At 33.1% G+C, this 65,782-nt stretch overlaps 5 protein-coding genes and 1 pseudogene across 5 annotated transcripts; 3 read left to right on the top strand and 3 right to left on the bottom strand.

Annotated features, from left to right (window-relative positions):
• The first annotated feature begins 6,106 nt into the window (after window positions 1-6,106).
• LOC120180849 lies at window positions 6,107-7,115 on the top strand (annotated as a pseudogene).
• A 16,524-nt stretch (window positions 7,116-23,639) lies between these two features.
• Window positions 23,640-26,696, top strand: LOC120180847 (probable purple acid phosphatase 20). The gene is given in 6 exon segments (XM_039186137.1): window positions 23,640-23,841; window positions 23,844-23,866; window positions 25,212-25,503; window positions 25,609-26,183; window positions 26,273-26,361; window positions 26,446-26,696. Coding segments are annotated over 6 exon segments (1,290 nt in total). The 5' UTR covers window positions 23,640-23,714; the 3' UTR covers window positions 26,630-26,696.
• Window positions 26,697-43,053: 16,357 nt separating this feature from the next.
• Window positions 43,054-45,401, bottom strand: LOC120180864 (CAAX prenyl protease 2-like). The gene is made up of 8 exons (XM_039186152.1): window positions 45,316-45,401; window positions 45,042-45,101; window positions 44,733-44,933; window positions 44,308-44,419; window positions 43,836-43,907; window positions 43,599-43,661; window positions 43,254-43,332; window positions 43,054-43,149 (listed from the first exon to the last, which is right to left on the bottom strand). Exons 3-8 carry the CDS (start codon window positions 44,892-44,894, stop codon window positions 43,077-43,079), a joined length of 561 nt encoding a protein of 186 aa, XP_039042083.1. The 5' UTR covers window positions 44,895-44,933; window positions 45,042-45,101; window positions 45,316-45,401; the 3' UTR covers window positions 43,054-43,076.
• A 1,766-nt stretch (window positions 45,402-47,167) lies between these two features.
• On the bottom strand, window positions 47,168-47,910 carry LOC120180871 (germin-like protein subfamily 3 member 2). Its single transcript, XM_039186160.1, has one exon. The coding sequence runs from the start codon at window positions 47,856-47,858 to the stop codon at window positions 47,187-47,189; it is 672 nt and encodes a 223-aa protein (XP_039042091.1). The 5' UTR covers window positions 47,859-47,910; the 3' UTR covers window positions 47,168-47,186.
• A 5,348-nt stretch (window positions 47,911-53,258) lies between these two features.
• LOC120180891 (protein ABSCISIC ACID-INSENSITIVE 5-like) lies at window positions 53,259-54,898 on the top strand. The gene is made up of 4 exons (XM_039186174.1): window positions 53,259-54,307; window positions 54,396-54,467; window positions 54,579-54,608; window positions 54,762-54,898. The coding sequence occupies exons 1-4, from the start codon at window positions 53,267-53,269 to the stop codon at window positions 54,855-54,857; spliced, it is 1,239 nt and encodes a 412-aa protein (XP_039042105.1). The 5' UTR covers window positions 53,259-53,266; the 3' UTR covers window positions 54,858-54,898.
• Window positions 54,899-55,015: 117 nt separating this feature from the next.
• On the bottom strand, window positions 55,016-57,110 carry LOC120180892 (iron-sulfur assembly protein IscA-like 1, mitochondrial). The gene is made up of 3 exons (XM_039186175.1): window positions 56,786-57,110; window positions 56,558-56,675; window positions 55,016-55,620 (listed from the first exon to the last, which is right to left on the bottom strand). The coding sequence occupies exons 1-3, from the start codon at window positions 56,982-56,984 to the stop codon at window positions 55,509-55,511; spliced, it is 429 nt and encodes a 142-aa protein (XP_039042106.1). The 5' UTR covers window positions 56,985-57,110; the 3' UTR covers window positions 55,016-55,508.
• Between the last annotated feature and the right edge of the window lie 8,672 nt (window positions 57,111-65,782).

The following is a 65,782-nucleotide window of genomic DNA, read 5'->3' on the forward strand; positions in this document are numbered from 1 at the left end:
AGCCGAAGAGTCTTCGCTGGCGGCTGAATCAGGTCGGTTCGGGTTAGTGTTGTAATCTGGGTCGGGTTCCATCTGCTGAGCTTGTAATTTGTAACTGGGCTGCTTGTACTGGACCTGCAAAATTTGTAATAATATTAGATTAATAATAATAATAATAAGTAATATTTTTTTGACCCAGACAAAAAATGGGTGTCTGCAGTATCGATACCCTCTTCCAGTATCAATACCAAAATTAGCTTCAATGTAATCTGGTATCGATACCCTCACCATGGTATCGATACCACTATGATATGGTATCGATACCCCTCTTAGGTATCGATACCAAAATTAGATTCGATATTTCCTGGTATTGATACTCTTATGGTATCAATACCACATCGCTTGGGTACCAATATTGATTGAATCAGTATCGATACTTCTCATTTAATTTAGCCTAATTCTTGCCTATGGTATCGATACTGTTCTATAGGTACCGATACCCTTGCCCAGATTTTCTAGTTTTCAACACGAAATTTTACCCAACTTTGGCCAATTTTCATCTCATTTACACCTAACAATACTATATAACGCTTCTCTACTTATCCTTACTAACTTTCCTTCATTTACATACTTAAAACATCTAATATTCCTCAAGAGCATTTGATTCTAAGAATCACACCACAATTTCTAATTTGTTATCTCACTCAACCAAAGCTTCTAATCTTTCATTTGCATTATTAACAAGTCAATTTTACCAACAAACATTAATAAACCTTCATATATTAACATATCATTATAAAACCCATTTTCTAAAATCTCTTTTATTTCCCTTATCTCCTTGTTTTAATCCCATCTAAACCTTCATTAAGCTTCCATCATATATAAGGATTCATTAACTAGCAAAACTTGAAGGAATAAACCATTTGATTTAAAACTTACCTTTGAGCTTATGAGATAGCTCTTCTGGAGGGAAAGGAAGAAGAAGAAAGAGAGCTTTTTCCTTTTTCAACCTAATCCCCTTTTCCCTTATTTTAATATCAATTTAAAATACATTTGAATTTTCTTTCATATAAAAGACCAAAATACCCTCATAAAAATCCATAATCACAATTTAGTTTTAAACCAATAATCCTAACCATTATCATCTTTCATTATTAATAATAATCCTAATATTTTAATCATTTCAAAATAGTCCTTATATCAGTATTTGGGGCATTACAGATTATCCCAAATCTGCTTATACAAAGCTTTTGTAGTTGGGGGGACCTCATTAATTGGTAGTAATAATCTATAGTCGTTTCTCACACTAAAATACCCGATTGTTCACCACTCAGACTCAAATATCCTCATGTTTAAACTTCGAGAGGGGAATGTGCAAAATAACCCTAGCTGCAGTTTCTGTAAAAATTGAGTTTATAAGTGGTGCATTTCAATCCATCGTTTCCTCTAGGATAAGTCAGAGACCCAATTAACCGAATCTTCTCGATTTGATTGAACCAGATTGGGGTTTTTAGAAGGGAGCCAAAAGTCATTCCATACTGAGATATAGATTCCAGTTCCAACCCTCCATCTCATTTCTTTCTCTAAAAGTCCCCGGGCACTCCAAATGCTCCTCCAAACATACGACGGGGATGAGTCCAGTTGGGCATTCAAAAATTAGAACCCAGGAAGTATTTCGCCCTTAACAAGCGGTTGATCAGTGATTCAGGGTACATAAGAAGCCTCCAACCCTGTTTGGCAAGGAGAGCTATATGAATTTCCTCATATTTCGAAATCCAAGGCCTCCGGTAGATTTCAATGAGCACAAAACCTCCCACCGACACCATTGAATTCCATAATTATGAGTTGACTTCTTCCACCAGAAATTTGCCATCACACTTTCCATTTTACCACACAAACTACTAGGTAATAGAAAACAATTAATTGCGTAAACATGTATAGCTTGAAGAATAGACTTCAAAACACCTCTTTACATCCCTGATACAACAATTTAGCACTCCACGATTGGATCCGAGATAACAATCTCTCACATATATATGTAAAGGCACAACGTTTGTTACGGCCCACTAGCGCGAGAAGTCCAACATATCTTTTCGAATTTGATGAATTAGAAACATTTAAAATCTTCCGAACATCACCTCTGTTATCAGGAGCAACATTGGAACTGAAAAATAAGCCCTACTTCTCAAAACTAATTTCTTGCCAGAGCTTTTTCCATAGATATCCAATATCGATTTAAGATCCGATGCAGCAAGAGCATCAGCTGCCCCAAACATTAGGCTATCATCACAAACAATAGATGTGTTATAGTCGGGGCATAACGATTAATTCTAACTCCTTTAAATCTTCTCGTGCAACTGGATTGACGTAAAAGTGTGGATAGTCCCTCACTACATATCAAAAATAAATAGGGACTCAGTGGATTGCCTTGGTCGTAAACCACGCTGAAGAATATTTTTTTCTCCAGGGAAACCATTTAACACGACCGAAAATGTTGCCGAACATACACAACGGTGTAACATTTCAATCCAATCAAAAGAAAAACCCATCCTTTCCATAATAGTCCACAAAAATTGCCACTTAACCTGATCATAGGCCTTGCTCATATCCAGTTTAAGAGCGAAATAACCAACCCTTCCTTCTCATTTCCGAGTGAATGAGTGTAACAATTCATATGCCGCTATGACATTGTAGGTTATGAGACGACCAGGAACAAAGGCACTTTGCACCTCATCAATACACAACTGAAGAGTATTTTGCATCCGAAGCACCAACATTTTTTACACTATCTTGTAAAGGACATTACACAAGCTAATAGGTCGGAATTGAGTAACCTGTTTACAAGGAATGCTTACATTATTAATAATTAAAAATGATAATATTAATCACTTCATACTATTAAAAGGTTAACTTTTGATGAGTATTTCAAACCACGATAAAATCTTATACAAAAGATGAATGAATAATTGGTAATAAACTTCATCAATTACAACTCCCTTTTCATTTTCAAGTTGATATTCATATCGCGTTAAGCTAGTCCTTTTTCTTTTTCTATTTGACTTGAACACCAAAAATAGACGATAAATAATTTTTTTTATTCCGTATGTTTTTTATTACTTCAATATTAAGTAAGAAGGGTAAAGTATATGAATATTCAATTCTATAAAATTCTCAATTTCCCATCCATTTCTTCATCTCACTTATTAATTCATTTAATTTCTAATTAAATCTAAGCACATTTTTATATTTTTTTTCAAATAAATTCTTTAATATATCAAATATTCTTTAACTCTTAGTTTTATTCAATCTCAATCTAAAAATAAAATAATACTATTCTTTATTTATTTTTATTTTTTTTAAAATCAAGCTCCTTGTCATATCCACGTCCAATTTTTTAATTTAATAAAATAATATACTATTCTTTATTTATTTTTATTTTTTTTAAAATCAAGCTCCTTGTCATATCCACGTCCAATTTTTTAATTTATTCTCTTAGTTGTATTTAGGTGTTTTCTTAATAAAAATGCAAATAATGTGATAAAATTAATCAATTTTATATAATTTATTAATAAAATTAAATTAAGTTTTCAAAGTAATAAAATATATTTTCCTTCTATAAAGATTTATTTTTTTAATTTCGTTTGGTGCCCATAATTATTCACTTATTTGGTATTTTTAGTAAAGGTTAAATTAATCTTAGGCTTGATTTTTTTTTTTTTGGTTGGTACTCGTACTCCCTTTTTTCTTACTAATTCGATAATTTTCTCTCTCTTTTTATTTGTTTGAGTGTCTTAGCTTTTTGGCGTAGTGACATACGAGTCAATTATTATGCAATATGATTAGTTCACCAATTTGTCAAATATACATTTACCAAAAAATCTACTCACAGCTCAACCAACAATTTTAATTAATGCATAATATAACATTAATTAATTATATATAGGGTAAAGTATATAAGTAGTCCCCTAACTTTTAGGGTACTTCATTTTGGTCACCCAACTTTTGAAACTTACAATACAATCATCGAACTTCTAGTTCATTTTCAGTAAGGTCACTGTCATTACCTCGCGTTAATTTTAGCTGATGTGACACTTACTCTCTCGGTAACCCCTTTCTTCTTCTTTTCTCACCCCACCTTTGGTAAGCAATGGCTCAAACTGCCATCACCATCGTCATCGGATTGTCAAATATATTACTTCACCAATTTGTCAAATATACATTTACCAAAAATCTACTCACAGCTCAACCAACAATTTTAATTAATGCATAATATAACATTAATTAATTATATAGGGTAAGTATATAAGTAGTCCCTAACTTTTAGGGTACTTCATTTGGTCACCCAACTTTTGAAACTTACAATACAATCATCGAACTTCTAGTTCATTTTTAGTAAGGTCACTGTCATAACCGCGTTATTTTAGCTGATGTGACACTTAACTCTCGGTAACCCCTTTCTTCTTCTTCTTTTCTCACCCCACCTTTGGTAAGAAGGCTCAAACTGCCATCACCATCGTCATCGGCATTGCCTCTCAACTACCACGACCCTCGATTCATACTCACGGTCAATCATTCGTCCCAAATCGTGAGAAGATCGCTCGAACACCATCCTTGTCCATCATCAGTCGTCGGTGACCGTCACTATCGATACCAGTATGAGCGCCGCCCCATTTTCGCCAAAACCCTGCTAGTCACTCTTCGAAACTCACCTCCTTCGTTGTGGAGAGGGCCTTAAATCTCGTCAGAAAACCTAACACCCCTTTTAGTTTTCACGATTTTTGGTGATTGGGTCCTCCGTTTTCCGCACCGCCCCACTGTGAGTCCTCACACCGTTCTGACCAAAATTCAGTCGATCGTGCTCCTCCATCCGCTGTTGGTTAAAAAGAAGAATGAGAAAAAGAGGAGGACGAGGAGGATAAGAGGGGGTTAACGGTCGTTAATTGCCACATCAGCTAACTCTAACGGGAGGTAACGACAGGACCTTATTGAAAATTAACTAAAAGTTCGATTATTGTATTACACGTTTCAAAAGTTGAGTGACCAAAATGAAAGTGCCCTAAAAGTTCGGGGACTATTTTTATACTTCACCCTATAATTAAAACTTATTAAGATAACATTTTCAATTATTTTTACAAAAAAAATTGTTTAATACAACTTTGAAGTCTTTCGTCCTTTGCCCTACAAAATTATCAAGTCCGAAAAGCTTACGTGGATAATTAGACAAAATCTACAAAATCATTTAAATTATTAATTACTCTAATATTTTTTTTTTTAATTTGATGCCAATTTGGTGGTCCTGAAACCCAGGTCGGCTCCGACACAGCAAAGCCCCAAACTTTATTCAGCACCCTCAATCATTAGCCGCTCAGCCATGCCATAATCGTGCACCCCGAACCGCACCTCCTTTTTCTCCACACGCTCCTACTTCCCCGTCTGCACACCTTCCTGTTAAGCCTACATTATTATCGTCACTTTATTTATATTTAATATAATTATCATTATTTTACAAAATTATAAAGATGATAGGTTTTAAATTAGAGATGGGATATAGAATGATGTAATTGAATAACTTCGAGGATTAAATTAATATTAAAATGATAAACTGAATCTACTTCAAGAATAAAGGTGACCCTTAAACTTATATTTTTTTAATTATATTACATTAATTTAAACAATTATGATGATGAAATGAATCGAAAAAGTTATAAATAATAATTTTTTTTAATAATTTAAGGTAATTACAAGATATGATATGTTCAAAAATAACTCTTATCTTTTGACATTGATCGCTCGTACCCCTACTATTCATGGTGCTTGAACCCGATACCTTAAATAATAACAATAATTCATTTATCATCGACGTCACTGGATTTCGTGCATAATAAATTAAATACATGTTTCAATAAAAAGTAATTTAAGTAATTCGAAAAGTATATAGTTTGGATTTATGTTGGTTTAAGGATTTTATTTTTCAGCCCTAAAACCAATATGAAGTAATCACGTATTAAATGCCACGTGTTAAAGATTAGGTAAGACTTAGGTTAGGAGCAGTACGCGCGTGAAATTATTGATTATGTTATTATTTGGTATAAATTAAAACAAAAATAGATATCAAATCAGAATCAAATTCATAATCTATAAAATAAGTATTTTTCTTTGTTCCATTTCGACGTTGCTTCTTCTTCCCTCTCTCCTTTAATATTATCGCTCTTAACGCTTCTTTCTGATAATTCTTTCCTTCCCATCTTTTCCTTTCCAGGTATTTCTTTCTTTCTTTCTTTCTTTCTTCTTTCTTCAATTTTAATTTGCGTTTTGATGTTGCCAAAGTTTGATTCTCTCTCTCTTTTTCGTTTTTTTGATAATTTCTGTTTTAGATCTTGCAGGTTCGATCTTAAGTATATTAAACTTCACAAGAATTTAATTGATCGAGAGATTTGAAAGAAAAAAGATGGCGGAGGAGCATAAATGCCAAACGCCGGAAGGCCACCGTCTTTGCGTCAACAACTGCGGCTTTTTCGGAAGTCCGGCGACGATGAATCTTTGCTCTAAATGTTATAGAGATTTTCGTCTCAAAGAACACCAAGGAGCTGCTTCCATCAAATCATCTCTTCTTCCTCCCCTGGTCTTCGTCAACGGTTGTCGAATCCGTTTCTCAGGTTCCACTATTCACTGTCCCCGAAGTCATCGGAGAGTCGCCTGCTCCGACTGTCGAATTTCCTGGCAGCTGAGCAGCGGCCGCAGCAACAGCAACCAAATCGGTGCATGGTTTGCAGGAAACGGGTCGGGTTGACCGGGTTCAGGTGCAAATGCGGGACTACGTTTTGCGGATCGCACAGGTATCCAGAGAATCACGGGTGTACGTTCGATTTCAAAACAGTGGGCAGAGAGGAGATTGCACGCGCTAATCCCGTAGTCAGAGAGCATATAAGCTCGAGAAGATATAAGAAGAAAATGGAATAAGCCATTGGATCCGTTGGCTTTCGACGAATGAAAAATTGGATCCAACTCTTTTAGATCGCGACACGTGTGGTCCCACCATGATGAGAACCCGATTAGGCTGGATAAAAATATTTTCATCCTAATAAGTTTTCTAAAAAAAATCTATTTTATTTTACATGTCCCTTTTAGTCTTTTTATTTTCTTGTAAAAAATGCTCCTTTTTTTTCCTTTCAACTTTTTACTCTTTCTTTCTTGGGGGTGGAAAATGAAGAAAAAAACATAAAGTCGGAATTCGGTGCAGACTTTGTTTTTAATTATTGGTGTTTATCTATGCTGGCTGCGGCCAATTATGATTGTTATAAAATGCTAGTCTTTTGGCATAAATCAATAATTTATAATATATATTTCTACAAAAATTGTCTTATAATATATAATAATGTTATAATAACTCAAATAAATATACAATACAAATTATCATAATAAAACAATTATCGGAGATGTTTGTCGTAACCGTCTTTCGGTTGGGCTCCGGAATTAGGTTTTGACTTAAAAAATATGGATTGGAGTCGCCGTCGACCATTTTAAAACGAATTTAGGTGGGTCGGACACCATCTTACATGATCTGCGTTTTTACCAGAAATGTATCGGGTTCGGGAGTCGGTTACGGTCAAGGAAGGATTAGCACCCTTGAATCGCCCTTTCGGTACCAATTAATTTGCCGGTTGAGTTAGTTGCGAAAATTTGAAATTAAAATTAAAATTTAATAGACACGATTCAAATTACTTACAATTGATTGATTTGAATACCCTTAAAAGATAAAAAAACGTTTGACTCGTAGCGGAGTATAAAATCAAATTAGGATAGCAAGTGTGCAAACGTGAGAATAATAAATAAAACAAGAAAAAATAGAAAATAACAGAACACATAAAAAATAAAAAAAAAATAAACAAAATGAATAAAATGTTAAAAAAACAAAGCACAGATAAAGGGAATATATTAATGGAGTAAAAAAATAAAAAGGTAAAAGAAATTAAAAAGAAATAAAAATAATGTGTACATATAAAGTATTATTTACTAAAACAAAAAATAATAAATATATAATATAAGTAAACAAATAAAATAAAGATATACATGATATTAAGAAAAAAATAATAGAAAAAATAAAATAAAGTAAAAATATAATATATAAATAAATAAAAACAAAAATAGATATTAAGAAAATATATATATAAAAAGTAAAATATATATTAAGAAAAAATACATACATAGTAAATGGAAAAAAAAATCTATACTATACATATACATATACATACATACATATATATATATATATATATATATATATATATATATATATATATATATATAAGATATATAAAAATATATATATAAATAAAAAAAGGAATATAGTAAATAAATAAATAAATAATTAAAAAATATATATATAGAGGACGAAATTATATAAAAGTAAAATTAAGGGGTAAATTTCAAGGTAAATTAAAGATTAAGATTGACTTAGGGAGAATATTAAATACTTTAAAAATGAACATGCCTCGGGAGTAGATCTAAGTTTGAAACTTGAAACCCCACCCCTTTTTGGTCATTGGCGCAACCCACGCTTTGAGTTATTCAAACCAAATCTCAAGAAAAATAACATGCACATGCGAGAAATGAAAGAATCAATGTAAAAAAAGATGCTACCTTTTATTTCCTTTTTGAATCGTTTACAATAGCTTTGCCTTGTATTTTTCGTGCTTTCCTCTGTATCTTGTATGTAAATCCGTGTGTTTACAAACGGGGAGGATTACATGTATTTATAGTGAAAAAAACTAACTATTTTTATAATCCTATTAACAATGGAATCCTAATGCAACTAGACTCTTTGCTTGGTTGTTGAACGTTTGTTGGTGTGGTTGTTGCTTTAAAAGATATGGTGGTGGAAGAGTCTTCTTAGGAGATGAACTCTTGCTAGTTCTATCTTTTAAGAAAATGGGTGTCTACAATGTTGAACGGTCTAATTTGAAATATGAATATATTCAAGAATATTATTATTTTCGGAGTACGATATCTATTAGATGACTACAGTTTCTTAGTATTACAAGTTTTAAGAAGCATTCAGCGGTTGAGATCCTTTTAACGGTTATAGTCTCTTGATATGATCATTAACCAACTCGATTGATTTATCAAAATTAAATATATTATCAGACAATAATATCTATGAGTCCTAATAGTTTTATGAATAACCATCATAATCATAGGTTTAACATTAACAGTAAGAGTTAATATATAAATCACAATGCATAGCTGGAGAAAGGGGTTTTGAATTATCTTTTCTTTTCCTCGGTCTTATATATCTATTATCTTCGGTTCATTGTTCTCTATAAAAAATTTAGTCGCGACTTTATTTTCAAATTAGAAATGATGAATCACTTACAATATTCCTAATCAATATTTTGTTATCAAAATGAGCAAGTTAAGATAAATCCGCAGAAGTAAAATAACCAATGTTACCTTCCATGTCTTCCCAAAATCCCCTTTTTCTGTCAACAACAGTTGAATTATGTACAATGCAACGTACTATCGATGCTTCATGCGGGCTTGTAACTTGCCGGACAAGCTGCAGAGCATGTATGCATAATTACAGGTCTCTTAAACGATCCAACTACAATTATAGCAATAGATTAACAACAAAAATTAATCTGAAAGAACCTTTGAAAGAAAATATAAAATTTTAAGAAAAGAGATAATGATGCTATATGAGGTATGATTAACAAATGAAGGAAATGCCTTGTTTTTATAGTTGAAAAGAAAAGGTAAAGACATCATAAAATAAGTTGGATGATTTTCTAAAATTCCTCAGCAGCACTCTTTCATTTTCTTTACCGACAAATATCGAATGATAATTAAGATACCAAACGTAGTGTTTTGAAATAATACCCAACAACCAACCGAGTTTTCAAATCCATTCTTGAAAGTATCTAAAAGAATGTGAACAAACGGCAGGCCAAGTTGAGAGAAATTGCGGTTGTCGACTTGTAGCGAGATGAGTTGGAAAACAAACGATAAGGATGAGGCAGACACCATTTTAAAAAATAGTAGAGCACAAGGTTATTAGCCTTGAGGTCGTGGGATCGAGTCTCACGGAGGGCATTTCATAATTCGGAGGTCTCCTACGGAAACTGCTCTCAACCTGGTGTTGGGATCAGCCTACTATCTTACCTCCCCTTACCCCATACATATGGGAAAAAAGGGACATACATTTTTGGTTAAACAATGGGCAGCGCTATCTTCCGATTACTTTTTTCCCCACTTCCTCCGTTTTAGGACAAATCAGATATCTATGGCCGTAAATTATTACAAATTTAATTCTGAAAAAAAAACTTGATTTAGTCAAATTTAAACATTTGACTTAAATAATAAATGAATTTATTTAGAGGTGATAATTGGATCACTCGAATCAAATTTGGATCAAGTTAATTTAGGTATATCATTTTAAATATGGACTATATTTGATATAGATTTAATTTGAGTTGATTTCAATCTAGTTTAAGTTTAATTTGATCTAAGATAATTCAGGTCGAGTTCGATATCACATTGAGCCATTGTCGATTCAAGTTAGTATCGAATCGATATCAAATCAATCTGTTTTGGGTCGAATTAACGTTTAGATTTTCGGGATATTTCGAGTTGAGTTGATTATGAGTCTAGTTGAATATATAATTATTGAAATAATTTTGTAAAAATATGTCTTTTCTTGTCAATTGTATAATATATTTTCAATGTTAACTCCTAATTGTTCAATCATTTAATGTATTGAATTCAACCATCATCAATAAGAAACTCAACGTAACTGGATTTGATATGGAGTAATTTACTTTAAATATTTGACTTAATTTGTAACTCTACAAAGTAGTTATGCGGTACAATCTAAAATTTAAGGCTAGAAAAACAGTAGAAATCAGGTGCAACCATAAATATTATAAAAGAATAACATTTAAGGTTAGACACAATCTAAAATATTACATCGTCAACAATCTATAGAGCAGATGATTAAAAGCTCTCAGTTGACACCCTTTCTCCCCTAGTTTGTAGGTTTAATACTCATTAGGAACAAAATTTTCCTTCCCCTTCCCTTTAGGTAGGAATTGTTCAACCTATAATGTTATGATTTTAATAACATTTTTAGTTAGCGTCCGATTTCTATCATTTTCAGTCTTAAATTATATTGTCGTTTTTTAGACTTTCGCAACTACATATCAATTTTAAATGTGCTCTTTTATTTGAGACTTATGTTTCATATTAATATGTGTTTATAAAAAGATAAATATAGTCTATCGTTTAATCACTACTAATTAAAATTAGGTTTAAAGGTTATTTTTGTCATGTAGTAGACTCAATTTATCATTTTCTCTCTTATAGTATTTTCACATCAATTTAGCCCTCAAAGTTGTTTAATCGCATCATCATATATCTTTGACCATGTTGACTAATAGAACCGTTAATCTTATACGTCTATGGATGCCAACAATTTCTATGTTAACCAATATTAATTATGTGGCTTGATGATGACGTGACATTTACTTAAAAATAAAATATTTAAAATATTAAATTGTTGATTTATAGAGAAATACTATGTTAATAAATATTTTAAATATTTTATTATTTACTTTTTAATATATGCCACGTTAGTAATATTGGCTGACGTGAAAATTATTGACGTCCATATACGCAGAAGACTAACGATTATGTTAGTCAAAACGGTCAACGGAATAGGATGGTGCAATTAAAAAATTTTAAGGGCTAAATTGATGCAAAGATATCATAAGGACGAAAAATTATAAATTAGATCTACTACTAGGACAAAAATAGCACTTAAACCTTAAAATTAATTGCATAAACTAGAATTTTGAGTAGTGAATAATTTTATTTTATAATATTTCATATTAAATATTTTTAAAAATATATCAAAAGTTATTGGATCAAATATGGAAATAGTATTTTAAAAGAGTAAATACGACATTAAACCATTAAAATATTACCAAATGAAGGGGTTAACCAATAGTATAAGAGAAATGAGATATAACACGCATTATTTTTACTATTTTTTCATTTCTTAGTTACCAAAAAAATCAGTTTAATTAAAATTTGGATCAATTTTAATTTAATTTGATTTATTTAAGATTTTAAATCAAATTTGAATCATATTTTTAGGCTATATTAAATTTCAAATCAAATAATTAATTCAGATAATGGAATTAATATTTCTGAAATATTGTTAATCATTTGATAATAAACACTCAAATACTTCTTCATACGTCGTGCTCGAATCTATGACTTCTAAAGATAATAATTAACCCTTAATCATTAAAATTGCTTGATTCATGCAATTGAACTCTATCTTTCTTTCGATAATTTTGAGATGAATACAAGATAACAATAAATTCTTTAATTACCGAGGTCACTTGATTCATGCAATTGAATCTCTTAAATATAAACAATTGAATTTAAAATTTATGTTTATTTTATAATAAACAAAAATTTAATCAAATAAATTTAAATAATATAAATATTATTTTAAATTGAATTCAAACTTAAAAAAAAATGAAATTAAAGAGAAATTTGAGTGTATTATGCATCACCACTATCCTCTGGAGATAAGACTTTGGGTCATGATCGATATTACGTCACCAATCAAGCGAGTTGTGTGTCACGGACTTAATCTAGTTGGCTCGATTGCTAATTCGTACGTCACTCGAAATGGATGCTTCTTCACAAAGACAACCTTAATCTCGAATATCTGATCAAACACAAACACGAATCGGGTTAGATCTTCGCAACAACAAGGTCCTTCGACTAAATATCGAGACCGTGGGGCATGTAGAGATGGGCATGAGACCCGAACCCGACGAGTTCTGACCCAACACGACCCGATCGAGTTGATTTTTTTATAAAAAATTTGGGTTTGAGTCGGGTCGGATTCGAGTTTAGGGTGGAAAATACCCGACTTGACCCACAAAAAAATTACCTTATATATTTTGGAATAATTACAATAATACCTATATATTATTTTTTCAATTAAATCATTGTTTTTATTGAATAAAAATAATATTTTATTATTATTTCAGGTTGAGTCAGATCGGGTTCGGATTTTATCTAAAAAAATTGGATCGGTTTGGGTCAGGTGGATGATATATATTTTTCAGGTCGGGTCGGGTCAGGTAAAGAATATAAATTTTTTTGGTCGGACGGATTGGCCGAAACTCGACTCATGCCCATCCCTCGGGGTATAGCGAATGCACATGATTGACCTTAGACTTCTCCGAAGGGAAAAATGTTTTATTAACAGAAAATAACATCGGGTTACAGAAGACTCACCCACGCCATCGACTAGGCCATAGGGGCAGCCCTCGATGGTTTCACAAAACACAAACCTTTACCTATGGATCAGCCCAAACTTTGCCGGATGTCCACCCCTACATATATTCGAAAACAAAATAACAAAATGCTACCTATAGACATTAAAAGGCTCGAACTGGGGACTGTATGTCCTACCCCATTCCTTATCTAAAACATTGAAATGCTTGAAAAGATGACAAGCTTATTCTACCCTGCCAATAGACCCTACACATGGTTGGCCTTAGCGTACCAACTCGGTTGTGGCCATATAAAAGGGACGGCCACGACATTCTCCCCCACGTAATTTGTTGATGCCCTAATCGGCTACACTGTTTGAAACTCTTTGATTTTTTACTTGAACACCCTGAGGTCATACTCTCTACCCCAATTGTTCTCTTTATGATAAAGGCCTCCCTACTTGACCACTCTACCTGCAAGAATCTCATCAATATGATGCTTTGAAGGTGGTTGCGTACAAATCGACTCCCTGGAAGACTGACTCCGATTGGCGTCGTTTGGATCGACATGGCATAGATTCAAGTTGCTCACATGAAAAACTGGGTGAACTCCCATCCAAGCAAGAGGGCTAACCTTGTAAGAAGCATTCCCCACTTTTACTACTATCGAGACCGGACCTTCATACTTGCGCACCAAGCGACGATCCCTCTGGCTCAAGAATTTAAGTTGTTTTGGCATCAACTTGACTAGCACCAAATCTATAACCTGAAAATACATATCCCTTTTGTTACGATATATACATTTCTCCATACACTTCCTGGTTTCTCTAAGTAAGCCTTGGCAATCTCACTATTTTACTTATACTCCCCCACAAAATTTGATGCATGATGGCATCTTCCTTTATGAGGAAGTCTTGGTTGTTGACCTATCATCGGTTCAAAAGGGTTTTTATTAGTAGACAAACTCTTTTGTGAATTGAAACATAGCTGCCCAACATCCAATAATGGAGGCCAGCTTTTCTTATTGGTCTGAATGAAATGCCTTAGATACTCCTCCAAGAGCCCATTAAAATGTTCAGTCTGACCATATGTTTGAGAGTAGTAACTTGACGAAAAGTTAAGTTGTGTTCCCTCTAACTTGAACAAACCCTTCAAAAACTTCTTAATAAATCTTTCATCTCGATCTTTGACTATACTCTGCGGAACTCCCCAATGTTTCACTACGTATTTGAACACCAACCTAGCGATCTTTTTCTCCTAACAACACTTCGGTGCTGGTATAAAAGTAGCATACTTCGAGAACATGTCCACTCGTGGCTAGCTTGATATAAAATCCAAGGAGATACTCTTTCAAGGTCGAACGGGTACCAGTAATAGTTCCAGTAACCCGATGTCTTCTATCATTGACCTTATCTTATTGACAAATAAGACATGTCTTGGTGTAGTCTATCACATCTTGGCGCATTTGAGGTCAATAATACCTTTGTCCCAATAAAGCAAAAGTGTACCTCCAAACAGGATGCCTAGCCCCTAAAGTATCATGACATTCCTACAATAAATTCTACCTTAGATTCTCAGCTCGAAAGACAAACATTTGTGGCCCCTTGATCATCAACAAGCTATTTTCTATCCAAAAACACTTCGAATGACCCTTATTAACCATCTCTATGAGTGTCATCACTTGTGGATCTTGCTTGGAACAGTTCACAATAAGCTGACAAACTTCGTTGGACACTCTACCAGCAAATATGGGAGCTAAACATCTGAGTGCTACCAAATCTGCCCTGTGGCTCAGTGCATCAACTACCTGAATCTTTTTCCCTACCTTATACTCAAAGCTAAAATCAAACTCTGCTAGAAACTATTGCCATCTAGTTTGCTTTGCTGTTAGCTTCGGTTGTGTCAAAAAGTGGCTAACTGTCGTATTATCTGTCTTTACCACAAAATTAGAACTCAGCAGATAATGTCTCCAAATCCTTAAATAATGAATTACTGCTAGAAGTTATTTCTCCATGGACGTATATCTCACTTCAGTCTTATTTAGCTTCCTACTATGGAATGCCACGTAATGTCCATCATGTAACAGTACTAATTCAATTACGTAATCTAACGCATCTGTCTCTACTTCCAGAGGTTTTTTGAGATTCGACAAGGCAATAACTGGTTCACTAATCACCATATTCTTTAAATCATCAAAAGCCTCTTGACATTCCTTTAACCAAACCCACTCACTACCTTTCTTCAATAAATCAGTAAGTGATTTTACCCTACAGAACTTATCGTAACAACAAAGATCTGAGCTCACTGACATGGCCTAAAAATCGGACCTGGTTTGGGCGAAAGCACATTTTTTCTTCTTTACAAATAATTGATTATCTCGTAATCTCGTAACAACAATCGAAGCTACTCCTGATATTATTCCATGGGAGTGCTAAATATCATTATATCATCCAAATACTACGAACTTATCGAGGTAGTCATGGAACACTTGGTTCATAAAAGTGCAAAAAAGTGGCAGGAGCATTGGTTAGTCTAAAAGGTATAACAAGAAATTCAAACGCACCATACCGAGTCACACAAGTCATTTTCGGTTTACCCCTTTGGCCACCCTCACTTGATGGTATCCCGACCTGAGATCCAACTTTGTGCAATACTTGGCATTACCCAGTTGATCAAACAAATCCTCTTAATGCCTCTGTATATCATCGAAGCAGCTAAGTTAACCGCTTTCATTTATCCCACCTCCTTAGTGACAATTAACCCACATCTCTTAGCTTCCTCTGAAGAGATAAATGTATATGTTACTCCCATATTGACTAGAACTTTAGAGGTTTTCCCATTTACTGAAATGTCCACATACATCAATCCTCTCTCTGGCTCATTCCTCAAGCTACTCAACTGAGATGGTAAGGCATTATTAATTGGATGGAACCAATTCTAGCTTGCTCAGGCTCGCTATCTTTTGTGGGAATGTTTATTTGTGATGCGACCTTTGTTGATTCTACCATTACATTAAAATCACTTCGTTGTGGACACTCTGCATACCGATGAGACACATTACAAATAAAACACTTCAATAGAGGTCTATTCCCTCCATTGCTCGATCCAGGACCAGCAGGGACTCTATTTTAGGATGGGTCCCTTCCAGGGAATCTCCTATTCTCTCCCCAACCGTTATCTTCTCCCCTCGATCCAACTTGTTCCCACCCATCCGTCGGGACTAGCTTTACTAGTAGAAGATGTCTAACACTTTCCAGGATGATCGTTGTAATCATTAAGGCACTCAGCAACTGCTATCGCTACTGTCAGATCTTATATCTTGCCTCTGCAACTCAAGCCTAGCCCACGGCTTGAGCCCTTCAAGGAAATGAAACAATTTATCCCTTTCAGACATATCCTTAATATCTAGCATCAAAGTTGAGAACTCTCTCACATACTCCCGTATGGTTCATATATAGGACAATTCCCTTTACTTTTTAAGAGCGTTATAGTCTATATTCTCAGGGAGAAAGGAAGTCTTCAATTCCTTCTTTAGAGCATCCCAAGTCTTAACAGAGCACACTCTATCTTTGAACTTGGACCGCCACCATAACCTAGCGTCACCTCCCAAATACTTCGAAGTCATCGCCACTTTATCTTCCTTAGACCCAGTGAACATTACCCGAAAATACTACTCCATGTCAAACAGAAAATTCTCAAACTCTTTAGCATCCCTTGCCCCATGAAAATGTTGAAGATCAAGGATCTTGGCTAGTATGCCCTTTTTCACCAGGGTTTGTAGTAAAATTAACTACAACCGCTTGAAGCACTAACTTGGGCATTCAGCTCCTCATACCCAAGTTATATGACACATATGGCGTCTCTTGCCTCATTCCCCAATTCAATCATTGTCTCAACCAATTCCTCTTGAGTCTCTTCGACTCTCCTCATTTGATCACCAGAGATCATATGAGCTCTAAGGGCCGCTAAAGTGGCTTCAATCTCATCTAACTTTTTTCGATCCACAAAACTTGTCTTCTGTATGACCGGTGTTGTAACTTCTTGCTCTTCACCTCTGTGAGAGCTTGTTGATCTACAATTACGCGTACGAACCATTCCCTTTTATTTGTCGACACCTCTATGCCTGCAACACAAATAAGCACCACCGTGCCTAAATCAAAAAAAGGAGCACCACTATGCTTGAATTAACGATTAAGCACCTATGTGCTTCAATCAAAAAACTGACACATCTGTACAGTTAAAAATGATTGAGCACCTTTGTGCTTTGTAATGATTGAACACCTATGTATTTCAAACTAGGATCTGGCACCTTTGTGTTTTGGGATGATTGAGCATCTATGTGCTTTAAAATTTATTGAGCACCTCTGTACATCAATCTAGAGTTTGGTGCTTCTGTGCTTTGACAAACGATTGAGCACCTCAGTGTTGCAATCGACAATTAAGCAACTTTTTGATCAATTCGAAAAATGTGCACCATTGTGCATCAAACAAGCAACAAGCATCATCATGCTTTAATTAACAAAACGAGCACTTTCATGCTTTTAACCAAAAAAGATCACACACATATGTGTTCTAATACCAAGTATCACAGACTTAGCCTACTTGGTTCGGCTGCTAATCCGTGCAGTACTTGAAAGGGATGTTTCCCCACCAAGTCAACCTAATCTCGTATATCTAATCAAACACAAATACGAATCAGGTTAGATCTTTGCAACAAGGTCTTTCGACCAAAGAACGAAACCGTTGGGCATAGCGGATGCATACGATCGAACTTGAACTTCTTCGAAAGGAAAAATATTTTATTAACGAAAATAACATCGGGTTACAGAAGATTCACCCACATCGTCGATTAGGCCGTAAGGGTAACCCTCTATGATGTTCATAAGACACATATTTTTACCTGTGGATCAACCCAAAGTCTGTCAGTTGTCCACCCCCTACATATATAAGAAAACAAAATAACAGAAATGATACATATAGACATTAAAAGGCTCAAATTGGGGATTGTATGTCCTACCCTCATTCCTTACCTAAAACATTGAAATGCTTGAAAAGAGGACAAGCTTATTCTACCATACCAACTGACCTTATATATGGTTGGCCTTGGCATACCTACCCAGCTGTGGTCCCATAAAAGGGATGACCACGACACTGTGTAGGGTCCATCTAAAAACTAAAGAGTTTGGGTCACTATCACCTCTATATCTCAACATTCCCAATTTCATAAAAATATTTTTTAAATAATATAATATCATAATTTGATATAGTTTATTTGGTATATATATTTTTTTAAAAAGTATTTAATTTCATAATTTGTTCATACATAAAATTTTACGTTTGCCATTGTATATATATATAAAATTAATATAATATCAAAAATAATCTTTAACGTTTGATTAGATAATTATTTTAGTTCTTATTTTCTAATTTGTCACATTAGCAACTCGACAATTCAACATATTTACCTGACTTAAACTTGTTATGTCTAGTTTTATGTAATAATTGATATCATAATATTATGCATGCATTTTAGAGGACACATTGTGCTCTATAACCCACTCTTAGTTTTACATTTAAAATACTTTTGATTGGTAGACCATTTCGGTACTTGTAAAATCGACTAGCATTATTTTACTATTTTGTGACATGACATTATTTTGATATTATGTCACTGATAGACTATTATTTAGTTAGAGGATTTTGAACTTATATTCATTTGGCGACTTTTAAACATTGTTGTTTTTTTTTACATATGGGCGACATTTTTATCACGTATTATTATTTTCAAATAAATGATTTTATCTTTATATTATAAATAATTTCTTCGGTGTTCAAACATCTTAAAAGTCTAAATTTTGATGAATAACAAATATCTTTGATAATATTCTACGAATAATATGAGAATAAGATATGTATTTGAATGTTAAAGAACATACAACTTGGAACTTCAAGATCTAGCCATAATATTAATGTCAGAGTTTAAAGGATTCTAATTCTAAAACTTATTTGAGATAACATACTTTACAAGCAAATTGAAGGAAGTTTGATGTATCTAACAACTATATATAAGACTTGTTATTATGATGTTATAAGTCTCATTATTTAGGTACATGAAATGCCCAAGAGAGAGACATCTTCTAGCTATCAAGAGAATGTTTTAATACTTGTAAAGAGCCATTGAATAGTAAGGGTGAACATGATTAAACACAATATAATATTGGAGAAAGAAAACTTGATATCTAACCCCCTCGATATCTATTTATAGGGATAAATATTTGATTACAAAGGAAATTTATAAAGTATAATATTTGAGATAACATACTTTACAAGCAAATTGAAGGAAGTTTGATGTATCTAACAACTATATATAAGACTTGTTATTATGATGTTATAAGTCTCATTATTTAGGTACATGAAATGCCCAAGAGAGAGACATCTTCTAGCTATCAAGAGAATGTTTTAATACTTGTAAAGAGCCATTGAATAGTAAGGGTGAACATGATTAAACACAATATAATATTGGAGAAAGAAAACTTGATATCTAATCCCCTCGATATCTATTTACAGGGATAAATATTTGATTACAAAGGAAATTTATAAAGTATAAATCTACTCAATGTAAATTTTCTGCATACACTACAACAAAATAGGTTTGTATCGACGTTTGGAAAGTAAACGTCGCTAATTTTATACATATAATGGCGTTTAAATGTCAAACACCACAAAATGGTAACATTAGCGACGGTTTTTCTAAAAATGTCGCTATAGACTCATCTTTTACGGCATTTTTAAAATAAATGCCGCAATAAATTAGTGCATTAGTGGCATTTTTAATACAAATGCCACAAAATGGTAATATTAGCGAAGTTTTTCAAAAAACGCCGTTATAAACTCGTCTTTTGCGGTATTTTTAAAACAAATACCTCAATAAATCAGTGCATTAGTGGCGTTTTTAAATACAAATGTCACAAAATGGTAACATTAGTGGCATTTTCTATAGCATTATCTTTTGCGGCTTTTTTAAAACAAGCACCGCAATAAATCAGTGCATTAGTGGCGTTTTTAGATTCAAACGCCACAAAATGGTAACATTAGCGGTGTTTTTATATAAACGTCGTTATTGACTTGTCTTTTGTGGTGTTTTTAAACAAACGTCGCAATAGGTCAGTGAATTAGTGACGTTTTTAAATACAAACGCCGCAAGTTTTGGATATTTTATCGCACCAAACCCTTCAACCCTATTTTATCTTTCTTTTTTCTCTTTACCTTCCTCAAAGGTTTCCCCGTTTACCCAAACCCACGAAGTTGTTGTCACCGTTTGACGTCATTGTGACCTTCACCGTCACGTCCATCAAGATCTCCTCACTGTTCCAAGTCAACCCAGCCATCCTCACCTTCAACATCGTTGATTTCTTCTCTCTTGCCGATATTTCACCTTTGTAATTTCTGTTTTTTGGTTTCTGCTTCAATTTGTTTTGGTCGTTCATTTATTTTTGCTTCAATCTAGTTTTTAGCTTCAATTTGGTATTACACATGTTTCTATTACATCATGCTCAAGACATCAAAAGAGAAAATTGGGTTCTCACCGAGGAAATCAAGAAATACGCTGTCGAAGGCTCCCCTTATGTTCAACTATTCTTAGTCATCCCTCAAGAAGGTTCAGTTTCCAAAGATGAGTTGCGGGTCAGTGTTGATATATTTTAAACTTTTTGTTTGAATCCAAGGTTTCCAAACTCTTTCATTTGTTACAGAAAAAGCTCGAGCCTTCAAATTTCAAAATTGGGTGCTCACAAGTTGGGAAAAACAAATGGGTCGATATGAGAAAATAAGTATACAAAAATTAATAGTTTTTGTGGTTAATGTTTTCATGAATTTGTTCATGTTTTTATGTAAATATGTTATTTCTCAATGCAATTTTTTATTTGTTTTAGGTTCAACATGTTGAAGACAAAGTCAAGGATTTGCTTATTAGAGTAAAAAATGGAGAGGTATGTCACTATTTTAATAAGTTATCGGTCTCTATCTATTTTGCTTTAAGCTTATTGTAAGAAATATTTCTTATTTCTGTCAATTCAATGATTAAATTTGATTTCTTTTGCTCTAGGAAATCGGTAAAGATGATGTTAATTCACTTAAAGCAAGGAAGCTTATTGTTGCACATTGATTATCTAGTCCATTTCCCCATTCTTTTTCAATTTTCATTCAGTGTTTGTGTATTTTGTTCATATTACCCATAGTGTCCCAATTACATGTTTTAGGATATGGAAAGATTACTCAGTGAGAAAAGGGTCTAACAATGCCCCCAAAAGAAAGGAAGTAGTTATTACCGATGTATCTCATAGAAGTGATAAATATGTATGTAAAGTTAGAATTTTGTTGATGAAGTGGAATCCCCTACTTTTTGTCTTGTCATTTAGGTATTGTGCTTTGTTCCATAGGGATGTTATTGAACTAATATTTATACATGGTTACTTTATTTTAGGGTTGACTAGAAGGATTTAGAGTTCAGAGAGTATAACTTCAATGCTGAATGATCAACTGTTGAAGCTAGCCATCTTCATCCATTTCTCAAGGCAATGATATGTATATATATTTATCAACTTCGTTTAGCTTTGGTCAAATACGTAACCTTTAAAAATAATAATGAGAATATTAGCCTGTTAAATATATGTAGTTTTATTAATATTGTAGCCTTTTAATCATTTGCAAGTTACAACTAAATAATTGTTAAAAGTTGATGTTTCTTATCTGTCCTAAAAATGGGTGGAAGAGACTACATTTTATGTTTATGTTTCTTTTATGTCATAAAAATGGGTGGAAGAGACTACATTTTATGAAGATAAATAAAATATCTTTCTTTTTAGTCTGAGTTAGATATTGTGGTTATTCTTTGTGAAACCTATATTTCAATGTGTGAAAATTCATATTTTATGCATAATATAATGCAAATGGTTATCTTCCAAAGTTGTTTTTTTCCATGCCTTTTATTGATTGAATCGTCTTTTGATTGGAAAGACTATGAGTTGTCTTACCCGTGTATGCGAGTAAATATCTTATCATGCTTTTTCTTCTAGTTTATCTCCTTGTAATATATTGTCTCTTAATCCATTGTTTTATTTGTTATTTTAATTGAATGTACATTCATGATGAAAATAATCAATTGAAGTTGTAGATCAATACAAATTGCCACTAGAAGATTATTTTTATTCTAGTGAACAAATTTTTTTAATTAAGAGAAAGAACCTAGACTAAATTCCAGTGAACAATGTTTAATTATGTTACATTTTAATTTAAGTTTATAAATTTTGATTTATTTTTCTACATAATTTGTGTCGTAATTAAATTTTAAGTTTATTGTTATTAGGTAATGCTATAGAATATTAAATTTGGGTAATATAAAGTAGAAAATGATATATGAGAAATCAGTTAACCATAGCGGCGTTTGTAAATAAAAGCCACAAGAAGTCAGGTTTTTTGCGGTGTTTTGTGAAGGAAACGCCACTAATGACGTACCTATTTGCAGTGTTTGTAAAGAAAAACGTCACTATATACATAGTTAATAGCGGCAGTTTTTTACCATAAACGCTGCTAAATATCATAACATATAACGGCGTTTAACAAAACAAACGCCACTAAAGACAAGCTAATTAGTGGCGTTTCTCTTAAAAACGCCACTATAGAGCTTGACCTTTTGCTGCGTTTTTGTTCACAAACACCTCTATCTATTGTGGCGTTAGTTTTAACGGAACTTCTTGCGGCATTTATACATACGCCGAGAAAGTTTTTAGCGGCATTTAAAAGCGCTGCTATAGACTAAAAAAACGCTGCTAAAACCTATTTTTGTGATAAAAGAAAATATTTTTTTTATTTCTAATCAAATTAAATTTATCACTATCTTTGACTTATATTTGTGCGACTTTGAATTCAATTTTTGAGTTATATTGTTATTTGATTTTAGGACTGCAGTTATAAGCTTTGATTGAGATAGCTGTTATCTTTCAAGAAGTTACCGCTATCAATCAACAGAAGCTTTGCAAATCAAGGAAATAACAAAAATGATACTGCTCCACTAAATAAATTACCAAATATATCATGTATCAGGAGTAACATATAATTCTATATAATGCCAATATAGATGATATATTCCATAAGATATAATTTGTACATAAATGCATATATATATATATATATATATATATATATATATATTTACACTTGTCTTACCTTTCTTGTCCCATGTGTATATCAAAATCCTGATTGGTTTCCATCTTTTAAGTTGAAACCTCCATTGTCGTCTTGTAAGTAACTTGTGATGTTATATAAACATTTGCAGAACCCAAAATATCTATTCGATACGAGGAAACAACCAAACCAAAAAAATAAAACCATTTATGCTAGCTTCCTGCAATCTTCTTCTACATCATCAACATCGTCCTGCTGGCCATGGCTGTTATTAAAGTGCAGGTTCTGGTTTTTGTATTAGCTATGGCCTTTGCCGGATTCATTGGCTCTGTTGTTTCCTATGATCGTCCTCCTGCTGGCAAGCACATTTCCATTCTTCAACCAAAGGATTTTCCTCATCTACTCCTCAACAGGTAATCGTTTTAATTTTGTGTGTGATTATTTTTTTTTACATTGTTTCATTGAAAAAGAAGATGAAAATTGGATGTTTAAAAGAAAATAAAATTGTTTTTGTTGTTAATCTCAGTTACCTTGTTTCTTGTTCATTATTATTGTTTTAGTTTAATACGTTGAATTCAGTAAATGAGCTAAAATTATGGGGTGCAATTGCGTTAAAAACGTGACTTGCCAACCCCTGATTGAATCCTTTCGGTATATATTTTAGCCTTAAAATATGTTTTCGTTGATTAATCCGGACTAACCCGGATCGTACATCTGACTTTGGTGGGTAGTCTCCCAGCGAAGATTTTATGCATACACAATGACTCGAACTCGAGACCTACTTAAGCAATAGTAAAATATACCTTTTTTTAACTCAAATATACCTCCATCCAATCATAGAAACATAATAAAAAACAAAGTTAACAAATTATTTTGTAACGCATAAGATCCAAGTTATTCATACAATGATGAACAAAGTTTAAATTCGATATACATGTTTTGAATATATTTTTATAACATATCTAAGTTGATATTTAATGCTCAAATAATTTATTAAACTAACATAATGACTTTTTTAAAATGATATTGACAATTCAGAGACTAATTTAAAATATTTCAAAATCTAGAGATTAATTTTAAATTTGAGATATAATTTGAGGATGCATGATGCGCTTAACTCCAAAAAAATAAAACGTTAATAAGAGAATAGTGCAAGGTTGCTTTTGAGTGAGGACTTGGGATTGTTAGGCAATATTCCTTAAATTTTCATGGGTTGGAATTTCTTGTTGTGTACTAATTATTAGAGGATTACTTATAATTTGGACTAATATTAGTAAATAACATGTACAATTTGTTTAAGCTGTGCTAGTGTAATTAATTCAAGGGTAAAGTATACAAATGATCCCTTAACTATTCATCATGTTATAAACTCGTTTTTTTCCGTTAAAAATTTTAAGGTATTCTGAGTTGAACGTTAACCTGTCGACCGAGATATGATAAAATCTAATCCCATAATCTCAAACGACTATCATATCTCAGTCAGCATGTTACCGTCCAGCTCAAATGATCGTTAATTTTTTTAACGAAAAATGATAAGTTAGGAACATAATAAATAGTCGAGTGATGATTTTGTAACTTTTAATAATCGGGGGACTAAACAAAGTAACTCCCAATAGTTGAGGGAACATTTTGTAACTTTTAATAGTTAAGGGACTGAACAAAGCAATATCATAGAGTTTAGGGACCATTTGTGTAATTTACCCTTAATTCAATGATTATGATTAACCCCTTTTTTTAATTGATATTTGACTGTTGTAGGTGCATATATCCGTAGTTGGTGCTGATCAAATGAGGATATCTTGGATTACGCAAAGCTCGGCTCCAGCAGTAGTAGATTACGGTACATCTCCAAAGAGTTACACCAACTCTGCTTCTGGCACTTCATCTTCCTATCGTTATCTTTTCTACAAATCCGGTGAGATTCACGATGCCGTCATTGGTCCGTTGAATCCGAACACCATCTATTACTACCGATGCAGCTCGGATTCATCCCGCGAATTTAGTTTCAAAACTCCACCAGCTCAACTCCCGATCAAATTCGCTGTTGCTGGTATGTCAGAGTTTTAAGTTCCTTAGTTCTGTTCTTTTTAGTAGAACCTGAATGTAACTAGTAAATGTGTCTGTATGTATGTATGTATGTATGTATGTATACAAGGTGATCTTGGGCAGACAGATTGGACAAATTCAACTCTCCAACACATAGGACAATTGAATCACGACATGTTGTTACTGCCAGGAGACTTGGCATATGCTGATCTGATGCAACCTCTATGGGATTCATTCGGCCGCCTGGTCGAGCCTCTGGCTAGTCAACGGCCCTGGATGGTTACGCAAGGCAACCACGAAGTCGAAAGGATGCCTCTCGTCCATAAGACCCCCTTCACGGCCTACAACGCGCGATGGCATATGCCGTTTGAGCAAAGCGGATCCACTTCCAACTTGTACTACTCTTTCGACGCGGCCGGTGTCCATGTTATCATGCTCGGCTCTTACACCAATTTCGATCCCGCTTCCGATCAATTCAAATGGCTGCAAGCTGACTTGGGGAAGATTGACAGGGGGAAAACTCCATGGATCATTGTCATAGTCCATGCACCATGGTACAATACCAATACTGCTCACCAAGGGGAGTCTGCAGCAGATCTTATGAAGACATACATGGAACCATTGCTTTATAAAGCTCAAGTCGATATCGTTCTGGCCGGCCATGTTCATGCTTATGAACGCTTCGTAAGCTTCCATTTTCTTCTTCATCATCATCGTCATCTTCTTCCATGTACTCAAGTTTGCTTATATTGCGTCTTTGTGTCTATGTGTAGACTCGAGTTTATAACGGAAAAGCTGATGATTGTGGTCCGGTCTACATCACGATCGGCGACGGCGGAAACCGCGAAGGTCTAGCTAACAAGTGAGTCGGGTTTTCGGATTATTGAATCTAAAATGAAGTGACATGATTGAGATTGATACATATATTTTTTTATGATTTGTATAGGTATATGGATCCGAAACCTGAAACATCAGTGTTCAGGGAAGCAAGCTTCGGGCACGCCCAACTTGAAATGGTGAACGCGACACATGCTCTGTGGAATTGGCATAGGAACGACGATAGTGCTACAGTTGCTTCAGATTCAGTTTGGTTCACAAGCCTATCGTCTCTTCCTGTTTGTAAACTTTGATGTTTAATCCTACGTTACAGCTTTATTATTTGTATGAAACAATAAACCATAGGGAAAATGTAATAAAATAAAGCAAATTTTCCTATTGTTACCCACTAAAATTACGTTCAGTACACCCTGAAACGATTATCACTAGAATAAATCATTATAATATATAATTGAGTTGATGTTCGAAATATATTTATATCTAATTTAAACTCAAAAATAAATTTAAAGAAAACACATAATTTATACGTCATGAAAATTGAAGTTGAGATCCCTAAGTTTTAAAATTTTACACTTTATAAGAGTTAATTGCGTCACATATCCTCAAATCATGACTTTTATTTTAAATTATTCCTTAAACTTTTAAATATTTCAATTCCATCCCTAAATTATGACTATCATTCTAAATTAATCCTCAAACATTTGAACATTTTATTTTTATCTTCAAACTATGACCATCATTCTAAATTGGTACCAAAACTTTTTAATGTTTCAATTTCATCATGAACTTTATGAATATACTAATCGCATTCTTTGTTAATAAAATCGTTAGGTCAAGTTATAAATTGAAAGATTTAGAAGTTTGGGGATTAATTAGAATGATGATCATAGTTTGAGGATGAAAAAAGAATGTTCAAAAGTTTAAGAATTAATTTAGAATGAAATTCATAGTTAATAGTGTTATTAAATTCAGTGTATCATATTAGTGGTGCATTTCAGTTTGCTAGTGTTATTAAATTCAACTAACTTTTTAAATTTGGTTTAATGAATCATTTCTCCCCTAAATTATATTTGTTTTATCGATTTGTCCCCTAATGTTTTTCCCTTCCCCCCTAACATTTAGTTCCATTACGCATTTCATCCCAAATTTTTAGCATCGTTAAAAATTCGATGAACAAAAATCACTTCATGCAATGAGGAATCTAAAAACATTTTTTAGGACAGATACACGTATATTAACAATACAAATTTGTTTGTATCAGGTGAACATAAATAAAAATTTTAGGGTGAGCACAAGATAACATCAGTAAAATAGGTAACTATACGAAGAAAATTCAGATTTGAATATGGCTACCTAAGCATATTGTGGATCCGCCATTGACTTCATGTAATACTTTTGGTAAAAAAATGTGGCTGAGTTTAAGGAAAATGATAAATGAGTTTTTGTTTTGTTTTGTTTAGTCTCTAAATATTTTTTATTTAATATTGAATTCGTCTTTATTTATTTTAAATTTATAATTTAATATAATATCAATATGTATAATATTTTATTATTATTTTTTGTAAATTAATATAATCTTATAGATGGGAAAATGAAGAAAATAAAATTACAAGTGAGATAGTTTTAACAAAGGAAACTTTAGAACAAAGGGCCCAATACCTAACTACTAAGCCAGAATAGGAAGTTATTATATTACTGAAAAATAATATTTAACTTATATTATTATTAAAATTATATATATTCTAGTTACATTAATTAATCTTTTTAATAGCACGAACTAAGCTACCTCATTAATTAAAAGGATTGTCGTTATTCCTAGAGGTATCAGGTTTGAGCACAAAAAATTACAAAAGTGTTTGAACTTTCATTTTCAAATGATTGAGAATATTTAGAACATATACTACTTGTAATCGCCTTAAATTAATAAAAAAAATCTTTTTAACATAGACTAAATAGCTGTGTTAATTAATTAATTACATAAAAAATCAAAATTCAACGTCATATATAATCTATTCGATTTTTTCATAAAAAGTGTATATATTGTAATTGTTAATTAATCTCATTAAAGACAAGAAATTAATCACCATATATGATCCATTCTATTTTTTATGAAAAATGTATATAGTGTAATTATTAATTAATTCCAATGGAGGATGAATAGTTACATTAATTAATTATATAAAAGAAATTAAAATTCACCATTATATTTAATTTATTTATTTATTTTTATAAAAAGTGTATATAACGCAGTAAACTCGATTAGATTTAGTATATCATATTAAACACTGAAACATTCGCTACTAAAAACAATTCTATTTAAAACATCATAATATGAAATCATCGTAAGACAAATCCACAAGTCATAAAGCATTTTAAAAAATTTAGTTGGTGTCATTAAATTTTAAAAAACTATTTTATTATCATATAATTTATATTTTTATTGTTTTTCTAATTCTTAAATAATAATTTTTAATTTAAAAATAAATTAATTTTAATTTAACCAAAAGTAAGAGTATTTGGACATTTAAAAAAATGAAAATCATGGAGACATATAAAATGACAGGCTTATATTCAAAACATGTTTTGATTGTGGATATTGGGGGGCACCGAGTGTCGTCAGCCAATCCTCCAGTGGGTCTTATAAGGAGATTCGAGTCATCATACACAAGTATTCTCCCTTGAGTTCCCAAATTGACTAAGCTGAGTTGTTGGACAGAGTTTGGTTGGCTCAGTGGGCAAAGCCCATAGACTCAGTAGGGGCATTAGAGTTTGATAAGACGTGCTCTTTGTTTTTATAGGGCTGACGGTCAACCAGAATCACCCAAGCTGAAGAGACTGAGTTGATATTGTGGGTTTAAGTTCAACTCTAATCAACCTTCATTGACTCTATCTTTTGACATTACCTTTGATTAGATCCTCCCATCACTCTCTTTTCATACACTATCTCAATGAAAAGCCTCCCTTTCTTATCTCATGATCTTTTCTTTTTCTTTAAATTAATATAAATTTTTTAATAGTATAAATTGATTATAATATTAATTTTTTTATATTTTTCATAATTATTAAATATGTACATATCTTATAAATATAATTGTTTGAATTTAAGATCTCAAAATAAAAATAATATTTTCTTTAACAATTAAGGTAACTTAATGAGTTGATTTTTTTCTATGAATGTATGTACATGTACATGTATATGTATATGTATATGTATATGTATATGTATAAAAAGATTACTATTTTAGAAAAGAAGTAATGGGTTTAAATGTTATTTAACATTAAATTTTAAATACTTTTGTTAATTTTATAGAAGATATTGTTTTTATATTATACCTTGATATTATGAAATGCCCTCTATTATGTATTGTTATATTATTAATATAAATATTTGAAAAATATTTTATTTCCAATGTATGGAATAGATGTGTTGATTGGATTAAACGGTAGTATTATTTTATACGATCTTATAGTTATAGAAGACATATATTGTTTGACTTAATTATTAATAAAAACCTTGCAATAATGCCATGCTAGAGTATTACTTATAGATTTATGATTAAAGTTATTATTTATGCTTGTCTGTTCAAATTCATATATTTAAAGTTATATAGTAAAGTAGTTATGTATCACTGATCTTCGTAAATTTAACGTTTAGAATTATTTATGTATATTTAAATTTATAGATTTTTGTGATCGAATTAGAGTGACAACATTCGCAAGGGGGTTCAATACCACATTATCAAAGTATACCTTATTTATTTCTAGACTTAAGTATTTGTAGTATCTTTATTTTGACTTACTTGGTTTATATTGCCCTGCCATTTAGTTCACAGAATGTCAGATCAAATTTGAGATAAGATTATAGGAAGGTAACATTACTCTGAGAATATAGTATTATCATGTTTGATTTGTTTAATAGAAATATAAGATTACAATGTTTGGTTTGAGAAATATAAGATTACTTAGATGCATATCTTATCAAATTATCCATGTGGTATATGTTTTCTTCAACAAGTTAAATTTTAATATTAATTTATAAATATTTAAATGAAAATTCATAGAAATATTTTAATTGTTAGACTATTTAAATTTTGAGAAAAATACATTTAGCATATAATTAATATAATTAGTATATCCAACTTATATTTTTAAATAATTTTCATAAGTATCATATTTATTTATATAAAGTATAATATAATATGAAATATAATATTAGTAAATGATTACATATTTTACAATAATACAATTTTCACCATATATAATTATAAATTGTTAATATATTAAATATTAAAAATATAAATAATTTTAACTACACAAATTTATTAATATTTTATTAAAACAAACTTTTTTATATTATTATTATTATTATCATCTTTATAACATTGAGTAAAGTACGAAGAATAAAATTGAGAATTATTAATGTGAAAATAATTTATTATTCTAGGGATATTTTTATCTAAAGTGACAAATTGTGTAATATCTAAGAATTTGGAGGTAATGACATTCACACCATTTTAACAAAAAATTGCTACTATTAGCAATAAGTTAGTACGTGTTAATGATTTTTTATGTGAAATGGTAACGTTTGTAACATTAAGCACGTGGATTGACCGAAAAAATAATTTATGCACATAAATAAAAAAAAGATATAGTTTGAACACATATTTTTATATCAAGCCTTGTCTTTATTAGAATTGTAATTATTATCATTTAATTAGACTTTGTATCTCTATTGGATTACGATGTTTTTCTAAATAAAATTATTTTTTATTAAATAAAATGATAAGTTACAACAAAGGAAATACAATCTCAACATGAAATCCAAAAGACAAATGAAAATAAAATAAAAATATTTCCTTTACATGCTTTATTTTCCAAAGTATCTAGTAATTATCAATAATTTTCATGTTTCTATTATAGCCTAGACACAATACTAATAAAGGTGTGAATATTGAAAGAACCAATGTAACAAATTACTCTGTGAACGATTCTGAATGTATCGACAAAATATCATAATCATCGATCTTTCTAGATCAAAAAATACTATGATAAATGTAATACAAACACCAAATTATTATAATTAATGACAAAGTCATACCATAAAAGGAGAAGAACAAACATACCATATAAACAGACAAAAGCTAAGACTTTAAAATTACATGAAAGGAAAAAATATTGTATTACAATATTTTTTATTAATCTGAATTAAATATAAAATAATAACTATTTAAAGATAATTCTCAACTATTTCAAAACGTTCATATTGTTTTCCTTTCTTATTTTGTCATTCTTAATATTTTGTTGAAAAATAATCTAAAATAATTGTAGTATAGGTTTATAATCATTATTACCATAACTCTGTAGTTAGATTTTGTCAGTCATTCTTAAATGTTATAAACAGAAAGTCACCCATCATACCCTGTTTGTGTTTCACAATCCATGTCTTTTATCCAATTGAATTAATATGTTTATAACATTAAAGTATGAATCTTGTTCATCCAATTGGAAAAAAGCTTGTAAAACTAAAACTATGACAACATTATATTCGTTTAATTTTTCTAGCAGATACAGCCTTCACAAATCCATGTCTTTTAACTCCCTCCACCCCATGAAATATGAGCCTGATTGAAAAAGAAACTAGTGAACGAAGCTACCACCACTACAATTCAGCTATGGTTTTACATATTTTTCTAAATAAAGAACAAAATGAGATAACAAGGTGGGGTCATGATGTCTACTCCTGGTGTGGATCAGGGTTTGCTAGGATTAGGAGCATTGGGGTTAGAAGTGGAGCTGAGATTAAGGTCAGGTAAATTGGGTGCTGAATTTTTGGCCTTGGAGAGTTTCTGTTTGAGCTCAGACAAAAGGGCTTGATTCTCCTGGTTCAGAACCTGTGCTTTCTTCCTCAGCCTCTCATTCTCTTTCATTATGTAACAGTTCTGAAGGTACAGATTTGAGTTCAGCCTTTCCATCACCCTCTTTCTCTGCCTGCAAACTCCAAAACAAAAACCTGATATTTATCAGATACCATTTAAAAAAAAGGGAAAACAAACTGTATCCCTAGTCATCTTCTTTATTGCTGTATAAATCATTACACTACACATGGAACACAGTATCTTTATATTATTTTAAAACCCAAAGTCCCAAGCAAAATAATGGCAGAAATACATTAATAGTTTGTATGCATGATATCAAACATTATTCAATCAAGCAAAATGGTAAATAATGGTGGTTATCCTAAGAAACCAGCAACAACTACAGACACAGGAGAAACAGGGGCATGTGTGAGTACTAAGTTTTGTAGTAGCCCTAGCATTTTAATAGACCAACATCTGTCCCAACACTCTTTCGGCTGCCCAAACGTGAAAGAAAGGGATAAAGGTCGATTATGGCAAAAAAAAAAAAAGACAAAGTAACAAAAATGTTGTAGAATCCAAGGGAGAAACTTGATATTAAGAACATTCCTCAAAATGAGATGAAACAGGCTTGGAAAACAAGTGCCCCATTAGGAATGACAATATGTACCCTTTGTTGGTGAAAGGAAGAAAATAACAAGTCCAGAGAGAAAGAAGTGGGGGCCTCAGCCCACTTTACCCTTTTCAAAGAAGATCACCTTTGGCTGAGGAAGCTGAAATCTGGGTTATTGTAACAGCTAGTAGCAGCAGTTGAAAACAAAGAGGAAAAAGGAAGTGGAGGGACAAAGTGGATGGAAGGAAGATGTGAAGGATATATATAGAGAAGAAGAGTTATGGTGTGGGGAAGGGGACATGGCTCTCTGGTCTGACACAACAATGATGAGTTCTGTAAGGATTTAATGTTGCATGATGATGGATGATGGATATGGTGGATCATGTGAATGATGAAGAGAAGAGAAGAGAAACCGGAACTTTGCATGTTTCTGCAAAGGGACAATCATGGGAGTTTTCCGGCTAGAGGAAGGGTTGTGGCTTCCCAAAATGACGGTGGGCAAGGGCCGTCACAAGATTTGCAACGATGCTAATGGATTGGTTCCACCCACTTCTCTTCTCCTTCCTCTTCTTCATCATCATCAAAAACTCTGCTTTTTTCATTTACTGTCACCGAATTAATTTTCGACACCTTTAATTTCTATTTCGGAAAGTGTTGGTAATAATCATATTTTGGCCGTCATCTTTTAATTTTTGGGTGCAATCTCTACAGGGCTACTGGGTCTTCTCCATCTCACTGTTGTACACAATTATAATCTAGAAAATAGGGTCACATCACAAATTATGCCTACCTATACTCCCTAGGGGCACATTTAGAAACACCATCCCTCTTCTAAAACACTTTAATTCCTATCATTAAATTGTATATACATACGAATCCGAGTTGTATTCTATTGCTCCATCCATAAATATCAATTAATAAATATTTTTTAATAAAAAAATCTATATTTTTAATAGATTTTTCAGCAGGATCATTAATTAAATAAATAAATAATAAATGACACGTTTAATATAAAAATAAGTGTATAAATTTTACTTAAAAACGATTTGGTTAAATAATTTTTTATTAAAAATAGGTGTTTAATATTTTTTTATTTTAGTTATTAAAACGTTTTTCGAGATATAATTTAGACATTTATTTTTTTATTAAGATTAAGGGATTGTTTGATTATTTCAAAATGATTAAGCACTGAATGATTCAAATGTTGAATGATTTAGAGATTTTGTATGAATTAGCTCTGAATATGACATACTGTTTGATAATGACTCTGAATCATTCAAAATGTACTCATGTGTTAAATCATTCAAAATATACTTCTGTGTTGAATCATTCAATATTGTTTTGTTGAATCAGTCAGCACTGAATCATTCAGAGGTGAGAAACAAACAGTCTGAGATTCAGAGCCAAACAAATAGCCCATAAGTGATATTGAATCTATTAAGTGATTCCAATAGTAAAATATTATTTATTTTAACGATTTTAGGCTCGAGCAGCTACGTCTGCAATATGTGTATATTATTAATAATTAAAAAAGATTTTAAATATATATTACCTTATAATCACATTTTAGAATTTTAAAAAATAGCAAGTGATGTTTTTTATGAAATAGTAATATATGGTAGTATGTGTTTAAAGATTCTTAATAATTCAAAAATGAATATTTATATATCCTTACATATGTGGTGCTCAAATTTGATACCTCAACGGATAATTTTTTTTGGTACACTAAAATGTTTAGGTCATGAGTGGCTCCTCCACCAGGGTCATGAAATACCTAAGACCAAATTGAGATTTACATAGGACTTTACAGACTGTTCACCATGAGTGACAATGGTGGGATTCGAACTTAGTCTTACAAACTCAAATTTCTGAATCTCAACCACTTGTGCCAACACTCATTGACAAACCTCAACGGATAATAACATCTCTTTAATCACCAAAGTTATTTGGTTTGTTTTTCGTTACGGGCTTTTTGCTCTAGTCAAATGACGATATTAACCCTATAACTTTGGTTTGTTCTTTTTACACCGTTGATGGTGATGCTGCTGCTTCGTTTTTACTTTATTAAAAGCAAATCTTCATAAGTTTAAGCCTATTTTTGGCCAACATTTCAGGAGTTATATGAGCAGCTTAACGTGAAACATCATAGTTGACAGATAGCATAAATTTGGATGGGTGCATGGGTAGTATCGTCAATTCCCTACCTTCACCCCTCGTGGTCGTGGAGCTCGTTCGTCTTTGAGTGTTAATTTGAGCTTTTGCTTATTTATTTACACATGTAATTATGGCTTTGAATTCAATTGCTGCTATAATTACTCCTTTGCCCTTATCGGCTCATTCCCTATCCTTCCTAATGATGGAAAATATTCCATGCCGTTTCGAAATTGAATGAACCGTAACAATGACAAGGGTATATTGGGTAAACTATTGGATTGATTGTTTATCTTTTATATTTATACTTTTTTACATATTAAATTTAAAAATTATATTTTGATCATTTATGTTATTATTTATTAGATTCTAATCACTTACATGATTGCTTGTTATATTTTTATTTTTGAGTCGTTAATTTCTGTTTGCTTGATTACAAGTAATGTGAGTCAAAAGGGGTTATTTTTTTATTTGATACATGAATTTAGATAAAATACTATTTTGATCCTAAACTTTAGATGAAATATCATTTTGACCTTTTAACTTTAGATAAAATGTCAAATTGATTCTTGAATTCGACCAAAGTCTCCCAACTCTTGTCACTCACCGTTGTCATTATCGGTCACTGTTAATCAGCATCGACTATCGTCATCGTTGACTATTAGACCCCTAAAATTTTCAATTCACTCATTTTTAACCTCTTAAATGCAAATCATATATCATTTCACCAGAAAATACCCTAAGCTCAACAAATTTATCCTTAAACTATTCGAATTCTTTTAAAAGAAAATAAAGACAAAAAAATCTAAACCTATATCATAATCAAATGCATAATATTTTTGTTTACAACATGTTATAGTTTTTTTGCTATATTTGTAATATTAATTGTAAATTATAATATTTTTATATTTTTTAATCTTTATACTAACAAAATTATTTTATATCTTTTAAATCTTTATAAATGGAGTGTTTGAACTATTTCAGTTTTCAAAGTATTGTATCTTATTTTCAGTTTGTGTTTTTTTTTTAAAAAAAAAAAATCTTGTTTGGACTTATAAAACTTACTTTGGGAACTTGATTTTGAAAGAGGGTTGATTTTATTGTTTATGACATCTCAAATTCGACCGTAACATCTAGATCGGATTTAAGACGTTATACAAATGATTAAAAATGAGTTTCTAAACATGCCATAAACCCTTTGAAATATCTATTAATCATCATACAACAGCCAGCTATGTTATCCGACAATAAATCACGATCCAAACAAACAACAAACATAGTGGATTGACTAAGGGTATTATGTATCCTTTAAATACACAAATCATGCATATCTTATCACAACATGTACTTTGAATCATAGTTCATGGAGTCAACATGTGTATTCTAACTTACCATGGTTCATAAAGGTTAAAGCACGGATCATGAACTTACCCTTTTAGCATCAAAGTAATGCATCAAACATCAAAATAGCATAGCAACTCAAAATATAAATATCATAGTTATACAATTAATTTAACCTGCACAAATCATGGCCCAAAATGCCAAACAACATTTATAATGACACAAGTAGTATACCCATCATTCTAGGAGATTATACTAATAACCTTTACATTGAGAGCAAATTGAAGTTAACTTGCAACCCTTTAATGTAATCCAAACAAAGCTTATATAGAGATCGGAGTTTTAAGGAACAATTAAAATAAGGGTATAGTACACAAATGGTCCCTTGACTATAGGGTCTTACTTTGTTGAGCCCTCTGACTATTAAAAGTTACAAAATGATCCTCCGACTATAGGACGTTGCTTTGTTGAGTCATTCGACTAGTAAAAGTTACAAAATGGTCACCTGACTATTCATATATTCTAAATTCGTCGTTTTTCGTTAAAAATTTGACGACAGTATAAGCTGAACGTTTACCTGATGATTGACATGATATCATTTGATCCCAGAATCTCAAACGACTATCATATCTCAATCCGCATGTTAACGTCCAGCTCAGACGATAATTAATTTTTTTAACGGAAAAAGACGAACGAGACCATTTTATTACTTTTAATAGTCTATGGACTCAACAAAACAATGTCCTATAGTCTGAGGACCATTTTGTAACTTCTAATAGTTAGGGGAATCAACAAAAAATTCTATAATCAAGGGACCATTTGTGTACTTTACCCTTAAGATAAATAGAATAAACTTATATAGATTAGTGAGATAGTCTTGACAAACAAAATTAATAGATGTAAACATACTACGCAAAGTTTAAATCAAAGTATATCATGCATTCACGTAACAAAGATATTCTGTGGGTAATATCAAAGATCATGCTTAATAAGACACGCAAATCACATATATCAAATTCTATCAAAGTTACGCAAAGTTCATCAAGTTTATCCGGTACTTTATTGACATACAGATACACGAAACATGTCTCATCACATGTATCATATAGTAGTAATTATCATCCAAATCTGTGGCTTGAATGCAGTATTAGCATGGATAGGTTACATAGGTAGAGAAATGCAATATGTGGTGGTGGAAGCTGAAAGCCAAATCTGCTATTCAAAGCATATGATGCAGTCAACCAAGACAAAAGAGGTCTGCCCAAAGACAGTGTAAAATTGGCTATACACAGAGAGTTTTTAAGTCTGTTTCTGAGACACCCAATGATGGCAAACCCCCCCCCCCCCCATAAAAATTGCCACGCTCCCCCCTTATAATTTCCTTGGGTGAATCACAAATTTAATTACCGAACTTTACTTTCTCTCCTATTTTCCACACTGAACTTTAAAAGTTTTCAATTTCCTCACTTAACTTAATACTTTAGTTTTTTGGTCACCCCACAGTTAAATAGTTAACGGCATTAAAACGACGTCGTTTAATTTTTTTTCACCAAAACAACGTCGTTCTGCATCTATATAACAGTCAATTTATAGATTCATTAGTGAGAAAACAACTGAGTGACCAAAAACCCAATATATTATGTTTAGCGAGGAAAATGAAAATATTTAACGTGCAATGAGTGAAATAGGAGAGAGAATAAAGTTCAGTTACCACATTTGTAATTTACCCAATTTCCTTTTAAACCTCTTTAATAAACTTTTTGCCCTTTTATGTTATTTTTCAGTAGTTAAGGGTTCATATACTTAAACATTTTTATAGCAAAGCTCAAGAGATTTGCATGCACAAAGTCACATTGGTTATTAACATTCTTTAAACAACACATTAATTAATTTAAAATAAAATAAAATTATTGATGGAGAAGGGACAGTTGATTTTATATAAATTTTTTTAACAAGTGTACAAATATGATTGGGGCAGTATTAAAATGCTTCAGCTACACACGTGAAAGCTATAAAAATATATTTGTTTATCATGGCCTCATTTCTCTTTTCATATCCTTGCATGATGATTTTCTTTTTCTTTTTTCTTCTTCTTTTGGCTTTTAATCTTTTATCATGTCTTCTCTTTAATTATTGGATGATTTATTATTATAATTCTAATCAAAAGGTTTAATGAAAATAATATTATGTAGAAAAATCTTAGAAAATCACAATGTTGTTGTGTATAGCAAACAATTTCAACTTCTTTTTTTCTGAGGTCATAGCTAATGATTTGTCATGATACCAATCCCCTGCATGGCTAATGATGGGAAATTCAACATGATCATGCTTAGCAACTGCATCCAACCCTACACGTGAGCTTAGCAGTAGCCTTAGAGGATTTTTATATCTTATTAAACACGAACATTCGTACGATTTTATGTTAGTATATATAAATTTAGAAAAATATATAAAAAATTTAGAGACATAAAATTATAAAAATTTTAAAAATATAAAATTAAATCATCAATAGAAAATAAAAAATATTTAAATTATATGAATATTTAAAATTTTCAAAAATACGATCGGGTCCCTTAATCTTTTCCCGTACACTAGATTACATTTTCAACTTTTTAGCGCTAAGATTTTAGGGACCACACCAAAATCATCATGTCACAGAGGGACAAAAGTTTAGTTAGTGCCGGTGGGCTTTATTATTTTGAGAATGCATATTTACTATTAAAATCTCAACACATTTTACCAACAACAAGTTAATTTAGTGGAACAATACACTAGATTTTTTTAAGGAAAATCAAGGATTTGAATTCCGACGTTTGTGAATAGAACAAATTGGGTTGGGAGGATTGCCCTCACCTCTGCAATATCTGATATGGATTAGAAGATCAATAGATCGGATGCCAATGATTAAATCCAAAAATCTCAATACATTTTGTTTTTCCATTAATTTGGTGCTTTGTGAAACCCCACAAAATCCAATCCCAAAGAAACAACGGCAGCTATTGCTCATTCTTTGTTTAATTTATACATTTGAGAAGGACTGGACCAATTGTTCAAAGCCCAAACTAATTGCTTTCCTTTTTAACTCTTTTTTATAATAGCTTTATACCTTATTTAGGTTTGTGTTCTATCTCATAGATTTCGTTTCACACCTTCATTGTTATTTTTCTATATTTTAATAACTTGAGGTGAAAATACAATTTTTTTATCCTCTCGGTTCTTCAAAATTTTGTCATAACTAATTCGGATCGACAATAATTGTAAACAAAATTATTATTGATATATAAAATAATTAGTTTCGTTGACCATCAACATGGGAAGAGACAATGATTATGAAAGTTAGTGACACTTCATTCATTTTAATTTGAATAAATAAAATCATTATAAAGAAATAATAGTATAAAACAAAAATTAAACGAAAAATCAGAACCGTAAGTTAAGAACGAGGATAGAACTGGAAATAATTTTTTGAGATATATTCCTTAATATGTGTTGTAACACCAAAAGATAAAATTATGTTGAGAAAAAATGGGGTATAACTATGAGTTTTGAAATTTTGAGAGGCTTGATGAGAATTTATAAAAATTATGGGAGGGTTTAATAAAGAATATTAAAAAATTTTAAAACTTAATCTGGATTTCTAAATTTTTATGGAGACCAAATTAAAAGTTTAAAAAAAATAAAGGACTAAACTATAAATTTTCAATTTTTGAGGGTCATGGCCCCATATACCCCTCTTTTGTTCGCCCCTAGTATTAGACACCGTTTTAAGTATTATGAAGTAGCCTATAAAATCATGCGTAGTTATGATGTATGACAACTTAATATAAGGCTTAGGAAAGACGTTATCAGAAATGTTAAATTTTTTTAATATTTCTGGTAGAACGCTACGTAAAATGTTAATTTTTCTACCGGAAATATTAATTTCGCTACCAAAATGAATATTTCCAATATTAACATTTTCAGATAGAAAAAAAAATAGCATTTTAGGTAGCGTCCGATATTAATATTTCCGGTAGAAAAAATAACATTTTAGGTAACGCTCGACTAGAAATGTTAAAAAAATATTAACATTTTCAGTAGCGCATTTTCATAACCTTATATTAAGTTGTATTTCCTTAAAACGTAAAATCATAATTTTGTTATTCAAACCTTATGCTCAAAGTTTACTACTTAAAACATGTAATAAATATCATTAACACATTATCTAATATAAATGTAACAATCTCATTATTAAACTTTAAGAAGAATCTCCAAGTTCACACCATAGAGAAAGCTAAAGAAGCACCAAAATTGACAAATAAAGAACATAATGATGAAGCCAAAAGATTAGCGCGTAGTATTTAGGAGGCATTATTATTTTAATCTACTGATGAATCCCTCAATTTGGATAAGCCAACCCACCAAAGATGTTTCTTTTCTTTTCTTTCTGTTATCTTAATCAAAACATTCATTACATGTTGCTAACGATGTTTTAATTAAAGCTTTGATGCAACACTGGGTTCTTCCATTGGCCTCCTTGTCTAATTCTTTATTCCTTCAAATTTGTCCTTAAAACCCATCGATCAAATGTTAAATGAATATTTGGCATTAAAATGTAAAAAAGAAGAAATCAAATTTAAGATATGGGCATGCATCATTTTTATTTTATAACAACACATGATAATAATATTTATTGCATGGTATTGATGAATCCCAGAAGTTTGATGCGAGAAAAGAACAGGGTCGGTAATGGTAACGAGACTTCAACTACTCCTCACTTGGCTTGTTGATGGGCTGCTATAAAGACAAACCCACGAGCTGTAGTTGCAATTTTCTCACTTGGAGGGTTCGGTGGAAGCAATAGAGCGAGGAAAACGGAGAACTGAAGAAGTGAGTTGGTGTTTCTTTTCTCCTCCACTGAAATTGTGAAGAAGCAGTCGTTGGTAACGAAAGCTGATTACTCCATCTATCAACGCTGCCGAGGTTGACGACGATGTTGGTCATTAGTCAAATCAAATCCAATCGAAAAAATGAGAAAAATCACGTTGTGACAAATCTGTTCAGATAAAAAAAAAGAAAAGGTTTTGAACACTGCATTGTAGACAGATAAGACTACCTGAGCGGCAAAGGCAAATTGAGAAAGGTAAAAAAAATAATCTTGTTTTTCTCTCCCCTCTTATTTATTTGTTTTTTGCTTTCCGAATAAAGCTGTGTTTTATTTTATGCTCAATTTTCCTGGATTCACAAATTGAAACTTACTATCAGGTGTAAAATGAGAAGAGAAAAGATCGGAATTATGCTAGCGTGGAATATTAGATCTGCTAGCATGAGTGGAAGTGGGTAACTATTCAGGTTTATGCTTTATTGATTAACACAGAGAAACAAGTGTTCTCACTCAGTTGAGAAAATGATATACCACAGCAGCAGCTAAAAGAAACAAGACAACGTTAGCCAACAAATTTGACTAAAAATCATTGTTGCGAATCCGAAAGACAGGCGGTTGGATTTAGTTGGGGGCATGGCAAAAATTATGACATGCTATTGGTGAATCTCACAAGTTTAATGTGATAAAAGAACAAGGTTCGTAACAAGACTTCTTCTAACCTCACTTGGCTTCTTGATGGGCAGCTATAAAGCCAAACCCATGAGCCGTAGTTGCAATTTTCTCAGTTGGACATTATCCAATGTTTACAGTTGCGGTCGCCTGCAAATTAATGGAGTTCTTAATCTGAGAATAAGATATTGAAATTATTGTGTAGACATTGAAACTACATATAAGGTAACTTAAAGAGAATGGATCATCATCGGCACTGCATTGTAGATAAAAATGAGAAAAAGTGAAAAACGCCGTTGCCGGGGATCAAACCCGGGTCACCCGCGTGACAGGCTCACCACTATACTACAACGACCTCTTGCTTTATGAATTCTATGATTCAATAAAACAATTATTTTAATCGTTTCTGCCCAATTTTCCTAGATTTACGTATTGAAACTTACTACCAGCTGTTAAATGAGAAAATAAAAGACCGGAATTATGCTAGCGTTGAATATTATATTTGCACATGTTAGATATATATTAAAAAAAACAATTTCTCCTCATTTTACAACAATTGAATGGTCTCAAAAGCCCTGGTCTAAATAGTACTAGGGGTGTTCAAATCCAATCGATCTAAAAAAATAATTGAAAACCGATCCAAAAAACCGACAACCGAAAAGAATCGAAAATGATTTAATGTGTTTGGTTTTTTTTAAAAACCGATCAGTTCGGTTTCGGTTTGAAAATCCGAAACCGATCCAAACCGAATTGAACCAATAGTCTCTTACAATGAATGACTATCTCCCTGCGCTGAACGAGAACGTTTCAAGTTCAATAAAAAATGAAACCCTTTGTAAGCTTCACAAGCTTGCATTTGTTAAAATATATATTCTCTTTGCTTTTGTTATCCATATGTTTTTTTATGAAAAAAATTCAAGAATTATTTTGGAAAATTAGAATCCAAAAACCGCACAAATCCAAACCGAATTAAGCTACACTTAATTGGATCGGATCGGATTTTTTTAGAAACATCCAAACCGATCCAAACCGCAAACATTTATACTTTTAGATCAGATGAATTTTTAGCTAAAAACCGATCCAAAACGACCGCGAACACAACTAAATAGTACAAGGCATGAGGGAAAAAAAAGTGTACACGAAGTCATCAATCGAACAATAATATTTCTTTATACAAGTCGTTGGCTTAGTTCCACAAACAATATCCTTGCCAACATCTACAACTATTGGTTCTCTCATCATACAAATCAAGCCGTGTTAAAGGAAACATAAGCCATGCAAAGGTCAACATTCCAGCTATAAATGCCACAATAACTACCCCTACAAATACAACCAACAAGAAATGTCACCAAATTGTTCAGGCATGCTAGTATACTATGAAAGAGAACTAAAAAAAAAACACACATGGGGGTGTATTTGTGTACCTTTCCTCTGTACAAATAGTACAGGCAATCCCATGTAGTTGCAAAATACATGAGCAACTAAAGGAGAAGCAAGGGTTCCCACCAAGAATTAGAAAGATACTGTAATGAGACTGACAAACTAAAACCATGGCAACCAATGAGATATATGTAAGCAAAAAGCATATATCACAAGAAAAATAAGACAATAAAATCTGGGTTAAATGTCAGGATATTTCGGATTTATAGTCACTACGACAAGAATTTGTACCCATTGTTTATCATTTTTATCTGCATATATACAAAAGACTAACTCCAGTGAAAATTTATCATAGAGATGATAGGATTTATTTACAAATAATTACCAACCTGTTCGAATGAAGAGAAACGAAGCATATGAACCGAAGACCACAGTGTAACCCAGCTGGAGGCCTAAGAAACATGACACGTGAGCACAAAATATCATCAAATATAAGTCTTATTCCTCGAACAAAGGTGTGAACATTTTCAAGACAAAAAAATTTTATACCTAAATTTCATAAACAGACAATCCCTCTTTAACAAAAATTGCAGCTACTAGTTCAAGGAGGAAAACCTAGTTTTTACCTACAACCATAGAAGCTTCACGCAAGCTGTAATTGTGGCGGCTATAGATCTCCATCATATGGTTCAAATGTGCTGCAAGAAATTGACAAAACATAGTTAAAACGTTTACATGTCATTCAAGTCAAAATGCAATGGATAAATGTTTAGCATCAACAACTCCTATATATACAAGCACGCGTAAATGCACCAAAAACTGCAAGTATGGACATATGCAAATGGAAAATAAGATTTCAACAAAGCATCCACTTTGTGCCAACCGTGTCCCTTTAATTGCTCTATACTGTGGCAAACAAAACAATTATAGATTGACACAGGAACAACGTCAATATGTAAGTAGTGGTATGCAATCAAGGTAATAGATGTAAACAACAGATACACATATAATATCAGTGCTTAGCACCAGAAAAAACATAAGATCATCAAATCAGCTCAACACGAACGTTCCAGCTGTTTTCAAGAAAAAAGGACTCACCTAAACTGAAGAAAGTAGGGAAGAGAAAAATGACATCGTAAGGTTTAAATCCCCCACAAAGAAGGAAAGAAATCATAAATGCTCTAAACGCCAACTCCTCTGTTAACGGTGCCTGTTCATTGAAGTACCATCAAGGACTGAAGACTGAAGCAACAATAAACTATTTCAATTGGCCTTCTAATGGTCAATCATTCTTATTCTTCAAAGGACTGAAGGATTCGAAAAGGAGCAGAACACATAACACAATATGCCCTCTATCACAAAAACTATTTCATAAAATAAGGAACCAAAACCCATCTTCTCAATCTCAACATTTAGAAAAAGAGCATAGACATAAGCAATTTACCTATTTACAGGATTTAAAACAATTGTAAACTTTGCATTCCTCCCAAAGATGAAGAAAATCAAATGGTAAGCTTACTAACTACAACTAAAGTCCGCCAGAATATAACATTGGAAGGGACAGATGACATCTGGCTTGGGAACGTAAGAAGGGTGCTTTTGATAAAATCTAACAATGGCCTTCTATCTTGATCCCTGTGCTCCATCCACTGATTCACCAATAACATCAATGATCCAGCATACATAAGAGAAATCAAGAAAAGTGGGAAGAGCACTGCTTGCCACTGTTTCATACATAAAATAGCATTTAAGTCACCAATTTCTGTATCTGCGGATCATAAAAGAATATGAATAATAATCCCCATAACTACGATGTGCAAGATTTAACTTACAATATGATCCGATCGAATGCCATAAACCCCAAAAAAATCAGATGCCTCCCCGCTTCTTATCTAGCGTAATCAAACATGTTTAAAATCAAGGTTAGAAGGGGAGACTAATAAATGTGTTTGGATATAAGAAGATGCCGAATTATTAGCAAATTAAGCATTTTCTGATGAAAAAGAGTTAAAATAAATGCATACTTCATTACATGAAAAAACAATACTAATAACTACGGTTAACGGAAATGTAAAAGAGGAAACGAGGAAAGGGGAAAGGCTTTACTGGGAGGAGAAGAGAACATATGATAACGCAAGCGACGGTGGATAAGAGTTTTCGGGTTTTGGATCGGAGATATCTGGTCGGGCCGGCATCGGACTATTCTTGTTTGAGGGTTACTGATTTTAGTAATTATTTACTTAAGGCTTAATACAATAATAAGCGTCTAGATTTTACTTTAAAAATGATTTGGAGTATAAATAATTTTTTGCTAAAAATAAGTTTTTAAATTATTCTTTTAGGTGTTTATAATTATATTTTTTAAAATTTTAATAATAAAATATTATTTTTTAAAAAAATTAAAAAAAAAACTTAATTTATTTATAAAAAAACTCAAATTTTTAATGAAATTATAAAAAATCTAAAAAAATTAAAATATCTCATTTCAACCCTATTACCAACTGTCATCAGTCATCTTTAGCCACCATCATCGTCAAACACTTGGGTTTTGATCGGAATTGCACGGTGGTTTGAATGTTGGTGACGGTGTGGCTTATGGACGTTGGGATCGACCAGAATCGACAAAAAACAATGATGGTGACTTAAAATCCGACGAACCTTTGAATGTTTATCAATGAAAAACAGTGATAATTTACGATAAAAAGTAACGGAAGTTTGATTGAGGTCGATGCTGATGAAAGTTGTGGTCACGGTTGGTCGATTGGCAACTATGGAAGGAGTAAGGGAGAAGTGAGGGGGAGAGGAGGAGGGGACACGATATGCTGTTTGAGTTTTTTTTTAATTTTTTAAATAAATTCTTAAAATTTTCAGAACGTGACACATGTTATTTAACGACCAAATTTAACGGTCGTTATGGTCCAGATATCTAAAAGTGCACTGATGAAAACGTTAGACACCTATTTTTAACAAAAAAATTCTTTAGGTATTAAAACGATTTTCGAGGTATAATTTAATCACTTATTTTTGTATTAAATCTTTATTTAATTAATTAAATATTAGATTAGTTAACAGTTCTTTACCCCGAACTATATCTGTGCCGGAGAGATTTGTGGTTTGGCTATGAGTGGCGAAATCACATGGGAGGAGAAGGGGTATATGGCCACCTTAACTTTTATGGTTTAATTTTATTTGAAGCCCTTGAAAGTTTTAAAACCATTAAAATTAAGTCCTGACCTCTCCCTAAATTTTTTGGTTTAATTATTTTTTAAGACATTATCAGTTTCAAAATTAAATGAAATTAAGTCTTGTCCTTAATTTTTTTGGTTTGATTATCTTTCAGGACATGACGGTTTTAAAATTAGTGAAATTAAGCTTCAATCCTCTATTTTTTTTGTGGTTTCAAAATTAAATGAAATTAAGTCTTGTCCTTAACTTTTTTTGGTTTGATTATCTTGCAGGACACGACGGTTATAAATTAGTGAAATTAAGCTTCAATCTTCTATTTATTTATGGTTTAATTACCTTTTAGAACCTTGTTAGTTTCAAATATAAACAATTAATTTCAAAGATAAGTAACTTGACCCTTCCCATAATTTCATCCTAATCCCGCCCTCGACTACAGATGAGATGTGAATACTGCGATGAAGACATTTTAGATACATCATGATGTGATGCATGCTAGCGGATCATAGTTTTATTTATAAGTGAGTGCTTGAGATTCTTACTATTTTGTTATTCTTCAACCAAACTCACCATTGTTGTTTATGATCACTATAAAAAGACATTGTTTGGTTAAAGGGGAAAACTGATGGAAAACTAAAGCATGGACTTCCTCCATGATTCTGTCTTTCAAATTTAGTATAAAAACATGAATCAAGTTTAAATTTCACACCAAATTAAGCACGAACAGACAACGTAATCTTTGATCTATCCATCTTCATTATACTACAACAAGGTTTTGTAACAAGTAATGGAATTTAGGTCACTGTTTTGGGATCAAATCTTCTTCTCATAGTTCCAATCTGCTTATGGCTGAGACCAAAAGCCTTCTCCAAAAGCTCCTCATTGATACCAGATCCAAAAATGGCAGAGGGAATCTTTTGGAGTCCTGGGTTTTGGCTATTGAGACATGCAAATATTGTAACAGGCTTCTCACCAACATTCATTTGGAAGTGAAGCAGACCTTTTGGGAACACCATAACTTCTCCTTGCTCAATCACCCTGGAGAAAACTCGGTTGTTTGAATCCACAAAGCCTGAATAAACACTGCCTTGCACCACATAGGCAATCTCGGTGGCTCGGGGGTGAAAATGGGGTGGATTTATCCCACCGGCTTTCAAATCGGCTCTCACAAATGACATCCCCAGTGTGTTGATACCAGGAAAGATTGTTGGGTTCACCGGGATCGTGGCAAGCCCTGTTTCGGTGAAGTTCCCACTGGCTTTTAACCCCAAGAAGACGAAATCGTCGGTGGATGCTTCCGAGGAGTTTTTGCATGGGAGAATGGTGAGATGGGCTGTTTTTATGGCGCCGAATTTGGGGTTTGGGATGCAGAAATCTTGGATCGGATCAGGGTCTGAGGCTGAAGTTTCATCGCCATGCAACAACAAAATCGATAGTAAAATCAAAACCCACATTTTTTCTACCATTTTCTGCCACAAATAAACCGAATCACTCTACTCAATCAGGAAGTTCAGATGGTATATATAGAAGGCTAGAAGCAACTACAGCATAGGGTAAACCACACTTTTGGTATCCCAACTATCACTTTTTTCTGTTTTGATCACCTAACTATTATTTTTCAAAATCATACTTAATATTATGTTTTGGTTTCATTTTGATTACATGTTGTTAAAAATTAACAAAATTGTTGATAAGACATTTTTTTTATAAAAATTCGGTGATGACATTACTTTATTGTGACACGTCAGCATTACCGCTAATTTTCTAAATATGAGTGATTAAAATAAAACTAAAACGTAATAGGATAAAGTATACAAATAGACCCTCGACTATAGGGTGATGCTTTGTTGAGTCATTAGACTATTAAAAGTTACAAAATAGTTCTTCGACTAAGGTGTTGCTTTGTTGAGTTCCCCGACTATTAAAAGCTACAAAATGGTCACCCGACTATTTAGTATGTTCTAAACTCATTCTTTTTTCATTAAAAAATTGACAACAGTCTAAGCTGAATGTTAACATGTTGACTGATATATGATAGTTTTTTTAGATTATGTGATCAAATTTTATCATATCTCAGTCATGAATTTAACATTAAGCTCATATTACCGTTAATTTTTAACGGAAAAAGACGAGCCTGAAACATACTAAATAATCGGGTGATAGTTTTATAACTTTTAATAGTCGGAGACTCAACAAAACAACACCTTATAATTGAAGAATCATTTTATAACTTTTAATAATCGAGGAACTCAACAAAACATAATTTTACAGTCGATGAACTATTTGTGTACTTGATCCAACGTAAAGGTATGATTTTGAAATATGTAGTTTACCGTAATGCATAAAACTTGCTTAATGCTAATACGCTGCAAACATGATTACAAACGCAGAAAAAATCAGTTTTTTATGGCAGAATCTCAGGGAGTTTATTATTATTTCTTTAGAGGCCTGCATTATTATGAATTATTTCAAGTATAAACAAATTTATAAATTCGTATTTTAAAAATAGAAGAGAATGATGATGGTATATTGTTGATGTCGTCCGCGTGGGAAGATCAATGGACAAGTGTGGAGGGCACAGTCAAGCCAATTTATCAATGCTTGAATATCAAGGAACGTGAATTTTGAGCCATCATTAATTCCACTTTCTTCTTCTATATCATCATATTTTTTTCTCTTTTTTCCTGGTTTATCTTTTAATAATTTGTACTAAAAAGTATTTACTAAATCTTTTTTTAGCTTCGATAAATCCGAATTAATTCACGTCATACACTTAATTTTGATGGGTGTGTCTCTCAGTAAGAATTTTCTACATACACGAGGGTTTGAACTTAATATTTTTCTTAAATGATATCAAACTCTTATCTCTTAAACCAATCCTTGTTGATATTACTAAATCTTTTACTCTATTTAATTTTTTAATTATAAACTTTTTATTACTGTTAATTGTTAAATTTATTGAGGTAACAGTTAATGGATTATGATGTCAATAATTTATGTACATATGTCACTTCAGTAAACTACATATTTAGTACTTAAACTATTACTTTTATTCCATTTTAGTATCAAAGCTTTATTTTTTAAAATCATATCTAACGTTAGTTTAAGTTTCATTTTGCTATTCCACTATCAAAAACTTAACAGAACTGCTGACGCTGATTTTTATTTTTTTTTCAATGATGATAGAGTATTATCTTATGGTGACACATCAACATAACTGTTAAGTTTTTAACAGAGATATACCAAAGCAAAACCTAAAATAAACGTTAGGTATGATTTAAAAAAATTGGATACTAAAATGAAACAAAACTAATAATTTAGGTCACATTTACCTTAGTTTATATGAAAAATTGTTTACGTGATTATTTTATCTTATATATTACATATGTAAATAATTAAAATATAGATTTAATTGCATCATATATCCTCAAAATATAACCCTCATTTTAAATTGGTCTTTAAACTTATTAATATTCTAATTAGCATCTTTCTAAATTGGTCCCCAAACTTCTGAATACATCCCCAAATTCATCCAAATATGTAATTAGTTTCAACCATAGCTTAACCTAAGTTTTGTTTTTTCTTTCTTTCTTTCAAACATATACTAATATAACTTGGTCAAACAATTTTATTAATAAGGGATGTGATTAGTATACACGTATAGTTTTATATGAAATAGGAATGTTCAAAACGTTTAAGGATCAATTTAGAATGAAGGTCATGGTTTGGGGATAAAATTGAAATGTTCAAAAGTTTAAGGACTAATTTTGATTGATAGTCATAATTTAGGGATGAATTGGAATATTTAAAAGTCTTGGGATCAATTCAAAATAGAATCATACTTTGAGGATATATGATGCAATTAATTCTAATATATATTAAAAAATTAATTAAAGTTTTTTAATGAGGTCCCTTTTGAATGTCTTTGTGTTTGTATATTTCCTTACTAGTATTCAAGCTCTTTATCCCCATTTTCAAAAAAAAAAAAAAAAAGTCATCGTGGATCATTTCGAGTCAAGTATGACTGAATATTTATAAAATAATTATCTTTAAGAAAAAAAGACAATCTTATAGGCTTACATTTAAAACTACCGGTAAAAATTAGATTTGAGAGTCAAGTAAACGCTGTAAAAATTAAAGCATCTCACTACATCTAAAATAAATACCTATCTAAAATCATTTTTTGTTATTGATTCTTGAAAAATTAAGGATATAGATTTAATTTTAAAATATGATCACTTGAAGTCTTAATTTACATCTAAAATTATTTTCTTAATTGTTATCTATGTTTTAAAACGGGAGCCGTCATCAATATTTTGAGTTAGAAATGACCGAATATTTATAAAAATATTATTTTCGGGAAAAAGAATAATATTGTATGTGGCTTGCATTCAAAACCGGAGTAAAAGTTGAGTTCGACAGTAAAGATTAAAGCAACCAACCACACCTAAAATTAGTACCTTTTAATGATTTTTGAAAAGTTGTTAATATAGATTTGGTTTTAAAATATAAACACAGATATATCTTTCTCTATATTATAAATAATTGGGAAAGTCACAATGTAATAAGTTTGGACAATACCGCTTTAATTATTGTAATAAAAAATATATTTTTTTTAAAACATGGAAAATAACGTTAACATAAATAATTAATAATTTAATAAGTTTAGAAACTACCCCATTACTTATCATATTATAATTTTGATTTTAAAATAATAATTTTTTTTAATGAAATACATACTTGTAAGTAGAACAAGTGTGATGATATAAACAAGAAGAACAAGAGTTAGAATTAAAAGTTTTCCGAATGAACTAATAAAAGAAAATGCATGAATTTAAAATAAAGCAACAAAAGAAATGGAATGGAAAAATATACATAATTGGTTTTAAAATTATAAACAAATATTATATTATAATTTTTATTTAAAAATAAACATATATTATAATCATATCAAATTATTTAAAAACAATCATCTTCGATCTATAAATTACTCTCTCTGTATTCTCATAATTAATAAAAGGGTCATATGACTTTAAATTATTTTTTTTTTTACAAATTTTAGAATGAAAATGTTTTATGTGTATATTATGTAATTTAATATAATTTATTTTAGATATTATATAAAATTTTATCTTCATTATTCCACATACTTTTTAAATAAAAAATTGGAAATCACTACTTGAAGATTTAAACCTGCAATATATAATTTACATACAAATCTCTTACCATTTGTATAATTTTGTCTAACATATGAAAGGTTTCTATTCAGCAACATCAAAACTGTGATAAAATCTAATATATAATATTTATAAAGCTTTAAACAATATCATGATGGTAATTCTTATAGTAATGGCCGACACTTGGACAACTTAACCCTTAAACAAAACACAAGAGGTAGCGTTTCTTTCTTATTAAATATAAGGGAGTAGAAAGCTAGATTTTAAATAGCGGTACGTTATTATAATAGTGTGTCTTTTATATAATGATAGCCGTATTATTTAATGTTGTTATTATATAATTGCAATATTTGTAATCATCGGAGTAACACATATTATTATATTTACAATTCCATTAAACGTGATGCAACCGAAAACGTGACAATAATCACAGTTAGTTGTGTAAATGAACTAAACTTGAATGAATAAGGTTATGTTTGTGTTCGGTTGTTTATTTTTAAGGTGTTTGTATTCGGTTCTTGTTGGTTTTTTTTAATATCGTGTTCATGTTCCTTTATTTGATTTTGAAGGTGTTTGTGTTCGTTTAATATTCGTGAATATGTTCGTTTAGCGTTCATTTAGTGTTAGTTTAGCATTTATTTATTATTCGTTTATCGTTCGTTTATATATTTAATTTTTAGTTTTACCTTTTTATTTGCTAGTTAAAGAAAAATGATAGAATTACACCACTGGTGCTTAAACTCCTTAAAATCCACAATTTAAATTTAAATTTTTATCATGTGTTCAATTTAGTCTCTACCTTTACCAATATTTAAAATGTGAAAAATATAAAAGGAAAAGAAGAGCTGAGTAAACAAACTTGTTCATGAACATAAATAAATGAGTCGATAAACGAGCTTGTTCATGAACGTAAACGAACCGAACACACTTTTATCGTGTTCGTTTGTTCATTAAATAAACATAAAATTTTTTATTCATACTCATTTATTTAACTTAGCGATAAACATAAAGGAATGATTAACTAACAATTCATTTACACCCTAATCACAGTATAGATCCCTGATGGAAAGCTTAGATTAGATAATGAAGGAGGTTGTGATTTCTGAATGTAAGGATGATGAGCAAAAGGCGAAAGAGCACACGCGTTGAGCACAGAGCAGCAAAGCAAGGGAGAGCGAGCCACCTGGGCAAACGTGGCGAGCAGATGAAGCCTTAGCCGCCCGCAGTGCTTAATTTGAGACCCAGTTTTTATATTCTCAACTTCCTGCCTGCGTTAGGTTGACTATATGTAGCCTTAACTTGCTCTTTGATTGGACCCCCTCCACTCCGCCCGCAACTTATATACCTTCCCCCTTTCATCCATACAAAACCATTGCATTTTCACATCTGCAACTCATCTCTTCATCATCATCGTCTTATCATACGTGAATCCTATATATATAAAGTGATTTGATGTTGGTTTTGTGAAGCATTCACAAACTAAGCCTCTTTTTCAGCTAAATTATCTTCTTCCTCGTTGGGACCAGGTATGTTACACATATATACATACATATGGTCTTTCTGTCTTTTTTATGTTTTTAAATGTTTAAAACAAGATTTACAATTTTCTTGGTCTCTTTCTTTGTAACATTTGTTATGTTGGTTCGGTCTAATTGGACAAGGCAGATAATTAAGAGCTTTTCATCACCAAAAAGAAAATGGCGGTGTCCGACTCTGAGGCCGGCGAGGTCGAGTCAGCGTTACAGGCGTCGGATCAGCAGCAGAAGAACCACCTTTTCTCAGAACTTGGAAGACAATCTTCAATCTATTCTCTAACACTTGATGAGTTCCAGCATACACTGTGTGAGGGTGGGAAGAACTTTGGGTCCATGAACATGGACGAGTTCCTTACCAGCATTTGGAACGCCGAAGAAAACCAAGCCATCAACTCCAACGATAATCAAAACAACTCGGCGAATAAACAAGTTGGTTCCCATTTTCATCCGCCTGTGAATGAAACATCAAGCAGTAGAGGTATAGCTAAGCAGCCTAGCTTGGCAAGGCAAGCCTCTCTTACGCTTCCTGCACCGCTGTGTAGGAAGACAGTCGATGAAGTTTGGTCCGAGATACAAAGAGGGCATCAAGGACAAGGACAGAGTAACAATAGCAATGAGCTTAATGCCGATGATGATGCCAATACTCAGCGGCAGCCTACTTTCGGTGAGATGACCTTGGAGGATTTCTTGATTAAGGCAGGGGTAGTAAGGGAACAATGCATGCCACCACCCCCACCATCGGTACCGCCTCCGCAGCATCATCAGCCACCACAATATGGGTTGTATCAGACTAGTAATAACCCCGTGGTCGGTTCAAGTTTTGTTTCCAGGCCTGTTGGCTTTAGTGGAACTGCATACCAGACAATGCTTCCAGGTTTTAATGATGGTAAGACTGGTGGTAGCTACCAGCCTGCTGCACCACCACCACTGACGGCTGTTTGTTATAACGGGAATGTAGCTCCTCCTGGTGGCTATTGTCCCGAAAAAACAATCGGAGTAGTGGCACCGATGAGCCCAGTCTCATCGGAAAGGATTTGTACCAATCAAATCGATAATCCAGTTTCAGAATTCGGGATGGAGATCGGGGCGGTACGAGGAAGGCAAAGGGTCTTCGATGGTCCAATAGAGAATGTAGTTGAGAGAAGGCAACGTAGGATGATTAAGAACAGGGAGTCTGCCGCAAGGTCTAGAGCTCGAAAACAGGTATGTATCAAATTGATTATTATTGAAGAAATGAAACTATTGAGACCCTGAAAGTACCTCTTACAAGGTTGGTTTGGTTTTTTTACAGGCATATACAGTGGAGCTAGAAGCTGAACTGAACCAATTGAAACAAGAAAATGCTCACCTTAAGCAGGCTCTGGTAAACACAACTTCATCATTTTGTTCATTTTCATCAAATTTGATGAGTTTTCATGGTAGCTTTTATCATCAATTCTATAAAGAATTTACTTTCTTCTTGTATCAATAACAGGCAGAACTGGAGAGGAAAAGAAAGCAACAGGTAAAGTATTCGTGTTCTTTTCTAAGCATGTAGTTGGTGCATAGCATAGAAAATGTTCGAATGGAAACATCTACCCATGTAACATGTATAAATCCTATAAATGATTCATTTTTCAGCTTTTTTCTTCCTAATTTTAGTGTATTTTTCTTGCAGTGTTTTGAGGAACGGAAATTGAAAACACAGACGAAATCTCGGAAAGCTAAAGAAAAACTAAGAAAGATGAGAAGAAGCTCGAGTTGTCCATTGTAAAGTGAAATAAACAGCTCAAAAGATTCATAAATGAAGATAACACCAGGAATCACAATAACAGTACATGACGTCTGGAGTTCCAATTCTTACAAAACTCTAATTAATAGAACTTTTCTCAAGACACCAAGACAGTCTTTTATCTTCCAATAAATTTCCTGAAACCCTCATCTGAATAAACATCATATCAGACACATACTGTCTTCCTCTCTCTGTGTGAAATTGCTTTAATCGACTGATGCGTTTCACAAACCACAAAGCACAAAGGTCCAATAACACATCATTCAATGATTCATTCATTCAAAATAGCCTTGAAGATGGCTTAAATGGAAGTAGCTATCTGGCAGTTTGCTTTTCTAAACATTGGCTACCATGCTAGCTCAATCGCAGACAACTTCCATATAGCAATCATCAGCAATTACAACACCAATGAAATGAAATATACACAACGATTTTCAGATGCCGAACAACCGTGTATGATACGGCAATACTGAATATATATGCCATCTATACTCATGCAATTAGTTGGCAGCAACTGCCACAAAACCAATAGCATTTAACTTCTAGTTTATTTCGAAGGGAAAATTTGAGAGCTCCCTGGAATCAAGTAGGTTATTTCTAATCTTAGCTTATTAAAAGGGCTCTCAGTATCCTTTAACTGTGACCCTGTTTAGCAGATCCACTACTAGCAGCAGATGTTGTCATGAAAGATTCACCGCATCCACATTGGCCTTTCGAGTTTGGGTTGATAAAAACGAACTCAGACCTGTGAAGGGATGATTGAGTACCAATCAAAATGCAAGCAACAAAAACTGCAACAGAAAGCACTGTGATTCAAGCCAAATTATGTAACTTTTCTGTTACAGTTTTTGTAACAGAAAGCATAGTGATTCAAGCAACAAAAACTGTATATCTTGATGCTTTTACGTGCAACATTCCAGATTATCCAGTTAAAAGCTCTGCTAATAACAGCCTGAGTTCAGGAAAGCATACCGAGCAACTGTAAAAAGGATGCAATGAAGGTGGATGGCGATTGGTAGAATACTATAATATGTGGCCACTGTTGGAATGAGTTGTTACTAGCAAAAGAAAGTGAAGAAACTATATAGGCAAGAACAGCTATACAGTCAACACTAGTCAGATATCATGAACAATGTGATTCAGATTCTCAGTGTCAAAATAGATATGGGTATCTTCGAACTGTTATGTTATATATATATATTTGGAGAATCATGTTGTAATGTGAATTCTGCTGGACAACAGATGTAGGATACGTGTATTCTAAGAAACATATGAAGTATGGATAACAACCATGAATGGGCATGATTTTATGAAAGGAGGATTTTAAATTAGGATAGAAAATTTATAAAGTTTTAGAGGATGAACTTATAAAATTTATTTTTGTACACGAAAATAGATTATTAATAAAAAATATAAAGAAATATTAGAATTTAAAATTTCAAGGGTTTATGTATTGGTAAACCAAAAATTTCTACTTTTTCCACCTATGGATAAGAAACAAGCACAAACTAAATGGTATAATACCCTGATTACTGAATGGCCAAATGTTAGTGCTTTAAATCTAATTTAAGCTTCTCAATTCAGTTGATCATATAAAGACACAATATTTAGCTAGCAAATGAAACGAAATGATAGGAAAAACACATAAAATAAAGCTCCTAAAAGATTAAAATATGAAATACCTAAGTTTGTCATCCACAAAATCCATCTTGGTTCCGATTACATGCATCAAAGCTTTAGGTTCAATCAATATTTGCACGCCCTTGTCTTCAACCAATTCATCGAACTTTCCTTTCTCATCTATCAGTCAATTCCGTCAAATAAAAATAAATTCCCAAAAAATTAAATCATTTCACAAATATAAAGATAGAGAAGCCAAGAGTACTATAAATCTATAATATAAGACGAACCGGCGTAGTTGAGGGTGTAGGATAAGCCGTTGCAACCGCGAGCCTTAACACCCAATCGAAGGAAGGGTCTATTGCGTTGTTGAAGAAGGTGACGTATTCTGGAGGCGGCTGCTTCGGTCAAAGACAGGGTTTGCAGCCTCATCGACGCGGGCCTGATTTTCTCGGCGGCTGTCGCGAATAATCGAGAAGCCATTAGCATCTCTCTACACAACGTGGCCAGGTGGAAGAGTGATGGGAAGTGAGAATGCCAAAAGAGAATCTTGTTCGCCGCCCGAAAGGAGGAAGAAGATTGGAGGTGAACGCATGCCGTAGCTCCGGCCAAAGAATGAAAATGAAAAAGCCCAGGCCCAGGGACATGAAATTAAAAACGCCTAAACAAGAGGATCAAAAGATAATTAAATATTTCTTCAGGGGATTATATTATGAGAAAATCGCCTCAGTGACCAAAAAAAAGTTATAATATACGATTTTAACCAACTTTTTTTGGATTTGCCAAAATGACCAACAAAATCGCAACGCGATCCCCAGAATCGCAAATCAATTTCCAAAATCGCAACGCGATTCTTGAAAATCGCAATGCGATAGTACAAATTCGCATTGCGATTTTCCAAAATCGCAACGCGAATATGAAAATCGCAACGCGAACACATAAATCGCAACGCGTATCCGTAAATCGCAACGTGTATCCGTATATCGCAACGCGTATCCGTAAATCGCAACGATAATACATAAAATCGCAACGCGTATCCGTAAATCGCAACGCGATATTTAAAGCGCCATTATAATCGCTACGCGTATTTTATTTTCAAATTACAAAAACCAATATTAAGACAAAATCCCGTAATCGCAACTCATAACCTAAAACCTAAAATCACAACTCAGTCCCATCTCCATCTCTCACTCTCTACGGCGAAGAAATTCGTCCCCATCTCCGAAGATTTCCGTCCCCATCTCCGGCGAAATCCCTCACAACCATTCACGGTCAGAAATCCCTCACAATATTCAGAAATGGAAAATCAACCTCCGATGGTTAGTTTTTTTAATTATTTTTATTTTGAAATGTTTGCATTATTGTAGGTTTTTCATATTGAAACTGATGATAAGTTTACTGGTCATTTCAATAATAGATTAACCATTTCACTTAGATTTCATTTCGCGTTACGATTCTGTCGTTGCGATTTTCATTTCGCGTTGCTATTCTCTCGTTGCGATTTTCAAGTTAGTATTTGTCTTTGTCTTTGTTCTGTCTTTTGGTTGAAGTAATGCAATCCATTCAAGTTTCAATTTGCAGAAGAGTCGCAACGAGATAAATGAAAATCGCAACGAGAGAATGACTGTCACAACGAGAGAAATGAAAATCGCAACTAGAGAATCGCAACGCGAAATGAAAATCGCAACGAGAGAATCGCAACGCGAAACCAAAATCGCATTGCGATTTTCATTTCGCGTTGCGATTTTCATTTCGCGTTGCGATTCTCTAGTTGCGATTTTCATTTCGCGTTGCGATTCTCTCGTTGCGATTTTCATTTCAACCAAAAGACAAAACAGTGTTGCAAATTTTAGTTTCAAGAATAAACTACTACTTTTTATGTTTATTGTTTTTGGTATATCTTCACAGTGTAGTTTTTGGTATATCTAACTTGGTATGTTTATTGTTTTGTAGAAATTTTTTTCGGCTCAATTGACCTTGAGAAATAAAGTCAGCCTGGCCACTACAATTGCTTCGAAGCTTTCACCTGCTCAAAGACAATTGTTTGAGGAAACCTGCTTCGGGCCATGGCTGAGAGTACAGCATCCGGGTGGAGATGCTAATTTGACCCATTTGTGGCTTCAGACCATGACATCAAATCTACCCGACAGTATACAACGTGGTGAGGAAGAGATATGGTTTCATTTTCCACCAGCGTATACTTGTTTTGGGCGGAAGGAGTTCTGTTTAATCACTGGTCTACGATTCGGACACGATGATGTAGGCCGGTACACTCGTCATATCGCCCGCCCATCATGGTTATCCCGGGTTTTTCCGGATGAGTCAATGGAGAAGCCGAACCTACATGTCGACGACCTGAAGAAATTGTTTAATAAGAAAGCTGGTTTCACTCGGATGGATGACGTCGATGTTGTCCGAGTATGCCTTCTACTACTTGTGTATGCCGGCTTTTTAGGCAGAGAGGCCAGACAACCTATTCATCGGGAGCTAATAATATTGGTAGAGGACCTGAATGCATGGAATCTGTTTCCGTGGGGTTCGTATATATGGAAAGCTACCTGGACTAAGTTGTCGTCTGCCTTTGATGACCGCAAAAGTTTGCGGGGCGATGGGTCCAAATACACTTTGTCAGGCTTTGTTTGGGCCTTTAAGGTAAGAATTTCTATATAATGTTTCTAAAATTATAATTAATTATTTAACAATTACTAATTTTGTTATTATATTGTTTGTAGATTTGGATATTCGAGGCTTTCCCCAGCATGCGTACATATGCAATAAAAACGTCAAATGATATTCCCAGGGCTATTTCCTGGAAGAGGAAAACTCTGTTGGATTGGGAAGACTTAATACCATATGCGACAATAAATAATGTAAGTTAACACAAATACTTTCATATAATATATAAACAAGTTATTAATAGTAGACGTTTAACTTTGTTTGAGTTTTATATTTTAGGAGGCCAACATTCCATTACAAAGACTGACACCCACGGAGGAAGAGCTTGCCACTGATTGGTGGCAAGCTAGTCAGAGTTTTTTTGATGGCACGGATGATGAGCAGCATCCACTTCCTCCAATTCGAGAGCCATCACCTCACCTAGAGCCATCACCCGATCGACCCGACTATACACCTCTAGAACGAGAGCCATCACCTATCCCGTCACATCATCGAGCCTCTTCTCCACCATCACCTCATGATAGGCGACCGGCAAAGATGCCACGACTCCTATCTCCCTGTTCTCCACCTCAACGGGATGAGTCAAGGGAGTTACGTGATGAGGTCAATGCCTTGCGTGAGGAGATCGGTACTCTACGCGATAACGATGGTACATGGCGTGTGGAGGTGTCAACTTTACGTGGTGAGGTTGCCGCTCTACGTGAGATGATAGTATCGTTGCAGAATGAGGTTCATACTCTACGCAACGAGGTAAGTTTAAGATTTTCCATATTTAACTTAATGATAAATTTACTCGTAATTTCACTTAGATTAGCCATTTCACTTAGATTGCTTAGTAAATTTATTCGGTTGCTTAGTAAAATCGCATTGCGATTTTCATTTCGCGTTGCGATTCTTTCGTTGCGATTTTCAGTTCGCATTGCGATTCTGTCGTTGCGATTTTCATTTCGCGTTGCGATTTTGGTTTCGCGTTGCGATTTTAAGTTTCGTGTTGCGAAAGTAAACTATTTCTTCTTCTGCAAATTGAAACTTGAATGGATTGCATTACTTCAACCAATAGACAAAACAAAGACAAATACTAACTTCAGGGTATTAGTTTGAAACATATTTTTCTTTGTTATCTGATGCATTTTGTGAACTATGATAGAATAATGACTTGGGTGAATACAATGCAAGTTTGAAACATATTTGTCTTTGTTTTCACTGTTTAAATATCATGTCTGTTTATTTACTGATTTTTTTTATTTAATTATTTAGCGGCCCGATAGAGTGGATGCTTTACGTCGGGTTATGCTTGCACGACGGAGTTCACGCATCAGACAGCGTGCACGTGCTATTAAGTCTCCGTACACCCCAATAGTGCGAAGACACCGCAAGAAGAAGCCCGACTCGCCTGTCATCCCTCAAGAGTCCACTCCTATCGTTGAAGAGGCCCCCCTATCATTCCTCGAGAGTCCCCTCCCACCGTTCAAGAGGCCACTGTCATCATTGAAGAGGTCCCTCCCACCATTCAAGAGCCCGATTCACATGGCGTCATATGTAGGCTTCTTGAGAAACCCTCTGACGTGCCGAACATGATGGATTCAAGTTGGCTCTCGTATGAGTTACCGGCCAGTACCATACCGGTATCTGAAGAGGAGAGGGATCAACTACCGGACACAATTCTGGATAACACCCTTTGGGCTAAGACCGCTGTTGATTTTTATCTACATGAGCAGAGCCAGGGGTGTTTCACTGACATATGCAAGCTCACCGATGATATCTATTTGTTGCTTGATCGGTCTTGGTGGGGCGTATTATTAGGGGTCGAAGACAATGGCTATTTCGATGGGGGGGTAAGTCTTATATTTTTCTTATATTTCAATTTGATTAATTTTTTTTTTAAATTTATGTAAGTCACTAATATATGTCTTTTTTTGTAAAACAGCATATCGATGCGTGGGTGACACGTCTTCTAATAATAAGAAAACTTAAGAAAAATAAAAATATACGATATACAATTATGCCGACGTCTTTTCACGCCGTTCACTTGAAGAATGCACGAGATGAATCATTTGATTTGGGCAATGGACAAGCTAAACTTTATCCTGCATGGTGGGAGGTCGATAAGGTTAGTATTTATTTTAGATTGAGTTTAAAGGTTTTATGAAATAAGTGCGCAAATGAATGAATTATTACTTATGATTGCAGGTGTTTATCCCTGTTTTGGAACGTAAACATTGGATTCTCGTCGAGCTTCAGCTCCCATCCCTTAAGACAATAGTGTATGACAGCATGATAAATTACATATCATTGGCTGATTTAAGAGATGTTATTAAGGGATGGAGCTCTCATTTGGCTAAATTCTTGGATGCGATCAATTATTGGACTCGTTCTGGAAACAAGAAGCCAAAGAAGCTCAATATTACAGTTATTAGAGACGAGACCGCGCCACAACAAACGAGCGGAGCCAGAGGAGATTGTGGTCCTCTCATATGCTTGGCGTTGGAGCGTTTGACGACGGGAAGCATCAAGTATCTACCTCCCACCGATAGAGATAGAGCTACAGTAGGCTTGTGGTTTCGGCATTATATGGCTAAATCGATATATACGAGACGCTGCCTACCTGCATCCGCGTTATAAAATGTCCATAAACAATTGGTAAGTTTATATACTTTTGGTTTGAAAATGTTTGGTTAAGTACCTAGAATTCAATAATTTGCTGTTTGTAGGTTTTAGATGTGTAGAAAGTGTTGTTTGAGCAAATGTTTGGTTTCTGCAGGTTAATCTCAGAAGTGAACTGCGTGAAAATGATGTATGGCTGCAAAAGTTGATTCAATAGTTTAATTGATTGTTTTTGATTGTTTAATTGATTTGTAAAAGTTGATTCAATAGTAGATGATCGGAAATAAGAATTATTGCTTATTTTTTGATTGTTTAATTGATTTGTAAAAGATGATTTGTAAAAGTTGATTTGTGTAATTGATGCGAATATAATTCTTATTTGTGCTTGTTTAATTGATTGAAATGTAATGGTTGATTTTGTTGATTTCAATCTGCATTATGTTGAAGGCAAAATTGACTATCGCAATGCGAAATGAAAATCGCAATGCGAAATGAAAATCGCAACGAGAGAATCGCAATGCGAAATGAAAATCGCAATGCGGAAATGAAAATCGCAACGGGAGAATCGCAATGCGATTTTAATTTCGCATTGCGATTCTCTCGTTGCGATTTTCATTTCGCATTGCGATTTTCATTTCGCATTGCGATTCTCTCGTTGCGATTTTCATTTCGCATTGCGATTTTCATTTCGCATTGCGATTTTCATTTCCGCATTGCGATTTTCATGTTGGGATTTTCATTTCGCATTGCGATTCTCTCGTTGCGATTGTAATTTCCGTGTTGCGATAGTCAAATGCATGCCTAATAGTCATAACAACTGAATAACAAGAGTTGGTTAAGTCAAAATGGTTGGCCTGAGTCATTAATTCAACTGAAAATGTTAAAAGTTCACACATAAAATCCACATAATACAACGTTTGCATTTAAAAATCACCTAAGTTAACAGTCCCAAAAGGTGAAGCCAATTGTGATTTTGATGAGGATCCATATTTTGGTAGAGGAAAAGATGATTTTGATGGCACTGGTGATCCACATGTCAACCTTGTATGACCACTTTCCTTGCACCGACTACATGTCGATCTCTTCTTCTCTTCACCCTTAGACGGTATACGATCGTGACTTTTTGGTCGGCCAGGTAGCCTTCTGTCCATGGCTGGTGGCAAAACTGTTTGTAAGTCATCTGGTATGTCCCACTCAGAAGGATGTGGAATAGGGTAGACAATCTCGGCATAAGTCTGTCGATAAACTTCTGTAGTGTAGCAATCCATAGCGTATGCGCTTGAATCATCTTGGTTTAAATGAAGAGCAACTTTTATAACATGGCCACACGGATAACCAGATGTTTGCCATTTCATACAACTACACGTCTTTGCATTTAGATCGACTAGCCCATTTAAGTTATTATCCAGTACTTGAAACAAAGTGTTTGAACATGGTTCAACTCTCCATGACGTTGACTTCACAACACGTTTCGTTATCTTTTTTCAGTCCATGGTGTAACACGATGTTCCAATGTTCCTGTAAATTTAAATAAACAATACTTAGTAAAATATAAATATGATAAGTTACGAATTCAAAGAAATAATACCTGCATGGTTTCTTTTCTTGTAGTACCACTGTTGAATAGAGGCTCGAAAAAACTCCATTAACATAGTAATGGGTAATTTCCGGGAATGACGACTTAGAGCGTTGATTGATTCTGCACTATTAGACGTCATGAAACCATATCTTGCTCCAAGTTGATGTACTCTTGACCATATTTCAAACCCGACATCTTCTAGTGTTTGAGCACACTGAGGCAAAACACGTCTTAAACAATTTATATGCTTATTGAAATCCACTTCCGATAAGCTTTTACAGCCTTCCAGTATGTCCATTTGTGCTTTTTATACCAGCAGACCTTGATTTTAGATTTCTATACAAATGAACACCACAAAGTCCATGAAAAGCATCTGGGAAACACCTTCTAACAGCGTTGTCAATTGAGTTTGCCCTATCGGATATGATTGTCAGATTGCTAATATGACCTATGCAATCCCTAAGATGCCCCATAAACCATGTCCATGAATCAGAGGTTTCAGATTTGCCAACCCCGTAAGCTATTGGCAATATCCCATTGTTAGCATCCATGGCTACTGCTAATAAGTTTACTCCAAGGTATCGACCTTTCAAATGTGCTCCGTCAACTATAATAACTGGGCGCATGCAAGTAATAAACGAACGAATCTATAAAATATATACACAAGAAATATAATCATTTAAATGTGAAATGCATGTAACTAACAAAAATGAGTCAACAAAATTATATTGATTTACTAACCGTAGCACCAATGGCGATAAACAGCAACTCAAAGCGTCCATCTCTATCTGTTTTGATATGAGTTACCGACCCAGGATTTTTCAGCTTTAAATTGTGACAATAAGCCGGCAGTTGGGCAAACGATGCTTCTGGCGACCCCCTCAACAATTCCAAGGCATAACATTTGGCTCTCCAAGCTTGAGAATATGATATACTAATCTTGAACCGAGCATTCATGTCAGTCATAATTTCATGTCCCCGATATACCCTGCCATTCAAAACATTAACTCAGCCAGAAAACCACCCAACACCTTTTTGTTTGCCTGTCTATGGTGAGGAAAAACTTGGGTTCTTGAACATGTATGTTTATCAATAAAAGTCCTAACTTGAAACATTTCGCAATCTTTTATTCTCTTTGCAATCATTCGCCACATACAGTTTTGTCAATCATACACCTTGTTTCGAAACGATCTTTGCTGATTTGTTAACTTTTAGTTGATAGCCATCTTCCACACATTTCGTATACAAAGCTATCTTCAAGTCTTCCTTTGTATCAAAACAATCATCTTTCTTGATACGAATAACTTTTGTGTAACAATCAACTGCTTTCTTTACCAACTCTTCTTCCGGTATCTGAAGTAATTCTGGCATATTCCAGTTATACGCCCGTGGCATTTTCTTTTCTTCGGGGATTTTTTCTTCTTCTTTTTCTTCTTCAGGATTATATGAATTACAGAATGGATGTTCAACATGTTCATTCACAGTCGTAACTTCCTCCTCATTATCATCAACAATACATTCTTCGGCAACGGCTGTTTCATCATCAAAATTCGGGTATTGACCAATATCAAAATCATTACACGCAGGGTCTGTTTCTTCTTCTGAAACATCATCAAAATCCGTGTATTGACCAATATCAAAGTCCGGATATTGACCAAGACCAAATTTCGAATACTGACTAGTACTCACAATTTTTCTGTTGGCTCATCATCGTCTAACTGGTCAATACGAAAACCGGAATTTGGTGCTGAAAGTTGATTGGGATTTGGATTAGAGAAAGGTTGTGGGTTTTGAGAAAAACTTAGTTGATTACTACCCGCTACTGACCCAACAATACTACTTCTAGGTTCAACAACATACAATGTAACATCATCTTGTGAAACACTAATGTAAGCAATGAATCGTTCAACATCTTCATTGTCGGTTAACAAATAAACTTTACCATTTCTCTGATAAGATAGCCTAAATCCACTTAGGGGCTCTAAATTCAATTTATTTGAAACACGTAGCATTAGAGTTTCATAAGTTAACTTTTGTAAAGACAATTTTAGTTGAAGATTCATGGGTAAAGGCATATATTGTAAAACACCATGAACATTATCCCATGACCCTCCAAAACACAAATCTATCCAAACATGATCAACATTAGATGATTTCATGGTTGTAAATTAATTTACTAAACAGACGAGCTGCGAAACTAAAACCTGTTGCCGGATTGGGAAGGATGTCGTTGGATATAGGAACGGATGTCGCTGGAGAGAGTGATAGATGGAGATGGAATGAGTTGCGATTTAGGGATTTAGTTTATGATTTCAGTGTTATATACCCAAAATTTCAGTGTTGTGATTTACAGATTCTCGTTGCGATTTACGGATTATCGTTGCGATTTACAGATTCTCGTTGCGATTTACGGATTATCGTTGCGATT

The sequence above is a fragment of the Hibiscus syriacus genome, unplaced genomic scaffold, assembly GCF_006381635.1.
Source record: "Hibiscus syriacus cultivar Baekdansim isolate YM2019G1 unplaced genomic scaffold, ASM638163v2 tig00112503_pilon, whole genome shotgun sequence".
In the NCBI taxonomy this organism is placed as follows: Eukaryota; Viridiplantae; Streptophyta; class Magnoliopsida; order Malvales; family Malvaceae; genus Hibiscus; species Hibiscus syriacus.

Coding starts and splice junctions, on each gene's coding strand:
- LOC120180892 (XM_039186175.1), bottom strand. CDS start 56,984: ATGCTAATGGCTTCTCGATTATTCGCGACAGCCGCCGAGAAAATCAGG. Junction 56,676..56,785: donor CTACACCCTCAACTACGCCG/GTTCGTCTTATA, acceptor ATTGACTGATAG/ATGAGAAAGGAAAGTTCGAT. Junction 55,621..56,557: donor TTTGTGGATGACAAACTTAG/GTATTTCATATT, acceptor ATCCCTTCACAG/GTCTGAGTTCGTTTTTATCA.
- LOC120180891 (XM_039186174.1), top strand. CDS start 53,267: ATGGCGGTGTCCGACTCTGAGGCCGGCGAGGTCGAGTCAGCGTTACAG. Junction 54,308..54,395: donor GGTCTAGAGCTCGAAAACAG/GTATGTATCAAA, acceptor GTTTTTTTACAG/GCATATACAGTGGAGCTAGA. Junction 54,609..54,761: donor AGAGGAAAAGAAAGCAACAG/GTAAAGTATTCG, acceptor TTTTTCTTGCAG/TGTTTTGAGGAACGGAAATT.
- LOC120180871 (XM_039186160.1), bottom strand. CDS start 47,858: ATGGTAGAAAAAATGTGGGTTTTGATTTTACTATCGATTTTGTTGTTG.
- LOC120180864 (XM_039186152.1), bottom strand. CDS start 44,894: ATGTATGCTGGATCATTGATGTTATTGGTGAATCAGTGGATGGAGCAC. Junction 43,662..43,835: donor TGAAGCTTCTATGGTTGTAG/GTAAAAACTAGG, acceptor CATGTTTCTTAG/GCCTCCAGCTGGGTTACACT. Junction 43,150..43,253: donor ACTATTTGTACAGAGGAAAG/GTACACAAATAC, acceptor TTGTATTTGTAG/GGGTAGTTATTGTGGCATTT.